Here is a 72,089-nt window from a genome sequence, read left to right on the forward strand (position 1 = left end):
ACTTTTGTGAAGGTGATAGGGATAGATCCAATTCCAATACCTAGTGATTAAAAAATACAGTACTATTAACAAAAAAATGTGGAACAAAATAGAAGATTGAAACATGGGACCATGTAACTACAACTCTCTGATATTTTATAGAGATTCCAAAAGTACACATTGGAGATAAGACAGCATCTGCAACAAATGCTGAAGAGAAAACTGGTTGTCCACATGTACAAGAAGGAAATTAGACCCATATCTATCACCTTAGGGAAAATATACTCCAAATGTATTAAAGACATAAATGTGAAACCTGAACCAATACACCTGCTGGGAGAAACCACAGGCAATCCTACAAGGTGTGGGTTTAGGAAAAGTCTTTCAAAACAAGACCCCATTTGCCCAAGAATTAATGTCAATAGATTACAAAAGAGACCTCATAAAACCAAACAGCTTCTGTACACATAAAGAAACAATAGAGAGACGAACAGACACTCCAGGGAGTTGGAAGGAATCTTCTCCAGCTACACATCTCATAAATGATTGATATCCAGAATATACACACAACCCAAAACAAATGACACATTTTTAAAATGGATCTGAAAAGTTTCCAAAAGAAGATATGAAAATGGTTAGGAGGCGGTCCCCCTCAGTCATGGACCTAGGGGAGGGGAATAAGGTGACAGAGGGATGGGGGATGAACAGGTGGATAGAAGTGAGGGGGACACAATTGAGATGTAATCTAAATAAATTAATTAAATAAGGAAAAAGAAAATGGCTAAGCCATAATGGAAGGATTGTTCACCATCTTTGGCACTTAGGGAACTGCAATTCTAATGGTGCATATGTTTATATGTAGCAGTTTCAACTTTTTAGGTTTTATATTGAGGTATTTGATCCATTTTGAATTAATGTTTGTGTCGGTAATAAGTATGGGTCCCTTGGCTAGATCTGGGTAGGGGTTTAAGGTTTATTGCCTGTATTGTCCTTGGCTGGTGCCTTAGTTTGAGCGGGACCCCTGTGCCCAAATCTGCCTATCATAATGTTCTACTTGTAGGCTTCTAGGACCCTCTGGAACATATACAGGGGGAGGTAATTCCCCTCAGGAACAGTCATAGGGTAGGGGAATAAGGGGAAAATGGGAGGGAGGGAAGAATGGGAGGATACAAGGGATGGGATAACCATTGAGATGTAACAAGAATAAATTAATCAAGGAGAAAAAATAAGTATGGGTCCCATTTCATTCTTCTACTATTTTGAGATTTCATTTTACCTCAGCCAGAATGGTCAAGATTAAGAAAACAATGGACTGCAAATGTGTTTACTGAGATGTGGAGGGAAAGGAACACTCATTCACACTGGTGGAGCTGCAAATGATGCAGCCATAATGAAAATCAGTGTGGGTAATCTAATGACTAAAAGTAAATCTCTATGTGACCCAGCCCACTGAGCTTGACATCCTACTCTACAGATCTTGTTCAGCCGTGTTCAATGCCACTGTATTTGCAATAGCTAGGAAATCAAAACAAACTAAATGTTCTTCAACAGATTAATGGATAATGAAAAGTGTGGTGCTTGTAAACACTGGAATAATATTCAGCTAAAAATAAAATGAAATTGTAAAATTTGCAGGTAAACAGATGGATCTAGAAAATATTATACTGAATGAAGCAGCCCAGACTCAAAAAGACATGCTACATATTCTCACTTATCTCTGGATCCCATCTCTGAAGCTCTAGCTCTGAGTAAACCAGAAAAATTAAAAGAGACCATAGAGGTTTGTAGAAAGAGATGTGTAGAAGGAGAATGATGGGATGCAGGAGCTATGAAGGAGACATGGGTAATGTGGGGGAATACTTACCCGATGAAGGTAAAGGGGGGCAACATAGATATGGAGTGAAGGAAGGAGAGTAAAACAATGCTAAAGATGTTTAAAGGATCAAACGTGAATCCTACTGGTTTATATTTGCTTCCAATTTTATATGCAAGTGCATATATATTTTTAAAAACAAATTATGACATTTTGATGTGACAATTATTTGCACTAAAAGTCAAAGGGAAAAAATATAATACTAGGCATATCTCCTTTTGAAATGTTCTCCACCAAAACAATATAGTCTGTTGCCAATATCCAGGGAGAAGACTTCAGCTAGTGTAAAGTTGACATAAAGCTGTCCAGCACATGACTTACTCAATATGATGCAATCTGCATCCCGTACCGTAAGCCTGGCCCACTATACATGGCTGATGAAGCCATGAACCCAGGATGAGGAACTGCTCCTGCCACTTCCTTAACACTGTATTAGTTCTAATTGTATTCTAAATATGGAACCTTATATCCAAAGATAACTGTAGCTCCTTGTGGTGGTTGGAATGAGATGGACCCTCCTAAGCTCATATGTTTGAGTGTTTTTCCCCAGTTGATAGATTTTTGGAAAGGATTAGGCCTTGGATGTGGTGCTGCAGGTGGAGTATCACTGGATGAGGGCTTTGAGGTTCCAAAAGCCATGCCCCCCCCCCCTCTCTCTCTCTCTCTCTCTCTCTCTCTCTCTCTCTCTTTCTGTCTCTCCCTCTCCCTCCCTGTCCCTCTCCCTCTCCATCGACCTCTTCCTCTCTCTGAACCTAACTTTCTGATTTGTGTTGTAAATATCTGTATGTTTCAGTTTCCCTTGCAAATAAACAATATGGCAAATGCTTTACTATGCAACACAGGATGTGAATGCAGCTCCAGCCCCCATAGCAGGTTTGAAGACAGGCTGCAGGTGCCTGTGGAGCAGTGTGCCCTTGCTGCACAGAAGTACATGGCTGAATCTCCAGGCTGTGTGGCTGCGATGTGCAGGGAGAAGTGTTTGGCTTTCTTATCCAATAAAATGGTGAATCTTTGGTTTTGCTTTCTGTCCACATTTGCACGAATGTCTATCACATGGTCAGGACCCTTTCCAGCTTCTTGCTTGTACCAGGGGAAATAGTCTGAGGCACTGTCTGTGTAACTGCAGTTGATGACAGCGCTGTCTCTCTCCTGGACACTCAGGATGAAAGGATGCTGCTCCACCTGCTCACCTTGACTCTCCCCTACACAGAAAGAAAACCAGAAAGGAGGAGGGCAGTCAGGCAGTACTCTGCCAAATTGTCTTAGTCTACAATAACTAGAGAAAACTGTATAAAATGGATTTCCCATGGATGTCTAAGAAATATCCACCAAATATTTTCTATTGGCCCCAAACCTTCAACTCACCATGCATCCACAGCCACAGGAATAGGAAGACGGTTTGAATGGAAGTTTTCATTACTCTTCCTGCCTGGAATTGATGTAGACTTGCAATCTCTTGCCAAGCAAGCTATTTGTTTTTCCAGGTTTTCCCCTTTTCTCTAACAGTTATAGGACCTTCTTGTGCTATCTCTAACCAGCCAATAAGAAAACAACTGCTTCTGCTCTCACCTATTGCTTCAGAATACAGTGAAATGAGCTTGCTATGCGTTCTTCACCAGCTGAGGCCTACTGCCATCTTGTGGCCACATCTCTGATTACTGAATGCTGTGATAACTATGTAGAGATTGGCGTTGGTATTTTGCATATTATTGAGTCATCATTAGTAAACTGGGGAGCGGTACATACTCTTGGTGAGGTTGAACAATGAGCTTGGTAAAAATACTTAAAATGAAAATGTGACTGTGATTATCCTTATGAATGAAGGGAAGAAACCTTTAACCTTCAGTCAATATCATAATTTTTCTGGACACTGGAGGGTTAAGTAGGGAAGGGGGTTGGAGAGTATGGCAGAAAGGAGAGATGGATAGAGGGACAGCTAACCCAAAGTATGTTTGAAAAGTGTGTGTGTGAGTGTGTGTGTGTGTGTGTGTGTGTGTGTGAGAGAGAGAGAGAGAGAGAGAGAGAGAGAGAGAGAGAGAGAGAGAGAATTATTCTACACAAAGCACAATACTTCTCATAGAAGTAGTAGATTGCCAAATAAAAAGCCTAGTAACATCTCTAAAGATATTGGTCTGAGACAGTCATAGAGACCCTGAAGCAAAGTAACTTATGCCATTGCTCTTGGTTACCCACCAGAACTTGATGGCAGGACCACATTGCTGAAGACACCACACACTTTGGCCACAGAACTTAGAGCAATCAAGCCAGTGTGAATCAGGAAACTTCCTCTGTACTGGCTAGAGTATAGCAAGTATATTTCACACACACACACACACACACACATACACACACACACACACACACACACACACACACACACACACACATCCCCTCCCCCAAGGCCCTGCCTTCTCATTTCTCCCCTTCCACATTCCCTCTAGTGCCTTTTATTTCTCAGTCTTGCTTATATTTTCATGTCTTACATACTATTATATGATTTATTGCAATGTTTCAGGTCCACAAACAAGAGAAAAACATGTGACATTGATTGTTGCTTGATGTCTACTGTAGGTGATGCAACCTTTAGACTGCTCTCCCTGGCTTACATAAGAAGGAAAAGAAGCAAGCAAGTAAACAGCTTTCTTCTATCTCCAGTTCCCATTTCCACAATGGATTGTAAGCTGTAAGATAAAATAAGCATTTTTTTCTATTCAAGCTGCTTTTGAACATAGTGTTTATCATACAATAGAAATAAAACAAGAAAAGAAAGTGGTACCAGAAACTAGATGTTGCTATAATAAAAATGACCTTGTTGCTTTGTAGAAGATTGTTAGAAAATTTTCAGAGCTTTGGTCTAGAAAATCCATTTAGTACTCACAATTTAATGAGCTCCTATGGGATGTTGGAAAATTAGGATGCTGAAAAATGCAAAGGCTTGAATCCTGCCATGTGCACTATCAGAACAAAGTAAAGATGCAATCAGGACCATTTGTGTTACATATTTGAATTAAGTAATAAATGGTAGTTAGATAGAGCTGAAAAATCTTCTGTGCAAATAAGAAACAGCATGACTAAGTAAAACTCTTCTCTGAAGTATTTTTATAGATCATGCTGCAGCATAATTCGGCAAAAAAAATTGTACAAATACTTCCCACAAAGCATTGATTTTGTTGATACGTTTGAAGGGGTCATGAAGAAGCTGCTGAAGCTTGATGTTGTGTGGCAGGGTCAGAATCTGCATGAAGAGAGGCCATTGGTGAAGGTGAAGCTTCAGTTGCAGTGGAGACCATAGCAAATGAAAGATGCCAGGACCATGAAGTCACCACTAAGAACACAGGCAGGTGTGGATTGGAGCCAGACTGAGCCTATGAGATAAGCTGTTTATGCTGCAGAAGGCAGAACTGAAGAAGTGGGCTTCCCCATCACCTTTGGAAGCCAAAATATTATGAATAAGTCCTAATCATTGGACCCTGAATTATTTATACTGTTGTGTTTTTGTTCTACGGTTATCTAATTGTGACTATGGCCTAGTTCTTCCTTCTTAGAATAAGAAGACCCTGTATATATGTAGCAGAGGTGTAGCCTGATCTTCATGTGGCTCCCCCAAAAACTGGAGCAGGAGCCTTCTCTGACTCTGATCACTCAATTTGGAAAATTTTCCCCCAACCAGATTGCCCTGTCTGGCTTCAGTGGGACAGAATATGCCTAATTCTACTGTGACTTAATATGCCAGGGTGGGTTGTTAATCGTGGGCCACCTCCCTTTTCTCTGAGGAAAAAGGGGAGGGGAGAATAGTGGGAGGGATGTGTGAGGGGGGAGAATGGGAGGCAAGGAGAAGGACTCCAATCAGAGTGTAAAGTTAATTAATTAATGGAAAAATAAAATTCAAAATAAGAAAGGTTTTTTAAAGTACAATTGAATAACCAAGATGGCAGTGCCGAACATGTCATGTGTGATCAACAGAACAGTACCTATGCACAAATTTAGCCATACAGAAATTACTAGAAGGAAAACTTCAACCCAAGGAGGTTAACAACACCCAAGAAAAGACAGGAAATAGATAACTTCACCTTAGCAAAACAAAAAATAAACAAGCACATAAACACACTATCACAACCCACATCAAAATAAAAAGACCTAACAGTCATTTGTCATTAATCTCTCTCAACGTTGATGGTCTCGACTCTCCAATAAAGAGACAGAGACTAAGAGAATGGATGCATAAACAGGACCCAACATTCTGCTGCATACAAGAAACACACCTCAGCCACAAAGATAGACATTACCTGAGAAGAAAGGGATGGAAGAAGGTCTTCCAAGAAAATGGACACAAGAAGAAAGATGGAGTAGCTTTCTAATATCTAATAAAATAGACTTTCAACCAAAATTAATCAAAAGAAAAGGGAGGACACTCCATATTCGTCAAAGGAAAACTCAACGAAGATGACATCACAATTCTGAACATCTATGCCCCAAATACAAGATCACCTACATCTGTAACATAAACATTAACAAAACTTAAGCTACACATCGATCCCTACACATTAATAGTGAGAGACTTCAACACCCCCCTCTCACCAAAGGATATTTCAAAAAAACAGAAGCTACACTGAGAAATAACGACATGAACAAATGTCATGAACACAATACAATCCCATGAACAATATGGGTAGGGCTCAGAAAGTCAGTATTATTGGGGATGATGAATATGCTTCATTCAACAAGAGATTTTGTATTTAGGAAATCACGAATTCAGCCTAGTTCATGCTTATAACTCTAGCACCTCACAGGAGGTGCAGGTGAGAGGAAGCCAATGCAAACCTCATCTTCACAAGCTGATCAAGGCCAGCTTGTGTAACAGCATGGTCTGGTGCTCTGTACTGGACTGTTAGTTATTTTACTCCCGAGGTCTGCATGATGTCTATTAGAAGCAAAATATCACATATTTCAAATGTTGCTGGTTAGCCTTTCCTCCAAAATTATCCCTGATTGGCTAAATAAAAGGCCTACATACCTGGGCAGTGTGGAAGTAAGAGGCAGAGCTAAGGACTGCAGGCTTTGATGACAGAAAGATCAGGCAAAAGAGAGAAACCAGAGAAAATGGAACCTGAGTCACCATGGGATACATAAAGAACCACATGGCCCTGACAAGGAAGTCTGAGGATCAGCGTAGAGAGAAGCATCCAAGGTGGAAATCAAAAGCAAGTACTTATGGAATTGTGCATGGGAGGTGGTCCAGATAGGAATTATTAGAGCAATTGGCATGTGATGTGGGGCTTGGAGGTAATGAGGTAGTTTGGTAGTATCTGCCCACCCCCAGGTGAAATAAGGCTTATCTAAAATCTATCAGGTGTCTGTATCTTTTATTAAGATGGTAGTGGGTTAATAATTATGAGCTCTTAATGAGCCTATATATTTTCTGCCACAAGCCTGAAATCCCAGCTCACAGAACAAAAACAAAAAAGGGAATTACTGTTGTGTGTGACTGCTTTCATTCTCTCTGATTAAGCCTAAAGTGTGTCATCCTTCCTTCCTGTTCTCCTAAAGCATTCTTGGTGTTAATTTGGATGGTTTTGTACTGCAACAATGCCTGGATGTGTGAATATCAGCAATTACAGACATGCCCACATGTCCGTTGTCCCTAAATCAGGGATCTCAGACACTCTGCAGCCAGTCCCCTGCTTCTCAGAGTTTGTGTTCAGCTCCCTCTGCAGTTTCTGCCACTGTGTCACTCAGAACACAGTAGTACACAGCCGAGTCTGACTCTTGCACCGAGGCTTTCTGCAGGTGGAAGGAGGTGGTCTCTTTATCATATGTGGCTTCAAATCCTCTGCTGCTTCCCTTATCATTGGCCTTTGAGACTCCAAAGAGGAGTTGTGGACCTTCTCCCAGATACTGCACATACCAGAACAGGGCTGGGTACTGTTTGGTTTCATAGGAACAGTTAACAGTCAGAGAGGTCCCTTCAGAGAGTGTCACTTGGCCTTCTGTCTGAGTCACGGAGTCTCCATTGCTTTCTCCTAAAAAAAAAAAAAGTGAAATCAATGTCAATTCAGTTCCACAATGACCTGTATTCTGGCTTATATGGAAAATTGTTGTTACATTTTGAATCAATATCATTAAACAAGACAGAAGATCAATGTGTCTTTCCACTTACCAAGCACTAGGAAGAGTACAACCACCACACCAGGGAAAGAGCTCATTTTCTGAGCCACTGGAGTGTGTGGATCTTAATCTCTTAAAGTTAGGAAAGGTTAAGGCTGTAGTGAAAGGATGAATTGTGAATGTGGGCTCAGAATCAAACAGGAAATGAGTATGTGTTGGGTAGACACACACACACACACACACACACACACACACACGTGGCAATTTCCTAACCTCAGAGCATTGTTGACCTATATTTTCAAAATTCAATGATAGAGTGCTATTCTTGGCTCTTTTATCTTGCCTAAGACACCTTGTAGCTATTGGATCGTATTTCTGTGGCTCTAAATAGTAGCTGTGACAGGCTTAATTACACCTTGTATGCTGTCTTACCTGGGAATGCCATTCCACACCATTTGTCTTTTTGCTTGGTTTGTTTATTTGGTTGGTTGGTTGGTTGGTTGATTTGGTTTATCAAAATAGGGCTTCTCTTGCCATCCTGGTTGTCCTGGACTCACTTTGTAGACCAGCTTGGTCTAGACTCACAGAGATATGTCTGCCTCTGTGTTCTCAGTGATGGAGTAAAAGGTGTAGCCAGTTTGGGACATATAGTAATCTGTGGTTCTCCTGTCCTTTGGGGGGCTGTTGGTCACCAGCCCACCACGGTAGGTGGACAAGAAGAAGAGATGCAGGACCCAGAAAGCCATAATCATGGTGAAGATCAAACACTCTGGAAACCACTTCAGGAGCTATTTCAATTTTAGTCAGGGAAAACAAAGGCTATATAGACCCTGGGGATTGGTGGGTGGATTCCAGGATAGTTGTGCATAATTGGTTGGAACCAGGGACTTTTAGGATGCTTATTTTACATTTGGCAGCATGCTTCTATCATATGAGTGGAACACAGTATCTAACTATCCTATAGGATCAGGGAGAAGAGAGCTAGCAGGGAGTTGTGTCAAAGCCATATATCAAATGTGGTTAGGGGCATCTATGTCTAAAGACACTCTGCAGATGGTGTCAGGCAGAGAGTAAAGAGGCCCTGCTGAGGAGAGTGAGTCTTGCACCTAATGCAGAGCTCGGAATGGCCATAAGGACCCAGAGGACTGCAACCTCAAACAGCAGGCTCCTTCCAACAGTAATCCACTGGGAAAATAACACAAGCAAGGAATGTCAGCACATGTTGAACCACTACCAAACTACTTTGGAGGAAAGAAACAAACTTTGCCAGTATGTTATCCCCACGCTTGAACAAATGGTATAAACCTAAAAGATAGCTAATAACTGTTTCTTAATTTAATAAATTAATGTTGTTTAGCATTGACACTACTTATTATAGCAATTGTTTTACATTTGAAACATTTTCATAAGAAATTAATAAAACTTTTACAAATAAAACTGACAATTTTATATTACATGTATATGACAGAAACATTTTAAATAGTATAGGTGTTATTTAGAGTAGTTTACCTAGCCTATCATACACATGGCCTTGGGGTAGATCTCCATCACTTCTGAAATTGTAGTAATAATCCTCATGGTTGTTTCCATGACAGTGTTCCCTATAGACTCAGATGTTTGAATACTTGGTTCCCAGTTGGTAGAACTGGAAAACATTAGAAATATCATCTTGTTTTTAGGTTTCAAAAGACTCAGGTCATTCCCAATGTCACTTTCTCTGCCTTGTGTTTGTGTCTCAAGATGTGTGCTCTCAGCAATTGCTCCATTATTGAGCACCCCTGCTGCTGTCATGCTTCCTACCATTATGGTCATGGACTCTAACCCTCTGGAACTATACTTTCTTCTATAAGTTGCCTAGGCCATGTCAACTCTTCACAAAAATATAAAATTAACTAAGACTAACACTCATAAATTACATTACTAGAGAAATACAGAAATTAAAGATATTGAACACCTATTCATTCAGTGAAATACCCTCTCCCCTGTCATGTGATTGGTGTGTGTGAACCAAGAAGATTCTTTGTCACGTGTAGCTTCAGATCTGTTGTTGTTTTCATGCTGTGTCTCCCATACATTTCTTTTCTCAATTGTGATTTCTATATCTTTACTTGTCATTATTTTCAAAACCAATATAGTTTTTTAAAGTTATAGTTAGATAGCAGTGACTCCTCCCAGAGTGAGTCCTTTTCTAAAGAGACTGAAGATTGAGATTAAACTCTCCCTGTGGGAGTAGGTACAAATGGCATATCTGTGGATGAGTGGTATGCTCTTAGCAGCAGAGCCACTCTCCATCCCACACAGCTTTTGAAGTGTGAATTCACTGAGGAATGGCTATGATTATAGATTCTGTAAGACTCTCCAGAGAATCTGAATTCAATTCCTATATCAGGTGGCTCACAACCAAGAAACCAAAAGCCAGGGAGATCCAATGTCCTTAATCTCTCAATATATATGCAGTCATTAACACACACACACACACACACACACACACACACACATACACACACACACACACACACACACACACACACACGCACGCATGCATGCACAGGCACAAGCCCTCATATGTACACAGTTTTAAAACATTTTTAATTGTGTATTCCATTATAAAGTTCTGGTTCCATCTGTGGTTTTCATCACCATAGGTCTCTTTTTCCAGTAACTATAGAGCCCTACTGCTTGATGTAAAATCTACAACTGCTCATGTGCCAACATAGTCTTAATGCTTCTTAACTGAACCACTGAATATAGTAGGCAAATGAAGACTTGGCACACTTCATAGGAGGCTAAGGGTTTTTTTGTGTAATGAGAGTTTTAGTGTCTTTAAATTTTCAGTGATGTTATGTAAATATGTTTTCGTTTTAATCCCAGATGTGGGATATGGGGCTGATTCAGATTGTACACAGAAGCTAACTATTTGCCTCCTGTGGGCTCTGAGAAGGGATCTTTGGCAGCTGCAGAGTTTAATTCTGAGGACTCTGGAGTTGGAGTAAATGTCAGAACCCAGAGAGAGGCAGGAGCTCCAGGAAAGAAGGGTGGTGCTATCCCTGCTCCTCCTGGTTGATGTTATTGTAGTCTGAGAAGTTGGAGATATCCTGGGAAAAAAACCTAAGACTTACCCCCAAGGAACACAATGACCCTAACCAGCAGGAAGTAGCTACAGAGAACTTTGCCCCTTTCCCAACAACCTTCTTTCTCTCTTACTTGGAGTTAGGATGTTAGAAGGCATTTGGTAAAGCATGGAGAGTCTTGTGGAAAAGTGAGGGGATGGGCAGAAGAGCCTGGAAGTGACAGGAGCTTCAAAGATGATGAACACTTGACATATGGACTTGGGTTAGAGAAGAAAGGAACAGACATGTAAGAAAAAAATAGGTTACAAAAAGGCAGCAATCACAGTGGTTCTTAATGTTCTGAATTGCTCCACTGTCAACTAGACAACTATGTGTTTCTAAGTACAAAGTAACATTGCACAACATTTAAGAGGCACCAGCTATTGTCTTCCAAAGATCATCATTGGACAGGGATGATGAAAGACCCAGGGAACTGTGTGCTTTCATGTTGCTCTTGTTTTTCTCTCTCCCTGTGTAAAAGTAAATAAACAATTCCACAGTACATAAATGACCATCACAGCAATACACCTCAGATGCTAACAGTAACCTATCACAAAAGCAGAAACCAGAATCATGAGAAATTTATCACAAATAACAGTCATTACAATTATGCAATCTTTAAGGATGTGTCATTACTGTATTTGTTCTATACAAGATTCTTACTTAGAGGACATCCATGCTAGGCTCCTGTCCTTTGGGTCTTCCTTGTTCCATATATTCTTTGGGTCCGTGAATTGTAATATGTTTATCCTGTACTATATGGCTAAAATCTGCTTATATGTCAGTCCATACCTTGTCTGTGTAAGCAGAGGATCCAAACAGATGCAGAGACACACAGCTAAATATTGTGAAAATCATAGAGAGTCTTGTGGGAAAAAATAAAGGGATAGATAGGACTTTGAGGAGACAAGGGCTTCATGAGAACACCAACAGAGCCAACTAAGCAGGGTCCACAAGGGCTTTTGGAGACTGAAGCACCAACCAAGGACTATGCACAGACTAGACTTAGGCGCCTACACAGATGTAGCAGTTGGGAAACTTAAGTTTCAGTGGGTCCCCTAGTAATGAGAGTGGGGATGCCTCTGACATGGACTCAGTTTTTTGTTCACTCCCCAGAGGCAGGACTGACTCACCAGACCACAGGGTAAAAGGACATGCTCAGTCCTGATGAGTCTGGATGAGCTGGGTTTGGGAGGCTCCCCTTTTTTGAGGGATAAGGGAAGGAGGAAGAAGGAGAAAAGGAAGGAGGACAAACAATCTGGTTGTAAATTGAATAAATAAATAAATTAATAAAAAGGATTATTTATTCCACCAAGCCATAAATAATTTAATCCTACAGACTCTTTCTGTGTATTTGCTTCTGAGAGCCACCTCTGTGTTAAATCTTTTCACTGAGTTATTCTAATATTTAACCTTAAAAGAGGCCTTTGAGTACAAACAGTTTAATTAGGAAATATAGACAGCAATGGAGAGGGAGCATAAGGAGATGAGGGCACGGTGGCTCTTTCACACTGTTCACAAGAATGAAAATGAACATTGTCAAGAGCAACTTTGCAACCACAAGTAATTTTTATTATTCATTCATTTACTAATCTTTTATGATTCCTTATAATTTTATGTGTTCATTTGTGTGTATGTGTGTGTGTGTGTGTGTGTGTGTGTGTGTGTGTGTGCACGCGTGCGCACACAATGTGCATGTAGGGATCAGAAGACAATTTGTGGTAGTTGCTTCTCTCTGTCCACCATGTGGATTCCAGGGGTTAAAGTCAGGCTTTGGGGATTGGTGACAAACACCTTTACTCTCTCAGTCACCTTGATGGAACAAACAGGGAAATGTTTAAAAGTGCAAATCCTATAAGAGAGCAAATCTCTGAGTGTGTGAGGCTGTGCTCTGCACCTACAAACAAGGAAATAGCTAAAGTTACTTTCCTTGTAGGCTCTCTATAATAAAACCATGAAAAAGTCTTCCATGAACAAGGGGTTAAAAAATCCTCCAGCAAGAAAAATTTAAAGTAACTTTCTAACATTCTTCTAGAAAACCAATAAAGATAAAGGCTAACTATTACTCCAAAGATTGCTGTAGCAATATGATTCTGATTCGTAATGTGTATCTGAATTCTGTAAGAACTGCAGATAGGAAGATGTGAAAGTTATATCCTAGTGACCTTTGTAACTATAATGGTAAGTGTTGGACCCTATTTGTGGCATGCTTCTTCTAAGTCTGGGAGGCCTGTTTGGTCTCAGTCCCTCAGGTTGAGCTCTTGACTTGGGAGGAGAGGTGACAAGGGCTGATAAAGGAGGACTGACCTGTACAGAGACCACCTTGGAAACATGATTGCTGGTGGTCTACTGATCTTTGTGAGCTGTCAGCACATTGCTATTGTGCTCTGTGTAAAGTTCACCCTTGTTTATTCAAATGTTGATTTCTCTATCCCATTATCTGGTTTCAGCTGAGACCTGGCATTATGTTTATTGTAAGATTCTCTTATATCAAATTTGTGTAAACATGTTCATCATTTGTTCTCTGCTTTGCCAATAAAACTGGCCAGCCAGTGGCTGGGCATCAGAGAGAACAGAGTGGGACATCTGCTTCCAGAGAGGGGAGGAGAGAAGGAGAAGGAGAAGGAGGGGATTCAGGCTATAGGGATCAGTGGTCCAGGAGGCATGATGAGAAGAGCTGATTCCAGAGAAAATTATAAATGGAAATATTAGGGATTTTGGCTGGAAGAAAAATAGACTAGTTTGGAGGTTTAGGGTGCAGTGACAAGTGCTCTCTACTGTGTTCAGCATATTCAAATAAACCATAGTCTCTGTGTATGGTAAATTGGAGAACTAGCTGCTTAAAGAGTAAATGCCACTGTATTAATTTCCTAGAACATTACATATTAACTCACTGAATGGCACCCCAACTTCTGAGCAAGACTGTGATTGTCTGCTATCACAGCCCTGCCTTAATGCCCATAAAAGTGACATATCACATATTTCTGAACTGAGATGAGGCAGAGCAATTAAAACATTGAAATAGATTATTACAAATTTTCAGTGTACATCAATTTATTTTGGTGAAAACAGCACAATTCACAATCAGGCATACAGGGTTTTATTATGACATACATTTTTAAAACACAGAGCTACACACTGGTAACACACACACACACACACACACACACACACACACACACACACACATATATATATATATATATATATATATATATATATATATATATATATTAGAAATGCACAATACAAACTTGGGAAATACAGTTCATAAGTTTTCTTTTTTTTCATAAGTTTTCTTATCAGAATGAAAGGGAATAGCATTGAAGATTAAAAAAGAAAAATGTCAAATTTACTGGCAGATGTTTTCCATTTTAATTGAAACTTTATATTTTAGAATATACCTGTAGACTATATTTGGAATATACATTAAGGAAGCAATCCTGTATCAGGAATAATTTCAGGCCTTTATCCTGCTATGTAACTTTTCCTGGAAGCCAATGACTGAATGTCTATATACCTAAATTATGGTCCCAGGGAGGGACAGGCCAGAGTAACAGTTCCAGAGAAGTCCAAGCAGGGAAAGACCAAAGTAAAAGTTTCAGAGAAGTCCAACTCATGTTTATCTCAGTTCCTTACAGGAGCATGGATGATCTAGTCACTCTGCTGCAGTATCTTTCCCATAACGGTGTTTGTGCTCAGCTCCCCCTGCAGCCCCAGACACTGTGCGCTCAGAGCACAGAAGTACACAGCTGAGTCGCTCCAGTGCACAGGGCCTTTCCTCAGGTGGAATGAAAAGTTGCTCTTGCTAAACTCAGCCTCAAAGTTGTTCAGTCCCTGAACCACAGTGTCCCCTGAATAGTACTTGAGGAGAAACTGGAGGCCATGGCCACGGTGCTGGATGTACCATAACAGGCGAGGGGCTCCAGCATAGGAGTAGTTGCATCTCAGCTCCACTGAGTCTCCTTCAAAGACAGTGACATGAGCATCAGGCTGGGTAACTGACTGTGTTTGGACAGCTCCTGAAAAAAATCAGTAAATGTGATGGACACTTCATGATGAAAAATAATCTTCTTGAAATTCAAGAAAGAACAACAGTGAATCATGTGCAATCAAGCAATAAGAATATTTTACTTACCCAGGAAAAAATGTATGCCCAGGAATAAGATGAGAACCCATAGCATGGCTGGACACTGGAAACACATCTGGTGCCTCTCTGGAAGAGCTTGGCTCATGCACGAAAATGGCTGTGGTTCCCAGTTCTTAGAGACAGGTAGCACAGGGTTGACAAGACACGTCCCTTGTTTAGGTAAGATTCTAAAGGAAAAGAACGCCTGCAGAAGGGGTCCTGGCCCTAACTTTCTTGACTCTGATTGTCTTCAGTGGTCAGGTGCTCTGCAAGATGCAAGGAAGTACTGAGTTGAAGGTGAAGATCAAGTGCAAAAATGAAGACACCTGTTCTGAGCAACATCGCCCTCTGGCGTCCACTGCAGAATGAACACCTTTCCACTTTCTTTCTTGCTTCTTTCCTTTCTTTCTTGTATTTTCTTGTCTTTTGTTTGTTTGTTTGTTTTCTTCTTCTTTTACTTATTTATTAATTTAATCTCTTTTTTATTTTAACTTTATTAATGTATTCAGATTACATTTCAATTGTTATCCTATCACTTGTATCCTCCCGCACCTCCCTCCCTCCCACTTTCATCCTATTCCCCTCCCCTAGGTCTAAGACCAAGGGGGACGTCTTCCCCCACTATATGATCATAGGCTATCAAGTCTCATCTTGGTAGCCTCCTTATTCCTTCTTTGAGTGCCATCAGGTCTCCCCACCAAGCAGAGGTGGTCAAATACGGAGCACCAGAGTTCATGTCAAAGTCAGTATCCACTCTCCACATAACTGTTGAGAATGTCCTGTCCATTGGGTATATCAGGGTAGGGGCTCTATGTTTACTACATGTATTGTCCACGGTTAGTGCAATAGTTTGAGCCCCCCAGGCCTGGCTCCATCCATAATGATGTCCTTCTTGTAGGTTTCTCGGACAGTCTGGGTCATTCCATTTCACCATCTCCTATATTTCTCTTTCCTAGAGTCTCAATAGGATGTCATCACATCTATCCCAATCTCATGGTAAGTGAAGAATTTTGTGGGATGTGCCTTTGGGGCTAGTACCCAATTATAAGTGAGTATATACCATGTGCGTCTTTCTGATTCTGGGTTAACTCACTCAGTATGACCATCTCTTGTCCCAGCCATTTGTCCAAAAATTTCAGAACTTCCTGGTTTTTAATAGGTGAGTAGTATTCCATAATGTAAATGTAACACAGTTTCTTTATGCATTCTTCAACTGAGGGACATTTAGGCTGTTTCCAGGTTCTGTCTATTATGAATAACACTGATATGAACATGGTTGAGCATATGTCCTTGTTGTGTGGTGAAGCATTTTCTGGATATATTCTAAGGAGTAGAATAGCAGGGTCTTGAGGAAGCCCAATTCTCAGTTTTCTGAAAAAGTGCCAGATAGATTTCCAAAGTGGTTGTACAAGTTTTCATTCCCACCAGCAGTGACAGAGTGTTCCTCTTTCTCCACAACCTCGCCAGCATGTGGTATTACTTGAATTTTTCTTAGCCATTCTGATGGGTGTATGATTGAATCTCAGCGTTCTTTTGATTTGCATTTCTCTGATGACTAAAGACTTTGAACATTTCCTTAAGTGTTTCTCAGCCATTTAATATTCCTCTGTTGAGAATTCTCTGTTTAGTTCTGAGCCCCATTTCTCAACTGAGTTATTTGGTTTGGTGGTGTTTAATTTCTTGATCATCCCCCTAGATACAGAAAAAGCATTTGACAAAATCCAACACCCATTCATCTTTAAACTTTTGGAGAAATGGGGAAGACAAGGCACACACCTAAACATAGGAAAGGCTATATACAACAAGCCAATAGCCAAATTAAATGAAGAGATAAGCAAGGAAATTCCTCTAAAATCGGGGGCCAGACAAGGCTGTCCACTTTCTCCATATCTCTTCAACATAGTTCTTGAAGTTCTAGCCAGTGCAATAAGACTCAAAAGGAGATCAAGGGGATCCAAATGGGAAAGGAGGAAGTCAAATTATCCCTATTTGCAGATGATATGATAGTGTACATAAGTGGCCCCCAAAATTCCACAAGAGAACTCCAACAGCTGGTAAACACCTTCAGCAAATTGGCTGGATACAAAATTAACTCACAAAAGTCAGTAGCCTGCCTATATACAAATGACAATCATACAGAGGAAGAAATTAGGAAAACTACACCCTTCGTGGTAAACACAAGCAATATAAAAATATCTAGGAGTAACTCTAACCAAGCAAATGAAGGATTTGTTTGAAAAAATTTCTAGCCCAAGGGGCATGTCCCATGAAAGCCTTCACTTACCAGGAAACTTGGACAGAGGGGAGAACATCCTATTCATACTCTAGATGAGAGAAGCATGGGAGAATAGCAAAGTAGAAGGATCCAGAGAGTCCTAGAAACCTACAAGTAGAACATTATGATAGGCAGATTTGGGCCCAGGAGTCCCGCTAGAACTAAGGCACCAGCCAAGGACAATACAGGTGGTAAACTTTAAACCCCTACACAAATCTAGCCAATGGTCATAACATTCTCCATAGTTGGGTGGGGTATGACTTTCACACAAACTCTAGTGCCTCATATTTGACCATGTCCCCTGGAGGGGGAGACCTGGTGGCACTCAGAGGAAGAATAGCAGGTTACCAAGAAGAGGCTTGATACCCTATGAGCATATACAGGGGGAGGAAATCCCCCTGAGGAATATTCATAGGGGAAGGGAATAAGGGGAAAATGGGAAGGAGGGAAGAATGGGAGGATACGAGGGATAGGATAACCATTGAGATGTAACAAGAATAAATTAATTTTAAAAATTTTTAAAGAAAAAATAAATAAATAAAACTTTTAAAAAATTTAAAAAATTTCAAAACTCTGAAGAAAGACATTGAACATGACATCAGAAGATGGAGAAATCTACCTTGTTCATGAATTGGGAGAATTAACATAGTAAAAATGGCCATCTTACCAAAAGTAATTTATAGATTCAATGCACTCCCTAGCAAAACACCTAAAACTATTTTAAAGACATTGAAAGAGCAATTCTCAACTTAATTTGGAAAAATGAAAAACCCAGAATAGCTAAAATAATCCTATGCAATAAAAGATCCTCAAGGAGAATGTCCATACCTGATCTCATGCTGTACTATAGAACAATAGTAATTAAAACAGCATGGTACTGGCACAGCAATAGGCTGGTTGATCATGGGAATCTAATCGAAGACCCAGAGATGAATCCACACACATATGGTCACTTGATTTTTTATAAAGAAGCCAAGTCTACTCAATGGAAAAAAAGATAGCATATTCAACAAATGGTACTGGTGTGACTGGATGTCTACATGTAGAAAAATTCAATTGGGGGGATCAAGGATGGAGGCGAGCAGTGTGGACAGTGTTTGGAAGCTCCAGTGAACAATTCCAAGAATTGCACAGATTTCTGAACCAGGAACACCAATGTCCCCACACCACGGCAGCAGGAGTGGTCCATGGTTTGAAGGGACTAGGGTACGGAGGACCTGCATGCCTCTGCACATGGGGGGAGTGTGGATTTTCTCGGATCGGAGCAGCAGTGGCAGAGGCAGCAGCAGCACCAGCGGCACCAGCATCAGCAGCAGTGGTAGCTGAGGTTTGCAGCTCAGAGCCTTCCAGTGGAGGCAATTGGTGTGGTGGACAGTGGGAGTTGCTGTGGAAGAGGGGACTCTGGACAGGATTTGGGTAGCGTGGTGCCTGGAGACCCAAACTGGACTTGGCGGACAGTTCAGCCCCAGAGTCCCGGGTTGAGCTCAGTGCGCAGTGCTGTGGAGACTCGGGCTCAGCTCAGCAAGCGGTTCTGCCTGAGGCACTATCTCATCTCAGCTACAGCTCCCCTGCTGTGACACAGGCTGGGCAGAGCATTCAGTTCCACACTAGGCACCAGCTCAACTCAGTGGCAGCTCCCCTGCTGTGACACAGGCTGGACAGAGCGCTCATTTCCACTGGAGGCACTAGCTGAGTGCAGCCCCAGTTCTCCTGCTGTGATGCAGGCTGGGCTGAGTGCTCAGTTCCATCGGAGATACTAGCTCAGCTTAGCGAGCAGTTCTCCTGCTGTGACACAGGCTGGGTGGAGTGCTCGGCTCAGTGAATAGTTCTGCCCAAGACACTAGCTCAGCTCAGAGGGCAGATTCAGCCCAGAGGCCCTAGCTGGACTTGCCGGGCAGTTTCAACCCAGAGAATCTAGCTGAGCTGTGCGCACAGGCTCGGCGGCCCTAAGACTCTGGCTGGACTATTCACACAGTGTAGGCCGGGAGTCTCGAGCTGAACTCAACGCGTAGTATGAGTCCAGAGTCCCTGGCTGAGCTCAGTGCACAATTCCACCCCGGAGACTCAGGTGGAACTCAGCATGCAGTTTGGGGCCAGAGTCCCTAACTGTGCTTGGCAGACAGATTGGGCCCAGAGACTCTAGCGGAACTTTTGGCACACTCCTGGCTCTAACACTCTGGTTGGACACAGTGCGCAGTTTGAATCCAGAAGTCATGGCTGAGCTTGGCGGACAGTTCGGGCCCTGAGTCAATAACTGAACACAGCACACACTTTGGGCCAAAAGCTCCTCGCTGAGCTTGGTGCACAGTCCCAGCCCAAAAATTCTGGCTGGACCCTGTGTGCATTTTGGGCCCAGAATCACTAGCTGAGCTCTGCAGACAGTTCGGGCCCTAAAAATCTAGCTGAGCTCTGCGTGTCGTTCGGACCCAGTGTCCCTGGCTGGACTTGGCAGGGGACCCGAAAGGCTGTGGATACCTTGGCCTGATACAACGCTCATTCAGAGACCCAGAACGATTGCAGGACCCACAGCACAGGGGAGCTGAGGATCACTGGCTGTGAGACTCCAAAATGACAGGGCTAACCTCCTGCCATCCACACCAGTGAAGCATCAGAGCTTCTAGCCTACGGAAAACCTGAGAAAACAAGTGAATCTATCATCAGACTCCCTCCACCCAACTTTGGAAGCTACCCAACAAAAACAAAGAGGGCAAGATGGCTAAAGACAGCGTAAATGTATACGCAAAAAAAAAAAAAAAAAAAAAAAAAAAAAAAAAAAACATGGCGTCTCCAGTTTCCAGCTATCCGAAAGAAAACAACCCAGAGAAATCAAATACAACGAAAATACAAGAAAATAACCTCAAATCCTTAGTAATGATTATAATAATAAAGGAAACAAATAAAATTCATGATCAAATGCAGGAAGACACAGCCAAACAGGTGAGAGATGTAAAAGAAGCACATAGAGTGGAACTGGAAAATTTTAAGGAAAATGCAAACAACCAGAAGAAAGAAAGAAATAAAACAGTTCAAGCTCTGAAGACTTATAAAGAGGCAATGGAAGAAATTGAGGAATATACAAACAATCAGATGAAAGAAATCAAAAATCAGTTTAAGATCTGAAGATGAAAATGGATTCAATGATAAACACACAGACAGAAGAAAAACAAGAATGTGAGACCTCAGAGAAGAAGGTGAGCAACACAGAGGTGAGCTTTTCTAACAGAATCCAAAGGATGGAGGAATGAATCTCAGGTCAAGGAGATGCAATCACAGATCTTGAAGCAACCATTAAAGAAAATGTCAAATCTGGAAAACTCCTGACACAAAACATACAAGAAATTAAGGACACCATGAAAAGAAGAAATCTGAGGATAATAGACATTGAAGAAAGAGAAGATATCAGACTCCAAGGTCCAGAAAATATTCTCAACAAAATCATAGAAGAAAATTTCCCCAATCTAAAGAACAGATGCTTAGAAACATACAAGAGGCCTACAGAACACCAAATAGAATTGACCAGAAAAGAAAAACTGCCCGTCACATAATAATCAAAACACAAAACATACAGAACAAAGAAAAAATATAAAAAGCTGTATGGAAAAGGGCCAAATAACATTTAATGGCAAACCTATCAGCATTACACCCGACTTCTCAGCAGATACCAGCAAAGCCAGAGGGCCTGGACACAGATCCTGCAAACCCTAAGAGACCACAGATGCCAGCCCAGACTACTTTACCCAGCAAAACTATCAATAACCATTGAAGGAGAAAACAAAATATTCCATGACAGAAACAAATTCAAACAGTACCTATCCACAAATCCAGCTTTACAGAAGGTACTAGAAGGAAAACTTCATCCCAAAGGGTCAAGCTACAACCAAAACTACTCAGGAAATAGATAACTATATCATGGCAAAAACCCAATTACACCAACACTCGACGGGAACCAACATCAAAATTAAGATTCTTAACAGTCACTGGTCATTAGTATCTCTCAACATCAATGGTCTCAATTCTCCAATAAAAAGACACAGACTAAATGAATGGGTGCATAAACAAAATCCAACATTCTTCTGCATTCAAGAAACACATCTCACCCATAACAACAAGTATTACCTCAGGGTAAAAGGTTGGAAAAAATATTCCAAGCAAATGGTCACAAGAAACAAGCAGGCATAGCCACTTTAATATCGAACAAAATAGGCTTTCAACCAAAATTAGTCAAAAGGAAAGCGGAAGGACACTTCATACTCATCAAAGGTAAAGTCAACCAAGATGACATCACAATTCTGAACATCTATGCTCCCAATACAAGGGCACCCACATTTGCAAAAGATCTGATGAAAAGGCTTAAACCACACATCGATCCCCACACAATAATAGTGGGAGAATTCAACACCTCACTCTCACTGAAAGATAAGTCATTGAAACAGAAACTAAGAAATAACATCATTAACCAATGCCATTGGGTCAAATGGATCTAACAGATATCTATAGAACCTTGCCCCCAAACACAAAGGGATATACCTTCTTCTCTGCACCCCATGGAACCTTCTCCAAAATTGATCACATCGTAGGTCACAAAGAAAGCTTCAACAGATACAAGAGGATTGAAATAATACCTTGTATCCTATCAGATCACCATGGTCTTAGGCTGCACTTTAACAACAATAGAAATAACAAAAAGCCTAAACGTACGTGGGAACTAAAAAAAATCGCTGCTAAATGACACCTGGGTCAGGGAAGAAATAAAGAAAGAAATCAAGGAGTTTCTGAAATTCAATGAAAATGAAGGAACAACATACCCAAATTTGTGGGATACATTGAAAGCAGTGCTAAGAGGAAAATTTATAGCACTAAGTGCCTTTAAAAAGAAATTGGAAACATCCCACATAAGCATCTTAATGACACACTGGAAGCCCCAGAAAAAAAAAGAAGCAGAAACACCCAAAATGAGGAGACGTTTGGAAATAATCAAATTCAGGGCTGAAATTAACAAATTAGAAACTAAGGAAATAGTCCAAAGAATCAACAAAACCAAGAGTTGATTCTTTGAGAAAATCAACTAGATAGACAGACCATTAGCCAAACTAACTAAAAGGCAGAGAGACCGTATTGAAATCAACAAAATCAGAAATGAAAAGGGAGTCGTAAAAACAGACACTGAAGAAATACAAAGAATCATAAGATCCTACTTCGAAGGCATATATGTTATGAAATTTGAAAATCTAAGGGAAATGGGTGATTTTCTTGATCAATTTTACTTGCCAAAGTTGAGTGAAGAACAGATAAACAAGCTAAATAGTCCCATTTCCCCTACAGAAATTGAAGCAATCATTGATAGTCTCCCAACCAAAAAAAGTCCAGGGCCAGATGGTTTCAGTGCAGAATTCTACCAGACCTTCAAGGGCGAGCTAATACCGATACTCTTCAAGCTACTCCAAAAGATAGAATTGGATGGAACATTACCAAATTCATTCTATGAGGCCATAGTCACACTGATACCTAAACCTCACAAAGCCTCAATAAAGAAAGAGAATTTCAGACCAATTTCTCTTATGAATATCGATGCAAAAATACTAAATTAAATACTTGCAAAATGAATACAGGAACACATCCAAGATATCATTCATCATGACCAAGTAGGCTTCATTCCAGGCATGCAGGGATGGTTTAATATATAGAAATCCATCAATGTAATCCACCATATAAACAAACTGAAAGTAAAAAACCACATGATCATCTCTTTAGATGCAGAGAGAGTATTTGATAAAATCCAACACCCATTCATGTTTAACATTTTAGAGAGATCGGGGATACAAGGCACTTTCCTCAACATAATAAAGGCTATATACAGCAAGCCAATAGCCAAAATCAAAGTAAATGGTGAGATACTCAAGGAAATTCCTTCTAGCACTTATCTTCAGTTAGAGAGTCCTCTGAATAATTCTCTGTTTATATCAGTACCCCATTTTAACTGTGCTATTTTGATTGGTGGTATCTAAAATCTTGAGTTTTGTATATATTTTGTATATCCACCCTTTGTCTGTTGTAGAGTTGGCAAAGATTTTTTCCCATTTTGTAGGCTGCCATTTTGTCCTTTTGGCAATATCCTTTGCTTTACAAAAGTGTTTCAGTGTCATGAGATCCTATTTATTAATTCTTGATCTTAGTGCCTCAGTTCTTGGTATTGTGTTCATGATTATCTTCTGTGCCAATGAGTTCAACGCTATTTCCCACTTTTTATTCTTTTAGACTTAGTGTATCCAGTTTAATTTTGAGATATTTCCCTTGGACTTGAATTTTGTATAGGGTGATAAATATTGATCTACTTGCATTCTTCTACATGAGGACATTTACTTAGACCAGTATAGTTTAATAAAGATTCTTTCTTTTTTCCATTGTATGGTTTTGGCTTCTTTGTCAAAGATCAAGTGTTGGTAGGTGTGTGAGTTTTTTCCTGGGTCTTTGATTCAATTCCATTGATCAACCTAGCTTTTTATGGCAATACCATGTGGTTTTTATGACTGTTGTTCTGTGGTACAGCTTTATATCAGAGATATTTAACATCCCGAAGTTCTTTTATTGTATAGAAGTACTTTAGTTATCCTGGCTTCTCTTCATTTCCCAGATGAAGCTGAGTATTGCTCTAACAACTTTTTAAAGAATTGTATTGGCATTTTGATGAAAATTGCACGTAATCTGTAGACTGTTTTTATTAAGATGGCCACTTTACTATGTCAATCTTACAGATCCATGAATGTGGGAAAGATTTCCATATTCTGATATCTTCTTCAATTTCTTCCTTCAGAGATTTGAAGTTCTTCTGATACAGCTCCTTCACTTGCTTGGTAGAGTTACAGCAAGATATTTTATACAAGGCATTGGTTAATGATGTTATTTCTCATCTTAGTTTCTGTTTCAATGACCTATCATCCAGTGAGAGTGGGGTGCTGAAGTCACCCACTATTTTATGTAGGGCTCGATGTGTGGTTTAAACTTCATTAATAGATCTTTTACAAATGTGGGTGCCCTTGTATTGGGAGCATAGATGTTCAGAATTGTGATATCAACTTAGTTGACTTTACCTTTGATGAGTATGAAGTGTCCTTCCTCATCCTTTTTTATTAATTTTGGTTGAAAGTCTATTTTGTTAGATACTAAAATGGGTATTTCTGCTTGCTTCTTGTGACCATGTGCTTGGAATATTTTTCCAGCATTTTACTCTGAGATAATGTCTATCTTTATGGGTGAGATGTGTTTCTTGAATGCAGAAGAATGTTGGATCTTGTTTCAGCATCCATTCATTTAGTCTGTGTCTTTTTAATGGAGAATTGCGATCATTGATGTTGAGAGACATTAATGAGCAGTGACTGTTAAGAGTCTTAATTTTGATGTTGATTCCAGTAGAGCATTTGTGTGGTTGTGTTTTTGAGATGGTGTAGCTATCTACTTCCTGTGTAGTTTTGGTTGTAGCTTGTCCCTTTGGGGTGGAGTTTTCCTTCTAGTACCTTCTGTAAAGCTGGATTTGTGGATAGGTACTGTTTGAATTAGTTTTTGTCAGGGAATATTTTGTTTTCTTCGTCAATGGTTATTGAAGTTTTGCTGGGTAAACTAGTCTGGCCTGGCATCTGTGATCTCTTAGGGTTTGCAGGATCTCTGTCCAGGCTCTTCTGGCTTTTGTGGTCTCTGCTGAGAAGTTGGATGGAATTCTGATAGGTTTGCCATTAAATGTTATTTGGCCCTTTTCCCTTGGAGCTTTTAATATTTTTTCTTCATTCTGTATATTTTGTGTTTTGATTATTATGTGACGGGCAGTTTTTCTTTTCTGGTCAATTCTATTTGGTGTTCTGTAGGCCTCTTGTATGTTTATAGGCATCTCTTTCTTTAGTTTGGGGACATTTTCTTCTAGGATTTTGTTAAGAATATTTTTCTGGGCCTTGGAATCTGGCATCTTCTCTTTCTTCAATGCCTATTATCCTCATATTTCTTCTTTTTATGGTGTCCTTTATTTCTTGGATGTTTTGTGTCAGGATTTTTCCAGATTTAGCATTTTCTTTAATGGTTGCTCCAAGATCTACAATTGTATCTTCTAGACCTGAGATTCGTTCCTCCATCTCTTGGATTCTGTTAGACAGGCTTGCCTCTGTGTTGCTTGCCTTCCTCTCTGAGCTCTCACATTCCCGGTTTTCTTCTGTCAGGGTGTTTATCATTGAATCCATTTTCATCTTCAGATCTTGAACTGATTTTTTGATTTCTTTCATCTGATTATTTTTATATTCCTGAGTTTCTTCCATTGCCTCTTTATATGCTTTCAGAGCTTGAACTGTTTTATTTATTTCCTTCATCTGGTTCCTTGTATTTTCCTGAAATTTTTCCAGTGCCTCTCTATAGGCCTCTTTTATGTCTTGCACCTGTTTGGCTGTGTCTTCCTGCATTTGATTATTAATTGTATTTGCTTCCTCCATTATCATTGTCATTACTAAGAATTTGAAGTCATTTTCTTGTATTTCCATTGTGTTGGGTTCTCTAGATTGTTTTCTTTTGGATAGCTGGGATCTGGAGATGCCATATTGTTTTGGGATTTTTGCGTATAATTTTATGCTGTCCCTTAGTCATCTCGCTGTCTCTGTTTTTGGCAGGTAAATTCCGAAGTTGGGTGAAGGGAGTGTGAGGGTAGATTCACCCATTTTCTCATGATTTCCCTAGGCCAGAAGCTCTGATGTTTCACTGGTCTGGATGGCAGGAGACTAGCCCTGTAGCTTCAGTCTCTCACAGCCAGTGATCCTCAACTCCCCTGTTCTGTGGGCCCTGTAATTGTTCTGGGTCTCTGAATGTGCATTGGATGAGGCCAAAGTGTCCACAGCCTTTTGGGTCTCCTTGTATCACCAGACCTCTCCCGGGACTGAAACAGGTCGGGCAAAGGGGGTCTGATGGCCACTCTACTCCCTGTCTCCCTGAGTCCTTAGTCCTGGAGCTTTGATGCTCTGCTGGTCTGAGGTTCCCTGCTAGCGTCAGGGTCCATACTGCTCGCAGAGTCCAGATTAGTGTCACAGGGCCCAAACCACACACACACACTGAGTCTAATTAGCGTCTATGGACCCATCCTGAGTGTTGAGTCCAGTTCATATCTCTGGACCCAAATGGGTCTCGGGGCCTAATCCATGCATTTAGTCCAGTTAGCTCTGAGTCCATCCAGGGTCTCGGGCCCAAACCCCACACTGAGCTCACAGAGTTCAGTTTTGTCACAGGGCCTGGATCAGGACCATGCAACAAGCTCATCTAGAGTGTCTGGGCCCAAACTGCCAGCCACATCTAGATAAGGACTCTGGGCCTGAAACACACACCAACCGCAGCTAGGATCTCTGGGCTCCAACTGCCTGCCAAGTTCAGCCAGGGACAATGGGCCCAAACCATGCACCGAGCTCAGCTAGAGTCACAGGGTCCGAACTGCCCGCTGAGTTCAGCTCGATTCTCTAGGGCCAAATTGCCTGACAAGTTCAGCCAAGGACTCTGGACCCAAATCACGTGCTGAATTCAGCTAGGGACTCTGGGACCAAACTGTTCACCCAGTGTAGGCAGAGTCTCAGGACTGGGACTGCACACCAACCTCAGCTAGAGTCTCTGCACCCAAACTGCCCATCAAGCTCAGCTAGGTCTCTGGGGTTAAACCACTTGCCAAGCTCAGCTAGACTCTGAATCCAAACCGCACACAGAGCTCAGCCAGGGACTCTGGGCTGAACTGTGCATAGACTCCAGGCAGAGGCTCAGGCCTGGGACTGCTTGCCAAGCTCAGCTAGAGCCTCTGGGTTCAAAACAGGCACCTAGCTCAGCTAGGGACTCTGTGCCCAAATTGCTTGCTAAGCTCAGCAAGGGACTTGGGGTTCAATCAGCCTGCCGAGTTCTGCTAGGGTCTCAGGGGCCCAACAACACACCAAGCTCTGCTAGGTCTCAGAGGCTGACGGCTCACTGAGTCCAGTTTGGGTCTCAAGGCAGGAGCCCCCTCCGAGTTGAGTTTGGGTTACTGGGCCCAAACTGCACTCTGAGTTCAGCTTGGGTTGGGGGAACCAAATCTTGCACTGAGTCCCCTCTCCCGTAGCAATTCCCACTGGTTACCACACCAATAGCCCCTTCTGGAGGTTTTGCCACTGTAAACCTCAGCTGCTGCCACTGCCACTCTGGTCTGAGAACATCCACACTCCGCCCATGTGCAGGGGTACGCAGGTTTTTTGTATTTTAGTGCTTTCAAACTGTGGAGTACTCCCACTGTAGTGGGGTGGGGAGCTTGGTGTTCTGGTTCAGAATTCCGTGCAATTCTCTGAATCGTTTACTGGAGCTTCTAAACATGGTCCACGCTGCTTGCTGGCATCATGGATCTCCTAATTTTATGTCTTATTGCATTGTGATTACATAGGATATATGAAGTTCAATATTTTTAATCTGTTAAGATTTGTTTTGTTCTATTTCAGTTCCCAAGGAGATGCGTGTATTGGCCTTAGAGCCATCTTGTTATTTAGATTTTATTGGTCTGTGGATTGTAGCATGATAATAATTTACTTAACAAGTAATATTCATTTATAAGTGAGTACATACCATGTTTGTCTTTCTGGGTCTGGGTTATCTCACTCAGGATGATTTTTTTTCTAGTTCCATCTGTCTGTCTACAAATTTCATGATGTTATTTTGTAACTGCTGAGTAATACTCCATGGTGTAAATCTATCACATTTTCTTTGTCCATTCTTTGGTTGAGGAATATCTAGGTTGTTTCTAGTTTCTGGCTATTATGAATAAAGCCACTATGGCTCAAAGAAGGTAGGAATAGGAACAGGAGGAATGGGGTGTGGTAGGGGATTGTGGGAGAGAATATGGGGAAAGAAGACTGGAATTGAAGGACATTTGGGAGGCTGTGGGTCAACCTAGAGCAGGAGAAATTGACCAGGATTCTACAAGTGTCACCTTAGTGAAGACTCCTAGTAAGGAGGATATGGAGCCTGAATAAGCCATCTTTTGTATCCAGACAACTTTCAGTGGTGATACCAGTACGCCAACCTAACTACAAAACTTTCAATCTACAATTTATCCTGCCTGAAAGACGTGCTGGCTGGGGCAATGTAGGCTCAGAAGTTATGACAGTGACCAACCAATGACAGGTCTAATTGAAGCCCATACCACAGAAAGGGAGCCCATGCCTGACACTGCATGGATAACTAGGTACCTGAGACTGGGTAACCCAGAGACCTAAGGTTTAAAAATTAATGGACTAATTCCTAATGATATTCTTCTGTACTCATAGATCAGTACCTAGCCCAATTATCATCTGAGAGAGAGGCTTACTCCTCCAGAAGATGACAGGAATAGATATAGAGACCTATAGCCAAACATTAGATAGAGAGAGATCCCAAATTGTAGATCTCTCTCAGATTCCTCGCCTCTGAGATAAGGAAACCCTACAGGAAAAGGAGGAGAAAGTAACACGGAGAGGAGTGGAGATCATGGCCCACAGAATCAACTAAGCAAAACACATGGTGGCTCACAGAGACTGAAATATGGGTCACGAAGCCTGCATGAGTCTGCACTAGGACATCTGCATTTATATTATACTAGTTTACTGGTGTTCTGTGTGACGTCAGTGAGAGGGGGGTGTCTCTGACTCTTTTGCCTGATCTTGGGACCCTTTTTTGTTTTAATGGGTTGCTTCCCCCAGCCCCAAGATGAGGGTTTGTGCCTAGTCTTATTGTATATTACTATGCCATGTTTGGTTCATATCCCAAGGAGTACTGCTCTTTACAGAAGGGAAATGGAGAAAGAGTGAATCTAGGGAATGGGAAGTGAGGTAAATGGGCAGTTGGGATGTACTGTATGAGAGAAGAGTAAATAAAAATTCTTTTAAAGGATTTGTTTTGTTGCACAGGGCATCAGAACATGGTATATTTTGTAGAGGCTTCTCTGGGCTGCTGAGTTTAATATGTATTATTATGTCCCCTTTGGAGTTTGAATGGGATGTTTAGTAGATATCTGCTAAGTCTATTTGAAGAATGATGCCATTTGTTTCTGATGTTTCTGTTTTCTTTTTGTCTCAATGACCTGCTTATTGGAGAAAGTGGGATATTCAAATAGACTACTGATGTGTTGATGTTAATCTGTGTCTTTAAAGAGAGAAGAAAAATTTTTATGCACCATGAGTTTGGTGCATATATTAAGAATAGTAATGTCTTCTTGGTTGACTACCTGCTCCCTTGGTTGAAATACAGTGTCCTGCTTTATTTCTTCTAATCGATTTTAATTTGAGGTCTGTTTTATTAGATGCTGGGATAGCAATTCTTCTTTGTTTCCTAGTCCCACCTACTTGCAATACTTTTGTCTGTCCTTTTACTTGAAGATAGTGATGATCTTTAAAACTGTGGGCAGCAGATGGATACGTTTTGTTTCATGATCAATTTTGTTAGTCTGTATTTTGACTGTAGACTTGAGATCATTGATATTCATTGTTATTAAAATGGGTGTATTAGTTGTACTCATTGTGTAGTTGATTGGTGTGTTGCTTTTACTATCAGTGGAATTTTGTGCCTTAACAACTATGGCTTCATTTTTCTTTCCACAGTCTCTTTGTAGAAGAATTTTAATGAAGCAACATGACTGTCTTGGCAAGGTATCTTATCCAAAGACCTTCTAGGGGTGTGTGATATGGCTGGAATACAGACACACCCTTAGTGCACACCTTTAATTTAACTGAAAAAGAGCAATGATCTCAAGAGGTATTGATGAGTACACAGATTCTATTTTTAGAATGAAGCAGCCATGTTTGAAAGCGATGTCTAATTGATGGTCAGACAAAGTAATGAATCAGGGATAGGATATGCCCACTCAAATGAAAATAGTACAGGAAAGAGAAGCTATTAAAGAGCAGTGCTGGGAGAGAAAGTCAGGCAGTTGTGAGTCAGTGCAGTGGAGTTGAGTTTGTTCATGAGTTCATGCAGTTCAATGAAGCTCAACAAACACAATGAAGCCAGAGAACAAGAAGGAGCCAGAAGATTACAACAAATTGCTTGTGGTAGTTTGAAGCCAAGCAGAGCGATTCAGTGAGAAGCAGAAAGAAGCCAGATTGAATAACTCAGCTGAGGAGTTTAAGCCTGAACAGCTGAGTTGAACCAGCCAGCCAGAGTACAGAGAGAACTAGAAAGTCTCAGGGGATAAAACATTCTAGGCCTAGACTAGCAGATGGAGGCTAGAAGTGTCCAGGACTGGGCTTGGTTAACAGATGAACGCTGGAAACTTAAGCTTTCTAGGTCCAAGTTTGCAGAAGATTGGATTGTATAGATGCTAGAAACATCCAGACTTTTGCCTAGAGACAGTTAGATAGAAATGCTCCATGCTCAGCCCAAGTCATGTATTAATACAGTTTGGGTAAGGCTCTCAACTCATCACTTCATCTGAGGAAATAAAAGTGACATTTAGACTTACACTCTTGAGTATATTCATTCCTCTCTGCATTTCAAAAATGGCCAGGTCATGTACCCATGTCACTAACATCAATTGCTGCTACTGCCATATGAAGCTAGAGTAAGATCTCAGGAGAAAGGGAAGCTGCTGACAGCTTGGCCTTTTGTATCCAGCTCCCAAGACTATGTAAGCACTTGCTGTACAATCCAATGTGTTATGTTGTTATGGCAGGATTATAGGGGAAAGGGAAAAGGCACCAGAGTGAAATGAAAGTTGATATATCAAGAAGAAACGAGAGCATGCCAGTAGCCAGGAAACTAGAACAGAATGAGAGTCTTTGATGCAGCAGAGAGGAAATAGCCCAGGTTGAATATCATAAAGAGCACAGATGCACTGCTCACGTTTTATTCAGTTCATGGACTACGTCATTTTTGGTTGGTTGGTTGGTTGGTTGGTCTGAGTGAGTGAGTGAGTGAATGAGTGAGTGAATGAGTGACTATTGCTGTATTTCCCAGATTGGTCTCATACTTCGTGTCTGGAGTGAGTATCTCACTACTTGTGAAGTCACAAGTAACTGAGACATTCCAGTGCTATTTTAAGGCATACTTTTATAGCTCAATGATAAGAATGCAAGGATTCCATATTAAGTCACTTTAAATAAGGATTTGGGTAATTGTAAATATCTTTAAGAATGAAATTGTCTATTTCTTAATTTCTGGCAGACTGAGTTATTAAATATACTATTTTTTATTATTAAAGTTTATTTGTAATTCTTTATTTTTAATATAGTTTATTAACTTATTCATATTACATCTCAATTGTTATCCCATCCCTTGTATCCTCCCATTCCTCCCTCCCTCCCATTTTCCCCTTACTCCCTTCCCCAATGACTGTGACTGAGGGGGACTTCCTCCCCCTGTATATGCTCATAGTGTATCAAGTCTATACTTGGTAGCCTGCTATCCTTCCTCTGAGTGCTGCCAGGTCTCTCCATCCAGGGGACATGGTCAAATGTAGGGCACCAGAGTTTGTGTGAAAGTCAAACCCAATCTCCACTCAACTGTGAAGAATGTGCTGTCCATTGGGTAGATCTGAGTAGGGGTTCGATATTTACTGCATATATTTTCCTTGGCTGGTGTCATAGTTTGAACAGGACCCCTGGGCCCAAATCCTCTGGGTCATAATGATCTACTTGTAGGTTTCTAGCACCCTCTGGGTCATTCTACATTTGCTCAACCATGTACATAGCTGCCTTATTCATAATAGCCAGAACATGGAAACAGCCTAAGTGTCCTTCAGTAGAAGAATGGATAAAGAAACTGTGGTACATTTACACTATGGAATACTACTCAGCTATTAAAAACAAGGAATTCCCGAAATTTGTGGACAAATTGATTGAGCTAGAAATGACTATAATGAGTGAGTTAACCCAGAAGCAGAAAGAGTCAAATGGTATATATTCACTTATATCTGAACACTAGCGCAAGGGGCATGTCCCATGAAAGTCATCACTTACCAGGAAACTGGGACATAGAAGAGGACATCCTATTGGAACTCTAGGTGAGAGAATCAAGGGAGAGTGTGAAAATATCCTATTTTTAAAAGCTTGAATTCTGCAGGTGAAACCCCATAATATTTTGAACAACAGGATCATATCATATAATGCAATCACAAATAATAATTTGGGATAATAACCTTATTACTGCCTATATTGGCATAAATTTAGATAGATGTATAATATATATTTAAATTCTAGATGTGTGTGAAAATTATGTAATATTCTTGAGTGTTAATCACCATGGAGTAAACAGGAATACTCCCCAACTTTGGAAAACCCAATAAGAATGAGCCTGCTATCTGATACTTAAATTGTGGAGGTGGAGGTATGCTTTGCTCCTAACTTTGCTAATGTGCTCTAAATATCTCATGCATGATAAGATATAAGAAATTATTTTAATTTTTCCTTTTGTTAAAGTTCTCTTTTTTGAGAAAGTTACATGGGATGCAAAGAAGAGTCTGTACTCGGTAGCCATCTAATGAAACATTCCACAGTGTCCCTTAAGACCTCTGGTCTAGGGGGCTACAGAGATGGCTCAGAGGTTGAGAGCACTGTCTGCTCTTCCAAAGGTTCTGAGTTCACTTCCCAGCAACCACATGGTGGCTCACAACCATCTGTAATGTGATCTGGTGCCCTCTTCTGGCCTGCAGATGTACATGCAGGCAGAGCATTGTATACATAATAATAAATAAAATTTTTAAAAAAGACCTCTGGTCTATGTGAAGTTCATTTCTAAGGCTTCATGGCTGACTTCTGTGTGGATGATTGTGTGGAATAAGACTGAAGTCACACACTATTACACACATTATGACATCTGGGCCAGTATAGTTTGTTTTACAGATTTGTTTGCAATGACAATCGACATGTATTTACAATTGCTCTATGTTCCTGCTGGACTGCTGCCTTTGTCCATGTGTCTTTTTGCCTTCTCACTGGTTGTGGCTTGAAATCTGCTTTGTTGTGTATAAACACAGCTGCTTCTGCTTTCTCTTGAGTTCCAACTTCCTAGAATAACGTTTTCTACCCTTTCCCTTTAGTATGTGTATACCTGTCAATAAGGTGAGTTTCATGCAGATAGTAAACTGCTGAGTATTTGGGTTTAGCATGAAAAAACAAGTCCTTTAATAAGTGAGCTAAGACCATTCACACTTGGGGTTACTATGCCATTTTTTTTTGGTTATTTCCATTTTGTTCTTCATTCTTTCCTCATCTGAAAAGCTTCCTGGTTTCTGAGATAATGTTTTTATTGTTGAATAATTTGTCTGTGCTTTCCAGAAGTCTCAGCATTCTTAAATAATAAAAACTCCACATGTGTATTTAATATTCCTTTAGAATTTCTGGGGTATGGTTTGTGCATTGGAGCTCCTTGGATGATCAGGCTGACTCAAGGCAACAGCTGTACCACTACCTAGAGCTGCCTCCTTCATCTCAGACAGTTTTCCTCAATAATTCATGGGCAAAAGAATTCCAAGTTCATCTTCTCCTTCTGAGAAACACAGTCTAAGGCAATGTGTTTTTTATTTTAATTCTGAAACAAATATTGAAATATTTATTATGCTAAATCCCATTGCAAATGGCTCTAAATCAGTTACTTTTCTATTACTGTGATGAAATACTGAGGCCAAAAGAAACTTATGGAAGACTTTATTTTGGCTTATAGTTCTGGAAAGGTCATCTTAGTGGCAGGAAGTCATGACAGTAGGCAACATGCATAGCAGCTGGAACAGGAAGCTGGGAGATAACATCTTCAACCAACAGCACAAAGCAGAGAGTGAACCGGAAGTAGGGTAAGGCTGTAGCTCTCAAAGCGCAGGCACAGTGACTAACTTCCTCCAGCAAGACCACACTTCCTGTGAATCCCCTCAAAAGTGCCACCACCTGGGGACCAAGGGGTCAAAACAGGAGAGCATGAGGAACATTCTCATTCAAACCACCACAAACCCCTAAATAACAGAATCAATATTCAAACTGGAACATTATTCTGGATTTTTACCAAATTGTAATAAAGCCAAAAATTGTGCGATAAAAAGGTGAGCAGAGTTTTAAATATTCTTCAGTGGCTTGGAAATATTTGAGCAGATTGCCAACTTCTAAACATTGAGAATGTATAGAAAAACCTGGTTATGCTGCATCTGTTTCATAAGTGTGTCTGTGAGCACATCTACACAAACTATCCAATCTCTCCTATACAACATTTCTGAACCCATAGACTACATGCACAGTATCTTAGGAGATTAAAAGAAGGAGATCCAAGATGGCGGCGAGCAGTGTGGACCGTGTTTGGAAGGTCCAGTGAACAATTCAGGGAATTGCACAGAGTTATGAGCCAGGAATACCATGGTCCCCACACGACAGCAGCAGGAGTGCTCCACAGTTCGGAGGGACCAGGGTGCAGAGGACCTGCTTGCCCCTGCACATAGAAGGAGCTCGGATTTTCTCTGCTCAGAGCAGCAGTGGCAGAAACAGCAGTGTCACAAGCAGCACCAGCAGCACCAGTGGCGGTGGCTGAGGTTTGTAGCTCAGAGCCTTCCAGTGGAGGTGATTGGTGTGGTAGACGGTAAGAGTTGCTGCGGGAGAGGGGAGTCTGGACAGGATTTGGGTCTCGTGGTGCCTTGAGACCCAAACTGGACTCAGCATACAGTTCAGCCCCAGAGTCCAGGATTTGCTCAGTGCACTGTGCCGTGGAGACACTGGCTCAGCTCAGTGAGCAATTCTGCCCGAGGCACTACCTCAGCGCAGCCACAGCTCCCCTGCTGTGACACAGGCTGAGGCAAGTGCTCAGCTCCACCCTAGGCACCAGATCAGCACAGCTGCAGTTCTCCTGCTATGACACAAGCTGGTGAAAAGCTCAGTTCCACCCTAGGCATGAGCTCAGTGCAGCCGCAGTTCTCCTGCTGTGACACTGGCTAAGCAGAGCTCTCAGTTCCACCCCAGGTGCTTGCTCAGCGCAGCTGCAGTTCTCGTGCGATGAGGCAGGCTAGGTGGAGCGCTCAGCTCCACCGGAGGTGCCAGCTCAGCGCAGCCATAGTTTCACTGTGGCAGACGGTCCAGGCCCTGAGAATCTAGATGAGCTCGACACGTGGTTCGGGCCCAGTATCCCTGGGTGGACTTGGCAGGGGACCCAAAAGGCTGTGGATATGTTGGCCTGATCCAATGCTCATTCAGAGACCCAGAATGATTACAGGACCCACAGCAAAGGGGAGCTGAGGATCACTGGCTGTGAGAACCCAAAACGACAGGGCTAACCTCCTGCCATCCACACCAGTGAAGTATCAGGACTTCCACCCTGCAGAAATCATGAGAAAACAAGTGGATCTATCATCAGACTCCCTCCACCCAACTCTGGAAGTTACCCAACAAAAACAGAGACGGCAAGATGTCTAAAGGACAGCGTAAAAGCATATGCAAAAAAAAACGAAGAAACATGGCGTCTCCAGTTTCCAGCTATCCCAAAGAAAACAACCCAGAGAACTCAAATACAATGGAAACACAAGGAAATGACCTCAAATCCTTGGTAATGAGGATGATAATGGAGGAAACAAATAAAATTAGAAATCGGATGCAGGAAGACGAAACCAAGCAGGTACGAGCCATAAAAGAAGCACATAGAGTAGAACCGGAAAATTTTCAGGACAATGTAAACAACCAGATGAAAGAAATAAATAAAACAGTTCAGGATCAGAAGACCTATAAAGAGACAATGGAAGAAACTCAGGAATATACAAAAAATCAGATGAAAGAAATCAAAAAATCTTTTCAAGATATGAAGATTAAAATGGATTCAATGATAAACACACAGACAGAAGAAAAACAAGAATGTGAGACCTCAGAGAAGGCGAATGACACACTGCTGAGCTTTTCTAACAGAATCCAAAGGATTGGAGGAATGAATCTCAGCTCAAGGAGATGCAATCACAGATCTTGAAGCAACCATTAAAGAAAATGTCAAATCTGGAAAACTCCTGACACAAAACATCCAAGAAATAAAGGACACCATGAGAAGAAGAAATCTGAGGATAATAGGCATTGAAGAAAGAGAAGATATCAGACTCCAAGGTCCAGAAAATATTCTCAACAAAATCATAGAAGAAAATTTCCCCAATCTAAAGAAAGAGATGCCCATAAACATACAAGAGGCCTACAGAACACCAAATAGAATTGACCAGAAAAGAAAAACTGCCCGTCACATAATAATCAAAACACAAAACATACAGAACAAAGAAAAAATATTAAAAGCTGCATGGGAAAGGGCCAAATAACATTTAATGGCAAACCTATCAGCATTACACCCGACTTCTCAGCAGAGACTATAAAAGCCAGAAGGGTCTGAACAGAGATCCTGCAAACCCTAAGAGGCCACAGATGCCAGCCCAGACTACTTTACCCAGCAAAACTATCAATAACCATTGATGGAGAAAACAAAATATTCCATGACAGAAACAAATTCAAACAGTACCTATCCACAAATCCAGCTTTACAGAAGGTACTAGAAGGAAAACTCCATCCCAAAGGGTCAAGCTACAACCAAAACTACACAGGAAATAGATAATTATATCATGGAGAAGACACAACTACAAAAATGCTCGGATTGGAACCAACATCAAAATTAAGACTCTTAACAGTCACTGGTCATTAATATCTCTCAATGTCAATGGTCTCAATTCTCCAATAAAAAGGCACAGACTAGCTGAATGGGTGCATAAACAAGACCCAACATTCTTCTGCATTCAAGAAACACATCTCACCCATAATGATAGGCATTACCTCAGGATAAATGGGTGGGAAAATATTCAAAGCAAATGGTCACAAGAACCAAGCAGGCGTAGCCATTTTAATATAGAACAAAATAGGCTTTCAACCAAGATTAATCGAAAGGGATGAGGACGGACACTTCATACTCATCAAAGGTAAAGTCAACCAAGATGACATCACAATTCTGAACATCTATGCTCCCAATACAAGGGCACCCACATTTGCAAAAGATCTGATGAAAAGGCTTAAACCACACAACTATCCCCACACAATGATACTGGGAGACTTCAACACCCCACTCTCACTGAAGGACAAGTCATTGAAACAGAAACTAAACCGAGAAATAACATCATTAACCAATGCCATCGGTCAAATGGAACTGCCAGATATCTATAGAACCTTTCACCCAAACAAGAAAGAATACTTACTTCTCTGCACCCCATGGAACCTTCTCCAAAATTGATCACATTATACTTCACAAAGAAAGCCTCAACAGATACAAGAGGATTGAAATAATACCTTGTATCCTATCAGATCATCAGGGGCTTAGGCTGCAATTCAACAACAACAGAAATAACAAAAAGCCTACACGTATGTGGAAACTAAACAACTCTCTGCTAAATGACACCTGGGTCAAGGAAGAAATAAAGAAAGAAATCAAGGAGTTTCTGAAATTCAATGAAAATGAAGGAAAAACATACCGAAATTTGTGGGATACATTGAAAGCAGTGCAAAGAAGAAAATTCATAGCACTAAGTGCCTTTAAAAAGAAATTAGAAGCATCGCACATAAGCACCTTAACGACACAACTGGAAGCCCTAGAAAAAAAAGAAGCAGAAACACCCAAAAGGAGTAGACGTCTGGAAATAATCAAACTCAGGGGTGAAATTAACAAATTAGAAACTAAGAAAACAGTCCAAAGAATCAACAAAACCAAGAGCTGGTTCTTTGAGAAAATCAACAAAATAGATAGACCATTAGCCAAACTAACTAAAAGGCAGAGAGACAGTATTGAAATCAACAAAACCAGAAATGAAAAGGGAGACATAACAACAGACACTGAAGAAATACAAAGAATCATATGATCCTACTTTGAGGGCATATATGCCACAAAATGTGAAAAATCTAAGAAAAATGGACGATTTTCTTGATCAATTTCCCTTGCCAAAGTTGAGTGAAGAACAGATAAACAAGCTAAATAGTCCCATATCCCCTACAGAAATTGAAGCAATCATTGATAGTCTCCCAACCAAAAAAAGCCCAGGGCCAGATGGTTTCAGTGTAGAATTCTACCAGACCTTCAAGGGCGAGCTAATACCGATACTCTTGAAGTTACTCCAAAAGATAGAAAGGGATGGAACATTACCAAATTCATTCTATGAGGCCATAGTCTCATTGATACCTAAACCTCACAAAGACTCAACAAAGAAAGAAAATTTCAGACCAATTTCTCTTATGAACATCGATGCAAAAATACTAAATAAAATACTTGCAAAACGAATACAAGAACACATCAAAGATATCATTCATCATGACCAAGTAGGCTTCATTCCAGGCATGCAGGGATGGGTTAATATACGGAAATCCATCAATGTAATCCACCATATAAACAAACTGAAAATTAAGAAACCACATGATCATCTCTTTAGCTGCAGAGAAAGCATTTGATGAAATCCAACACCCGTTCATGTTTAAAGTTCTAGAGAAATCAGAAATACAAGGCACTTTCCTCAACATAATAAATGCTATATATAGGAAGCCAATATCCAAAATCAAAGTAAATGGTGAGATACTCAAGGAAATTCCTCTAAAATCAGGAACAAGGCAAGGCTGCCCACTCTCTCCATATCTCTTCAATATAGTACTCGAAGTTCTAGCCAGAGCAGTAAGACAACAAAGGGAGATCAAGGGTATTCAAATGGGAAAGGAGGAAGTCAAATTATCCCTATTTGCAGATGATATGATAGTCTACATAAGTGACCCTCAAAATTCCACCAGAGAACTCCTACAGCTGATAAACACCTTCAGCAAATTGGCTGGATACAACATTAACTCAAAAAAGTCTGTAGCCTTCCAATACACAAATGACAAGCTTGCAGAGGAAGAAATTAGGAAAACTACACCCTTCACATTAGGCACAAGCAATATAAAGTACTTAGGAGTTACTCTAACTAAGCAAGTGAAGGACTTGTTTGAAAACAATTTCAAAACTCTGAAGAAAGAGATTGAAGATGACATGAGAAGATGGAAGGATCATCCTTGCTCATGGATGGGGAAAATTAACATAATGAAAATGGCCATCCTGCCAAAAGTAATCTACAGATTCAATGCAATCCCTATCAAAATACCTACACAATTTTTTAAAGACATTGAAAGTTCAATTCTGAACTTCATATGGAAAAAAAACAGAATAGCTAAAACAATCTTGTACAATAAAAGGTGCTCTGGAGGAGTCTCCATACCTGATCTCAAACTGTACTATAAAGCAATAGTAATTAAAACAGCATGGTACTGGCACAGCAACAGGCTGGTGGATCAGGGGAATCGAATTGAAGACCCAGATATGAATCCACACATATATGGTCACTTGATTTTCGACAAAGAAGCCAAATCCATTCGATGAAAAAAGGATAGCATCTTCAACAAATGGTGCTGGTCTAACTGGATGTCTATGTGTAAAAAAATGCAACTGGACCCATATTTGTCACCTTGTACAAAACTCAAATCCAAGTGGATTAAAGACCTCAACATAAAACCGGAGACACTAAGTCACTTAGAAGAAAAAGTGGGGAAGAGCCTGGAACATATTGGCACAGGAGACAACTTCCTAAACAGAGCACCAACAGCCCAGACATTGATATCAACAATTAATAAATGGGACCTCATGAGGCTGAGAAGCTTCTGTAAGGCAGGAGACACTGTCAAGAGAACAAAGCGACAGCCTACAGACTGGAAAAAGATCTTCACCAACCCTACATCTGACAAAGGTCTAATATCCAAAATATATAAAGAACTCAAGAAACTAAACACCACCAAATCAAATAACCCAATTGAGAAATTGGGCTTGTAACTAAACAGAGAATTCTCAACAGAGGAATATCAAATGGCTGAGAAACACTTAAAGAAATGCTCAACCTCCTTAATCATCAGGGAAATGCAAATCAAAACAACTCTGAGGTTCCATCTTACACCCATCAGAATGGCTAAGATCAAAAATTCAAGCGACACCACATGCTGGTGAGGATGTGGGGAGAGAGGAACACTCCTTCATTGCTGGTGGGAATGCAAACTAGTACAACCACTTTGGAAATCTATCTTGTGCTATCACAGAAAACTGGGAATAGGGCTTCCTCCAGACCCAAGTATTCCACTCCTTGGAATATACCCAGAAGATGCTCCAGCACACAACAAGAAAATTTGCTCAACCATGTTCATAGCAGCCTTATTCATAATAGCAAGAACATGGAAACAGCCTAAGTGTCCATCAGTAGAAGAATGGATAAAGAAACTGTGGTACATTTACACTATGGAATACTACTCAGCTATTAAAACAAGGAATTCCCGAAATTTGTGGATAAATGGATTGAGCTAGAAATGATCATAATGAGTGAGTTAACCCAGAAGCAGAAAGACTCAAATGGTATATACTCACTTATATCTGCATATTAGCCCAAGGGGCATGTCCCACCAAAGCCTTCACTTACCAGGAAACTGAGACAGAGGGGAGGACATTCTAGTGGGATTCTAGATGAGAGAAGCATGGGAGAATGGCAAAGTAGAAGGATCCAGAGGGTCTTAGAAGCCTACAAGTAGAACATTATGATAGGCAGATTTGGGCTCAGGGGTCCCGCTCAAATTAAGGCACCAGCCAACGACAATACAGGCCGTAAAACTTTAAACCCCTACCCAGATCTAGCCAATGGACAGAACATTCTCCACAGTAGAGTGGAGAGTGGGATATTACTTTCTCACATACTCTGGTGCCTCACCTTTGACCATGTCCCCTGGAGGGGGAGACCTGGTGGCACTCAGAGGAAGGACAACAGGTTACCAAGAAGAGACTTGATACCCTATGAACATATCCAGGGGGAGGTAAACCCCCTCAGGAACAGTCATAGGGGAGGGGAATAAGGGGAAAATGAGAGGGAGGGAAGAATGGGAGGATACAAGGGATAGGATAACCATTGAAATGTAACAAGAATAAATTAATAAAAAAATAAAATGTTAAAAAAGAGACTAAAAAGAAGAAGAAGAAGAAGAAGAAGAAGAAGAAGAAGAAGAAGAAGAAGAAGATAACTAACTCTAAGAGAACTCTGTTACCATATGATAACATTTTCATACATCAGTGCATGACTTTAAAAAATAAAACAAAACAGAACTACTGAATTAACTTGTGGCAAATCACTGGTAAAACAAACCAATGACACCAGCGTGTATATGCCAGGTGAAGGGATGTTATCAGCACTTCAACTTTAAAAGTAATAAATGGAGATACTTGTGGTGGCACACTCCTATAACCCCATATGTTGGGAAGGTGAAATAAGAGGATCAAGAGTTTTAAGCCAACATACACTTCAGAAGAAAATCCTGTCTCAAAAATAAATAAATAAATGAAAATAAATACAGGAAATCAGCAAACGAAACAGTTAACTGAGAAAAGAGACAACCTACAAATGATAGAAAATCTTGCCAGCTGCTCATCTGACAGAGCATTAAAGAATGCGCACACACACACACACACACACACACACACACACACACACACCGAAACAATAAAAATAATCAATCAAAACTAAGCTTTGGAACATAATAGAGACTTTTTAAACTAAAAAGACACATGGCCAAAAAATGAAGCACTGAGTTTTTTTGTCATCATTGAAATGGAAGTTAAACTAATCTGAAATTTTATCACATTCCATTCAAAACAGCTACTGTAAAGAAATCAAGTGACAACAAATATTGGTGAGTATATTGGGAAATGGGGACTTCATTCACCACCAATGGAAGGATGAAATGACGTAACACCTATGTACTCAGTGTGTAAGGGTTCCTTGAGCCTAAAAGAGGTCAATCTATATGATCCCTGATTATAGATCTAAATGACTCTGTATTCTACTACAGAGATAATAGCTCAGCCTTGTCTATTGATGCTGTATTCAAAATTGTGAGGGAATGAAGGTAGCTTAGATGTTCATCAACAAAAGAATGGAAAAGGAGAATTTGGTGGAGATGTATATTGGTAGATCATAGATAGGTACATGCATACATGATTGATAGATAGATAGATAGATAGATAGATAGATAGATAGAGAGATAGATAGAGAGATAGATAGAAAGAAGATAGACAGACAGATAGATAGATAATAGATACTTAGATGCATAGATAAATAGATGAATATAATTCAGCAATAAAAATCGTAATGAAAGAATTTGCCTTAATTAGACACAATTAGAAAATACTATAGGTGACTTATCTAAATTCAGAGAGAAAAGTACATACAAATCTTAGCTTCTAATTTTTATTTGTATGTATTCATGTGAATGTGAGTCTGTGTAGGTGCCACAAAACTAGAGAACTGTCAACAATAGGGGGAAAGAAGCATTAAGGAAGATAAGTGGAAGGTAACAGACTACATGATACAAAAGTGGATGCAGGAGTCCAGGGAGCAAGAAGGTTTATGTGGGGATGGGAAACTGGGAGGGGGAAGAGGGGATGGGCTAAGTGAGGGGTCAACCAAAAGTACATATGTAAGAATATGTACATATGTAAGAAAATGCCTTAATTTGTAAACTAGTTTTGAAAACTTAGAAAAAAATGTTTTTATTAAAAGATTATAAAATCGAGGAGCAACCTGCTGTAGGCGTGAGGGTGGATGCTATGGCATGGCATGTGGGGAGTTGCAGGGTATGTTTTGGTCTTCCAACTCACCAATATACACACACTAAGAGTGAGTGCATAGCATAACCATTAGTATGTGAGAAGAGAAAAATGGAAAATATTTCAATCAAGCTAAGAGTTTGCTTTTCCCTTCAGGAATACTTAATTTCAAAATGTCAAAATATTATTCCAATGACTCAAGCCCTCTCTACTCTTGTTTTTGAGTTCCACTGCATATGGAATGGAAGCATATTTCTCCACTGTGTGCTCTGTGCGCTCTCTCTCTCTCTCTCTCTCTCTCTCTCTCTCTCTCTCTCTCTCTCTCTCTCTCTCTCTCTCTCAGGCCTTGAAGGGGCATGGTAGGTTTGGATGCATGCTACAGGTGCCTGGAGAGCACTGTGTGCTCACTGCACAGAGGTAGACAGCTGAGTCACTGGGCTGGGAGTCTTTGATGTGCAGGGAAACATACAGGCTGGCTCTATTGAGATGAACTGTGAATCTGCCTTCTTCTTTGTCACCATTGGAGAAGATGGACATTAGTAGCTTGGGGCCTTGCCCGGGATGCTGTCTGTACCACCAGAAGGACTGATAACTAGAATCAGTGAAAGTGCAGTTGAGGGAGGCCATGGCTCCTTCTGGGACACTGAGGGATTCTGGATTCTGTTGTACCTTCTGCTGGCAGCTCACCCCTGTGCAGAAAGACAAAGGTCAGACAAACAGGCCTGGATGTACATGGATGCTAACCCTCCAGAATGTCTTTTCCATGGGCCTCCCACCCCTAACATGAGATTAAAAGTATTTGTGTTTCTACAATTAGCCTGGAAGAGAAAACAACTTTACATATTATACCTATATTCTGAAGACATTCCCACACTTACAGTTTAACTGAAGCCACAGGACCATTAGTGACACCCTGAAGGATGGCATACTGTTTTCTTCCCTCTCAAAGAGGACTGAGACTCTCAACCCCAAATTAGCAACTAGAAAAGACTCCCCATCATCTGAGCAGCACCAAGCCTTTTCCTTAGCCCTTCCTCCACCCCTCCTCCTCTTCCTGAACCCTCCTTCTTCTCCTCACTCCACCCCCTTCTCTCCCATTTGAGACCTTTGTTCAAAACTCCTGAGAAAACACTGCCACCTTGTGGGCTCCTGATACCAAAGAAATAGCCAATCTTCAGACCCTTCTAGCTTAACTGTTCAAAAGTAAAGCACTTGAGAATTTAGTTGGAGTATTCAAAGACATTTTCTCCAATTGAGGATGGGGGGGTGTGAGCATGTGTGTCCACATGGGGCAGGTGTTGTCTTCTTTCTTGGTAACAACAGGTATCACACATAGGCAGTTGCCTGCACTGAAAAAGTGAGAAAAATCTGCCATAGAAATCTGAGTGAGGTGCTTTGTACAGCATAACTCTAATCCTTGTCACTCCAAACGTCCCCATCCTATCCCATCTTTGAATTTAGCTTAACTTTTTATTGATTCTTTGTTTCACATCACGTACTCCAATCTTACTCATCTGCCATCCTTTGGCATCTACCCTAAACTCTTACAAACTCCCTCCCGCACACACAAAAATAAAAAACAAACAATAAAAAATATACAAAACAAAACCTAAACTTATTGCATTGTTGGTATATTGTGGGACAAACTGTGACATGTCATTAAATCTACAGATGGTCTGGGCTGACTCTTTCTCTAGGTTAGGACCTAGAAAGGCTTGGAATTCTTCATTGCATTTGGCATCAAGAGTACACTTGTGTCCAAACAGAACTTTACTCAGGATGGTGCAGTAGAGATGGAGCTGTGTTCAGGACCTAAATTCTAAATAAAATCTAGCAAATAGTTCATTTATGTAATTTTTAAATTCTCTTCTCTTGAAAAAGGTCCTGTTATGTAGGGATTGGTCAGGAACATTGTATATTTGCTTTCCCTCACCCTCCCTCTTCCTGACTCAGCCTCCCCCTCTCCATTTCTCCCCTTTCTTTCTTCTCTCTCCTCTTCCCTAATGCTTTAGCTTTATCCCATTCTCCATTTCTTTTTTTACATTTTAATATATTTTATTAATTTATTCATATTACATCTCAATTGTTATCCCATCACTTCAATCCTTCCACTCCTCTCTCACTCTCATTTTCCCCCTACTCCCCTCCCTTATGACTGTGACTGAGGGGGACCTCCTCCCCCTGTGTATGCTCATAGGGTATCAAGTCTCTTCTTGGTAACCTGCTGTCCTTCCTCTGAGTGCCACCAGGTCTCCCCATCCAGGAGACATGGTCAAAGGTGAGGCACCAGAGTTGGTGTCCCATTCTCCATTTCTTGAGTCATCATCAGCCCATTTGAACCAGAAGAATATGAGAGCTGAACAGGTTCCACAGTGACCCTCAGAGCAAGGAGAAACTGGAGAACAGGGCCTCTCCACTTACTATCTTATTCACTAGAGCCCTGGTGGGAATCATGCAATTTCCAACTGGGACTCCACGTGAAAGAGGTATGGGAGAATGAGGAAATAGAGGGATCCAGAGGGTCCTAGAAACCTACAAGAAGACCATAAAGGCAGGCAGATCTGGACCTATGGGTCTCTGATCAAACTACTGTACCAAGCAAGGACAGTGTATACAGTAAACCTAGACCCCTATTCAGATCTAGCCACTGGACAGCACATTCACCACAGTTGTATGGAGAGCAGGGAGTAACTCTGACATGAAATCTGATGCCCCCATTTGACCATTTCCCCTTGGTGGGGAAGCTTAGTAGCTCTCAGAGGAAGCATAAGCATTCTACCAAGATGAGACCTGATATGGTGGGGGAGGTGGTCCCCTTCTGTCACAGACCTAGGTGAGGGGAATAGTGTGAAAGAGGGAGGTAGGGTGGGACGGGAAGATACATGCAAGGGGATAACAATTTAGATTTAATCTGAATAAATTATTTACATTTTAAAAAGGAGAAACTTCTTTGGAAATAGTCTTCCCACTATATTCAGTCTCAAGGCCCAGTACAGTCCTGATACATCATGACAGCTTGTCCAGTATGTCTGACACTTCATGTATCCTCTCCAACCCCAGATCAAGCCCGTATCTGCAACCATGGACCCAGCCTAGACTCCTAAATCCCACTTGGCCAACCCATGAGTTATGTCCATGTGGCAAATCCTGTGTACCTGTGTACCAGCTCAACCTACTGTATCATCATAGGATACATAACCAACTAAAGAAGTCCACATACACAATCTAATCACAAAAACACAAACAACATAAAGGGTCAAGGCAGCATTGCCTATCACCCAAGTACAGAATTACATCAGTGAGCCTCAGAACATAGAACTTAAAGGAATAATCATAAACTTCACTAAAGAATACAAGGAGTTTAAAGATGACAGAAAAACACAGCTCCTGCACTTAAAGACTATTATCTCAAATGAAATAAATGTTTGAATGATTCCCAAGAAAATGAAATATAAGGCTAAATGAAGTGATAAATACAATTGAGGGTTTGAAAACTGAATTCAATAAAGAAAATTTTGAAGAGAACTCAAGCTGAAATGAAAATAGAATTTAAAAGATTTATAAGCCCTTGAGAGAACATAGGGGAGAGCCTTACAAATAGAATGCATCAATACACAACAGAATATCAGGGGTCAAAGATAAAAACAAAGAATATGAAAAACATTTTTCAGACACAAGAAAGAAACAGACAGGAACTGTAGGACACCATAAAAGTTTGTATGTTGATAAAGAAAGTTCGACAGCTAAAAGGACTAGTCGTTCTTCCACAGGACTTCGGTTTATCCCAAAGCACCCATAAGGTGGTTCACAGCCAGATATAATTCCAGATTTAGGGGATCTGACATGCTTTTCTGGTCTATTTGTGTACCATGCACATGTGATATGCAGGCACACGTGTAGGTAAAACACATACACAAAAAGCAGTATTAAAATGAAAAAGTTATAGAAAAAAAGTTCCCTGAACCTAGAAAGCACACATTTATATAGATACAAGAAGCCCATAAGCACCAAATAAAGAAGACAAGAATAGAAATTCTCTATAGAATATTACAATGAAAACATTCAACATATAGAACTAAGGAAGAGTATTGAAGCATGCAAGAGAAAAAACACAAGTTATACATAAAGGAAAACCCATCATGACAGCACATGATTTCTCAATGGAAGCTCTGAAAGTGATCAATGACTGGAACAATGTAAGACAAATTCTAAACGACTACACAAGTCAGCTAGACTATGGTGCCCTGCAAAACCATCCTCCATAGTTTAAGGAGAAAGAAAAACTGTCCATGAAATGAACAGGCTAAAAGGTCTCATGTCATGGGAGCACTGGAAGCAATCCTACAGAGTAAAGAGGTGTATGAACATTGCATACAAACTATAGGAAGAAGACAAATGAAGTGGGAATCACTGAAGCACAAAGAATGATTAAGAATGCAAACAGTAAAAAACACAAAATGACAACAGCACACACCTTTTAGTAATAGCCGCGACCCACAATCACAAATGTCACATGTTCTCTCTCATCTGTTGTTCTGAGATCAAAACCTTCAGGTGTGAGTTGTAAACTGAAGTAACTGCACACACTAGCAAAGTAAAAATGGAGCATGTAAGATGAGCTCTACAGAGGGTAATAGAGTATAGATGATATGAGGGAGGAAATGTAAAAATGAGGAGGAGCCTTTAATTGGGGGAGAGAAAGGGAAGTCAGTACAGAAGCAGAGGGGAGGAGGAGAAACAGAATAAGTGATGTCTGATAAAGTGTCAAGAAATTGTATTATTTTATGTTCTCTTAAAATTACATACATACACACACACACACACACACACACACACACACACACACACACACACACACCTAAACTGAGTTGTACCACTTGGGCTGACAATCCTTCCCACAAGAGCCATAAACTATCTAACAAACCCAGTTGGCTTATGTATCACTGCCTGCTCCTTTGAATGTTATTTCTTATTTTTGTTCTAAAACTCTTATCTGTGCTGTTAAGTCACTAGTGTAAGATCTCTCCAGTTTTTTTCTTATATGGGCTCTTATTGCTATACACTTGCCTCTTAGAACCACCTTCATTGTGTCCAATTAGTATGGGTATGTTGTGTTTTCATTTTCCTTTAATTTCATGAGGATTTTAATTTTTTCCTAATCACTGCCTTGACCCATTTTTCATTTAGTTTTGATCTGTTCAGTTCCCATGAGTTTGCAAGCTTTGTGTTGATGATGGTGTTCATGGTAGGCAAAAAGGATGGAAGATGAAACTTCAGTTTGCTTATGTATATTGAGACTTGCTTTGTGTCAGAGTGTGTAGACAGTTTTGGCAAATGCTACTAGGGGTTCTGAGAAGAAGGTATATTCTGTGTTTGGGCAACATGTTCACCATTTATCTGTTAGATACATTTGGGTTATGGCATCACTTAGTTCCAGGATTTCTCTGCTTAGTTTTTGTCCTACTGACCTTTCTACTGGTGAGAGTATGGTACTGAAGTCCCCCACTATCAGTGCTGGAGGGTCAATATGTGATTTAGGTAGTAGCAGTGTTGTTTTTATTGTTGTTGTTTTATGAACTTGGGTGCCCTAATGTTGGATGCATAGATGTTAGAGAATAAAAAGTCCTCTTGATGGATTTTTCCTTTGGTAAGTATGTAGTATCTTTCCATGCCTTTCCTAAGTAGTTTTTGTTTGAGGCCTATTTAATTAGATATTCAAGTGGCTATACAAGCTTGCTTCCTAGGTCCTTCTGCTTGGAATGTCCTTTTCCATTCCTTTACCATGAGGTGATGTCCATCCTTGATGTTAAGTTGTATTACTTGATGTATCAGAAGGATGGATCCTGAGTTTTAAGTGATTCTATTAATATGTACCAGTTTCTTGGGGAATTGAGACCATTTGATAATGAGAGTTATCAACGAGGAGTGTTTGTTGATTCTCAGCTTTGGTGATAGTAATTAGTTTCTTCCTCTATGTTGTTGTTGTTGCTGTTGTTCATTTGTTTGTATGTCTATTTCTGTTATTGTTCTTTGTTTCAGTGGTCTGACATTATTTATTCTTTGTAGTTCACTGGGTGTGGTTATCCTCTTTGGGTTGAAGTTTTCCTTCTAGCACTTTCTGTAGAGCTGGGTTTGTAGATAAGTCCTGTTTAACTTGATTTTTATTGACTGTCTTTCTCCATATATAGAAATTGAAAGTTTGTCAGGGTATAGCAGTCTGGGTGGTATCTTTGGTCTCTTAGATTTTGTAACAATGGTCCAGGGCCTTCTGTCTTTTAACATCTCCATTGAAAAGTCAGGTATTAGTATTAGAAGCCTTCCTTTATATGTTATTTCCCTTTATATATTTTCCTTGTCCCTTTTAATATTCTCTCCCTGTTCTGTACATTAAGTATTCTGATTATGATGTAACATGAGATTTTCTTTTCTAGTCCAGTCTATCTGATGTTCTGTAGGTTCCCTGTATCTTAATAGACACTTCCTTTTTAGGCTCAGGCATTTTTGTTACATGGTTTTGTTGAAAATGTTTTCTGTGTCTTTCACCTATGTTCAACTTCCTCTAATCCTATTATTAGTAGATTTGACCTTCTGAAAGTACCCTAGATTTCCTGATTGTTTTCTGCCTGGATATTTTTAGATTTAATATTTTCTTGGTTGAACACATCCATTTCTTCTATCATGTCTTCAACAAATGAAATCCTTTCCTCCATCTCTTATGCTTTCTTGGGGAGGCTTGCCTCTGTGCTTCTTGTTTAAGTTTCTAAATTTTTTGGTTACCAGTTTTCCCTCAGTTTTTGTTTTCTAAATTGATTCTACTTCCACTTGCTAGTCTTGAACTGTGTTCCTCATTTCATCCTATTGTTTGTTTGTGTTTTCATAGATTTCTTTAAGAGATGTACTCATTTGTTCTCTCAAGACCTCTAACATACTCATAAAAGCTCTTCTGAAGTCCTTTTCTTCAGCTATATAGCATTTCTCCCAGCCAATTATAGTAAGATTTCTAGGCTTTAGTGAAGACATATTATCTTCATTGTCTTCAATTGTTTTATGCTGGCACATAGGAATCTGTGTTTGGAATCATGGTAATTCTTAGTGATGATATCCAGTCTTGCCTTTGGTGTGGGGGGGGGTGTATGTGTGTTATTCCTCTGTTTCTCTTGCCCTCTCTGGTCCTTCAGAGAACATGGTGACTTTCATTTTCCTGGTAAGTAATTTCTGATATTCTGCCAGGTGTCAAGACTAGATTTCCGAAAATAATGTATTTCTTGGTATTGGGTGCAGGCATGGAGTTGGGCTAGAAAAAAGTTTGGGGAAGGTATTCTGTAATGATATTTTGGGTTCTTTTTAAAAACTCAGAAATATTATAAGAGTATGTTTTCATTTCTATCCCAAATGAAAGATATTGGGCTGCTTCAAACTTTCCACAGCAGTTGACTATGATCTGACTCCTTCTCTGTCAGGGTCAGGATGTTGCCAGCAGCATATAGTCTCTGCATCAGCTGACATTTGGAATCCTGGACACTTTACAGAGGGTATATAAATGCTACATACCAGAGGAGTTGGGGTTGTTGACTGTTGGTTGTTGGTTGGTTGTTACTGGTCACAGTTTGTTAAGTAGTCATGCACAAGAACAAATAACCACAAGAAGAAATTAGATATCCAGCCAGTGAAGATGAAATTTGCACCCAAAATTTAATGCCCCTAATCAGCAGGAAGTGGTCTAAGTATAATGTCACCCACTTCTCCTCTATCTTTTTTCCCTACTATCTAGTGTTATGGACTTGAAAGAGTGGGAAAGGGGAGAATAAGGGTGGAAGAAAGAAAAATCACAAAGTAGCAAGCTCTAGCTGCAGTATCCACACTAGGGTGTGCTGTGGAGATTTTCTTAGTCCACTGGGATTGGGGAAAGAGAGTGAATAAATGCCAATCAGGGTCAAAAATAGGTTAAGTAGATCAGATACAGGGCTGAAGATGAGACTGGGGGTTGGATTCACAGGAGAAGAGGAACTGAAAATCTGAAGATTGCCAACTTGCTCCATCTTCCCTTTCTCCTCTCTTTTCTACCAACATTTCTCTATTAGAAATCTCTAAGTATGAAAAACTGTAGCCTTCTGATTCTGTCCTTCCATAGTATTAGCCAGACATTATTGAGTTGCCACCTTTTGGGGCATATTTGTCATTTGTGAGTAACTTGGGCCTGAGGTGCCCTCAAGTAATATGAAGATAATGGCTGTTATGACTTGCAAAAGGAGCTGGGGACCTTCTCCAGGATATTGGACATACCAGAAAAGAGATGAGTATTCTGTGGATGAATAAGTGCAGTTTATAAATAGGAAGTTGCCTTCTGAGAGGGTCAGTGTCACTTTAAGGACAATGCTCATAATAACTTAAATCTTTTTCTGGCAAAATAGAAGAAAGAGTACCATTTTAAGGCCCTTTACTTACCAAGCATGAAAAGTATCACACTCACAAAAGCTGGAGAAGGGTTCATCTTCAGTGTCACCCAAGTAATGTTCTTGACTCTTCACATGAAAAAATGGTAAAATAACATAAAATGATGAACATACAAAGCTTATAGTTCACACACATACTGATCTTGTATTAGGAAACTCTACCCTCTGGTGGGCAGAGATTCACTAGGGTCTCCTGCATACTTCCTAGAGACAGAAATGCACTCTCACTTTCTCACTCTCAACATCAATTGTAAGGCAAGTGTCAGACTTTACTTGGCCTTTACCAATGTAAAGAACATAAACAATGTCCATTAATATATTCCCTGCTGTCATTCTTAGGATTCTGCCTGGAATGAGAGTAGAGTACATGTTATAGTAGAGCAACTGATGCTCTATTTCTTCTAGTCTTTACCATACGATAAGAGGAATGGCAAAAAGTAGGATTTACTAACATATTTTCACTGATTCAAATTTGTACTAAGATACTATGCTGTCCTGGAGGCATGGCTCAAGACTGGAGAGAACTTCTTATTCATGCAGAGGACTGAGGTTTGATTCTCAGAACACACAATGACAGAGCCATCTGTAACCAGTTACATGAGGAACTGACTCTTTCTTTTTTTTACTGCATTTACACCAGGCACACATATGGCTCATAAACAGAAATGCATGCAAAACATTCATGTGCATAAAATGAAATATTTTTTAATTTTTTAAAGGTATTATAAAATTAGGTTATTATAAATTGGCCCGAAAACTATATAACCATTGCAATATGCTTTACTTACCTTCCAGAAATTTGAAATAAGGGTTTGTGCTGCCCATTAGTTAGGAGATCACTGATGTCTTGAAACAATGTTTGAAGATTAACTGCACAGGACAGCCGCAACAAAGGAAGCATCTGTGGCTTGCAGGGCTCACATGTTGTACCACATTTTGCATCAAATGTGGGCTATGGCCTTTTACATTGCTCTTTTCTGAATTGTCATTGTGGGCAGTGGTGGCTGTTGTTAGGAAACAGGAATCTGACTGTCATCCAGGATTGGCAACACATTTATAGCTCTTTCCTGAGGGCCTGCAGCGTTCATCCCTGGCATCCAGCTCACATGAGTGTCTTCAGAAAAGTGTCTTCTTTCAAGAATCAAAGCTTCTACTTTTGAGACTGACTCTCATGGCTGCCATATTTCTGTGAGAGCTCCTGCTATGCTTGAATTTGTCTTCGTACTTATTTTCACTGACAGATTTAGTCTTCTCTCAATGCTGTTCTGTATCACTTTTGTGCACACCTTTTTTCTAACTCTTGTTTTTACATTACAAATGTATTCTGTAAGTGACAGCCTGTGGCTCAGAACCTTTGCTCTTACAATTCATGGTAATGTACCAGGAGCCCTCTGCTTTTCCCTCACTGGCAACAATTGTAGTTGCTTCAGCTATTCCACTCCTTGGAATATACCCAGAAGATGCTCCAGCACCCAGCAGGAGCATTTGCTCAACTACGTTCATAGCAGCCTTATTCATAATAGACAGAACCTGAAAACAGCCTAAGTGTCCCTCAGTAGAAAAATGGATAAAGAAACTGGTACATTTACACTATGGAATACTACTCAGATATTAAAAACAAGAAATTCCCGAAATTTGTGGACAACTGGATTGAGCTAGAAATGATCATAATGAGTGAGTTAACCCAGAAGCAGAAAGAGTCCAATGGTATATACTCACTTATATCTGGACACGAGCCCAAGGGGCATGCCCCAAGAAAGTCTTCACTTACCAGAAAAGTGGAACAGAGGGAAAGACTTCCTATTGAGACTCTAGGTGAGAGAATAAAGGGAGAATGTGAAAATATCCTATTTTTAAAGAATTGAATTCTGCAGGTGAAATCCCATAATATTTTTAAAAAGGGATCATATCATATAATGCAATCACAAATAATATTTTGGGATAATAACCTTATTACTGCTTATATTGGCATAAATTTAGATAAATGTATAATATATATTTAAATTCTGTATGTGTGTGAAAATTATGTAATATTCTATAGTGTTAATCGCCATGGAGTAAACAGAAATATTCCCCAACTTTGGAAAACCCTGTAAGAATGAGCATGCTATCTGATACTTAAATTGTGGAGGTGGAGGTATGCTTTGCTCCTAACTTTGCAGTGTCCCTTAAGACCTCTGGTCTATGTTAAGTTCATTTCTAAGGCTTCATGGCTAACTTCTGTGTGGATGATTGTGTGGAATAAGACTGAAGTCACACACTATTACACTCATTATGACATCTGGGCCAGTATAGTTTGTTTTACAAGTTTGTTTGCACTGACAACCGACATGTATTAACAATTGCTCTATGTTCCTGCTGGACTGCTGCCTTTGTCCAAATGTCTTTGTGCCTTCTCACTCGTTGTGGCTTGAAATCTGCTTTGTCGTGTATAAACGCAGCTGCTTCTGCTTTCTCTTGAGTTCCAACTTCCTAGAATAACATTTTCTACCCTTTCCCTTTAGTATGTGTATACCTGTCAATAAGGTGAGTTTCATGCAGATAGCAAACTGCTGAGTATTTGGTTTTAGCATGAAAAAACAAGTTCCTTGATAGGTGAGCTAAGACCATTCACACTTGGCGTTACTATGCCATTTTTTATTTTTTATTGTTTTGGTTATTTCCATTTTGTTCTTCATCCATTCCTCATCTGAAAAGCTTCCTGGTTTCTGAGATAATGTTTTTATTGTTGAATAATTTGTCTGTGCTTTTCAGAAGTCTCAGCATCCTTAACTAATAAAAACTCCACACGAGTATTCAATAATTCCTTTAGTATTTCTGGGGTGTGGTTCATGCACTGGAGCTCCTTGGATGATCAAGCTGACTCAAGGCAACAGCTGTACCACTACCTAGAGCTGCCTCCTTCATCTCAGACAGTTTTCCTCAATTGTTCACACGCAAAAGAATTCCAAGTTCACCTTCTCCTCCTAAGAAACACAGTCTAAGGCAATGTGCTATTTATTTTAATCTTGAAACTAATATTTAAATACTTTTTTCATGCTAAATCCCATTGCAAATGGCCCTAAATCAGTTACTTTTCTGTTACTGTGATGAAATACTGAGGCCAAAAGAAACTTACGGAAAACTTTATTTTGGCTTGCAGTTCCAGAATGTTCATCTTCGTGGCAGGAAGTTATGACAGCAAGCAGCAGGCATAGCAGCTAGAACAGAAAGCTGAGAGTCACATCTTCAACCAACAGCATGAAGCAGAGAGTGAACAGGAAGTAGGGTAAGGCTGTAGCTCTCAAAGCGCAGGCACAGTGACTAACTTCCTCCAGCAAGGCCACACCTCTCGTGCATCCCCTCAAAAGTGACACCACCTTGGGACCAAGGGATCAACTCTGAGAGTATGAGGAACATTCTCATTCTATCCACCACAGACCCCTTAGTAACAGAATCAATATTCAAATTGGAACCTTATCCTGGATTTTTACCAAAATGCAATAAAACCAGAAATTATACAATTATAAAGATGAGCACAGTTTTAAATGTTCTTCAGAGGCTTGGAAATATTTGAGCAGAGTGCCCACTTCTAAACATTGAGAATGTATATAAAAACCTGATTGTGTTGCATCTGTTTCATAAGTATGTCTGTCTGCACATCTACAGAAAATATCCAATCCCTCCTATACAGCATTTCTGGACCCATGGACTACACACACTGTGCCTTAAGAGACTTAAAAGAAGAAGGAGGAGGAGGAGGAGGAGCGGAAGAAGATTACTAACTTTAAGAGAACTCTGTTACCATATGATAACATTTTCATATATCAATACATGGTTTAATAAAAACAGAACTACTGAATTAACTGGTGGCAAATCACTGGTAAAATAAACCAATGACACCAGCACGTATATGCCAGGTGAGGGGATGTTTTCAGCACTTCAACTTTAAAAGTAATAAATGGAGATACTTGTGGTGGCACACGCCTATAACCCCATATGTTGGGAAGGTGAAATAAGAGGATCAAGAGTTTTAAGCCAGCATACACTCCAGAAGAAATTCCTGTCTCAAAAATAAATAAATGAATGAAAATAAATGCAGGAAATCAGCAAATGAAACAGTTAACTGGGAAAAGAGACAAACTACAAATTAGATAAAATCTTGCCAGCTGCTCATCTGACAGAGGATGAAAGAACACACACACACACACAAACAAACAATAAAAACAATCAATCAAAACTGGGCTTTGGAACATAACAGAGAGTTTTTAAAATACAAAGACATATGGCCAAAACATGAAGTACTGGGTATTTTTTGTCATCATTGAAATGGAAGTTAAGCTAATCTGAAAGAACAGCTACCATAAAGAAATCAAGTGACAACAAATATTGGTGAGTATATTGGGAAACGGGGACTTCATTCACCACTGATGGAAGGATGAAATGATGTAACACCTATGTACTCAGTGTGTAAGGGTTCCTTGAGCCAAAAGAGGAGGTGTTATGTGGTCAATCTATATGATCCCTGATTATAGATCTAAATGACTCTGTATTCTACTACAGAGATAATAGCTCAGCCTTGTCTATTGATGCTGTATTCAAAATTGTGAGAGAATGAAGGTAGCTTAGATGTTCACCAACAAAAGAGTGGAAAAGGAGAATTTAGTGGAGATGTATACTGATAGATGATAGATAGGTACATACATACATACATACATACATACATACATACATACATACATACACACATACATATATAATGATAGATAGATAGATAGATAGATAAGTAGATAGATAGATACTTAGATGCATAGATACATAGATGAATATAATTCAGCAATAAAAATTGAAATGATAGAATATGCCTTAATTAGACACAATTAGAAAATACTCTAAGTGACTTATCTAAAATCAGAGAGAAAAATACATACAAATCTTAGCTTCTAATTTTTATTTGTATGTATTCATGTGAATGTGAGTTTGTGTAGGTGCCACAAAATTAGAGAACTGCCAACAATGGGGGTAAAGAAGCATTAAGGAAGATAAGTGGGAGGTAACAGACCACATGATGCGAAAGTGGATGCAGGAGTCCAGGGAGCAAGAAGGTTTAAATGGGGATGGGGAACTAGGAAGTGGATGAGGGGATGGGCTTAGTGAGGGGTCAACCAAAAGTACATATGTAAGAAAATGCCTTAGAGAAAAATACTAATTTGTAAGTTGGTTTTGGAAAATTAGAAAAAAATGTTTTTATTAAGAGATTATAAAAATCAAAGAGCAAGCTGTGCTGTGTGGACATTATGCAGTGGCATGTAGGGTGTCGCAGGGCTATGTTTTGGTCTTCCAACTCACCATACACACACTAAGAGTGAGTGCATAACATAACCATCACTTTGTGAGAAGAGAGAAGTGGAAAATATTTCAACCAAGCCAATAGTTTGCCTTTTCCTTCAGGAATACTTAATTTCAAAATGTCAATATATTATTCCGATGACTCAAGACCTCTCTACTCTTGTTTTCTACTTCCACTGCATATGGAATAGAAACATAATTTCTCCACTGTGTGCTCTGTGCCCTATCTAAGGCCTAGAAGGGGAGCAGTAGGTTTGGGTGCAGGCTGCAAGTGCCTGGAGAGCACCGTGTGCTCAGTGCACAGAGGTAGACAGCTGAGTCACTAGGCTGTGAGTCTCTGATGTGCAGGGAAACATGAAGACTGGCTCTATTGAGGTGAGCTGTGAATCTGTCTTCTTCCTTGTCACCATTGGAGAAGATGGACATCAGGGCCTTGGGGCCTTGCCCAGGATGCTGTCTGTACCACCAGAAGGACTGAGAATTAGAATCAGTGAAAGTGCAGTTGAGAGAGGCCATGGCTCCTTCTGGGACACTGAGGGATTCTGGGTTCTGTTGCACCTTCTGCTGGCAGCTCACCCCTGTGCAGAAAGACAAAGGTCAGACAAACAGGCCTGGATGCACATGGATGCTATCACTCCAGAATGCTTTTTCCATGGGCCTCTCGCCCCTAACATGAGATTAAAAGTATTTGTGTTTCTACCATTAGACTGGAATAGGCAACAACTTTACATATCACACACCTGGCTCCTGAAAATATTCCCACACTTACAGTTTAATTGAAGCCACAGGACCACTAGTGACACACTTGAGGATGCCATACTCTCTTCTTCCCTCTCAATGATGCCTGAGATTCTCAACATTAAGTTAGGAAGTAGAAAAAAGACTCTTCACCACCTGAGCAGCACCAAGCCTTTCCCCCAGCCCTTCCTCCACCCACTCCTCTTCTTCCTGCACCCTCCTTCTTCCTCTCACTCCACCCCCTTCTCTCCCACTTGAGACCCTTGCTCAAGACTCCTGAGAAAACACTGCCACCTTGTGGGCTCCTGATACCAAAGAAATAGCCAATCTTCAGACTCTTCTAGGTTAAAGGTTCAAAAGTAAAGCACTTGAGAATATAGTTGGAGTATTCAGAGACATTTGCCCCAATTCAGGATGGAGATGTGAGCATGTGTGTATACACGGGCCAGGTTTTGTCTTCTTTCTTGTTAAGAACAAGTATCACAAACAGACAGTCGCCTGCACTGAAAAAGTAAGAAAAATCTGCCATAGAAATCTGAGTGAGGTGTTTTGTACAGCATAACTCTAATCCTTGTCACTCCAAACATCCACATTCAAACCCATCTTTGAGTTTTGAATTTATTTAACTTTTTATTGATTCTTTGTGAATTTCACATCATGTACTCCAATCCTGCTCATCTGCCATCCTTTGGTATCTACCCTAGACTCTTACAAACTCCCTCCCACACAAAAAAAATAAAAAACAAACAATAAAAAATATACAAAAGAAAATGTAAACTTATTGCATTGTTGGTATACTGTGGGACAAACTGTGACATGTCATTAAATCTACAGATGGTTTAGGATGACTCTTTCTCTAGGTTAGAACTAGAAAGGCCTGGAACTCATTGCATTTGGTGTCAGGAGTGCACTTGTGTCCAAAGAGAACTTTACTCAAGATGGTGCAGGAGAGACGGAGCTGTGTTCAGGACCTAAACTCTAAATGAAACCTAGGAAATTGCTCATTTGTGTAATTTTTAAATTCTCTTCTCTTGATAAAGGTCCTGATATGCAGGGATTGCTCATGAACGTTATAGATCTGCTTTCTCTCACCCTCTCTCTTCCTGACTCAGCCCCCCTTTATTTCTCCCCTTTCTTTCTTCTCTCTCCTCTTCCCTAACCCTTTCACTTTATCCCATTCTCCATTTCTTAAGTCATCATCAATCCATTTGTACCAGAAGAATGCCAGAGCTGGAGAGGTTCCACAGTGACCCTCAGAGCAAGAAGATACTGGAAAACAGGGCCTCTCCACTTACGATCTTATTCGCTGGAGCCATGGTGAGAATCCTGGAACTTCCTGCTGGGACTCTATGTGAGAGAGGTATGGAAGAATGGAGAAATAGAGGGATATAGAGGGTCCTAGAACCCTACAAGCAGACCATCAAGGCTGGCAGATCTGGACTCTGGGGGATCTGCTCAAACTAATGTACCAAACAAGGACAGTGCATGCAGTAAACCTAGACCCCTATACAGATCTAGCCACTGGATAACATTCACCACAGTTGTATGGAGACCAGGGAGTAACTCTGACATGAAATCTGATGCCGCCTATTTGACCACTTCCCCTTGGTGGGGAGGCCTGGTAGCTCTCAGAGGAAGCATAAGCATTTTACCAGGATGAGACCTGATAGGCTGTGATCATACTGTGGGGGAGGTGGTCCCCTTCTGTCACAGACCTAGGCAAGGGGAATAGGGTGAAAGAGGGAGGAAGGGTGGCACAAAAAGATACATGTGAGAGGATAACTATTGAGTTGTATTCTGAATAAATTATTTAAATTATATTTATTTATTTTCTTTTTATTAATTTATTCATATTACGTCTCAATTGTTAGCCCATCCCTTGTATCCTCCCATTCCTCCCTCCCTCCGCTTCACCCCTATTCCCCTCCTCTATGTCTGTGACTGAGGGAGACCTCCTCCCCCTGTATATGCTTATAGGGTATCAAGTCTCTTCTTGGTGACCTGTTATCCTTCCTCTGAGTGCCACCAGGCCTCTCGATCAAGGGGACATGGTCAGAAATAGGGGCCTAGAGTTCGTATGAAAGTCAGACATGACTCATCACTCAACAGTGGAGAATGTCTTGTCCATTGACTAGGTATGAGTAGGGGTTAGAACTTTACTGCAAGTATCATCCTTGGCTGGTGCCATAGTTTGAGCAGGAAGGACGCCAGGACCCAGATCTGCCCATCATAATGTTCTTCGTATAGGTTTCCCGGACCCTCTGGATCCTTCTATTTCCTCATTCTCCCAGGCTTCTCACACCTAAAGTCCCAATAGGATGTCCTCCCCTCTGACCCACATTCCTGGTAAATAAGTCTTTCATGGGACATACACCTTGAGCTACTGTCTTGATAAAAGTGAGTATATACCATTTGTTTCTTTTTGCTTTTGGGTTAACTCACTCATTGTGATCATTTCTAGTTCAACCTATTTGTCCACAAATTTCTGTAATTCCTTGTTTTTAATGGCTGAGTAGTATTCCATAGTGTAAATGTACCACGGTTTCTTTATCCATTCTTATACTGAAAGACATTTAGGTTGTTTTTATGTTCTGGCTACTATGAATAAGGCAGCTATGAACATGGTTGAGCATATGTCCCTGTTGTGTGGTAGAGCCTATTCTGGGTATATTCAAAGGAGTGGAATAGCTGGGTCTTGAGGAAGTCCTATTCACAGTTTTCTTTTTTTTATTTTTTATTTTTTCGCCTCCCCTATGACTGTTCCTGAGGGGGATTACCTCCCCCTGTATATGCTCATAGGGTATCAAGTCTCTTCTCGTTAACCTGTTGTCTTTCCTCTGAGTGCCACCAGGTCTCCCCCTTCAGGGGACATGGTCAAATGTCAGGCACCAGAGTATGTGAGAAAGTAATATCCCACACTCCACTCTACTGTGGAGAATGTTCTGATCATTAGCTAGATCTGGGTAGGGGTTTAAGTTTACCACCTGTATTGTCCTTGGCTGGTGCCTTAGTTTGAGCAGGACCCCTGGGCCCAAATCTGCCTACCATAATGTTCTACTTGTAGGTTTCTAGGACCCTCTGGATCCTTCTATTTTGCTATTCTCCCATGCTTCTCTCACCTAGAGTCTCAATGGGATGTCCTCCCCTCTGTCCCTGTTTCCTGGTAAGTGAAGGCTTTCATGGGACATGCCCCTTGGGCTAGTATGCAGATATAAGTGAGTATATACCATATGAGTCTTTCTGCTTCTGGGTTAACTCACTCATTATGATCATTTCTAGCTCAATCCATTTATCCACAAATTTCAGGAATTCCTTGTTTTTAATAGCTGAGTAGTATTCCATAGTGTATATGTACCACAGTTTCTTTATCCATTCTTCTATAGAAGGATACTTAGGCAGTTTCCATGATCTGGCTATTATGAATAAGGCTGCTATGAACATGGTTGAGCAAATTTTCTTGTTGTGTGCTAGAGCACCTTCTGGATGTATTCCAAAAAGTGGAATAGCTGGGTCTTGAGGAAGCCCTATTCACAGTTTTCTGAGAAGGTGCCAGATCGCTTTCCAGAGTGGTTGTACTAGTTTACATTCCCACCAGCAATGAAGGAATGCTCCTCTCTCTCCACATCCTCGCCAACATGTGGTGTCGCTTGAATTTTTGATCGTAGCCATTCTGAAGGTGTAAGATGGAATCTCAGTGTCATTTTGATTTGCATTTCTCTGATGACTAAAGAGGCCAAGCATTTCTTTAGGGGTCTCTCAGCCATTTGATATTCCTCTGTTGAGAATTCTCTGTTTAGTTCCAAGCCCCATTTCTCAATTGGGTTATTTGGTTTGGTGGTGTTTAATTTCTTGAGTTCTTTATATATTTTGGATATTAGACCTTTGTCAGATGAAGGGTTGATGAAGATCTTTTCCCACTATGTAGGCTATCGCTTTGTTCTCTTGACAGTGTCACCTGCCTTACAGAAGCTTCTCAGCCTCATGAGCTCCCATTTATTAATTGTTGACATTAAAGCCTGGGCTGTTGGTGTTCTGTTCAGAAAAGTGTCTCCAGGCTCTGCCCCAGGTTTTCCTCTACCTGATTTAATGTCTCTGGTTTTATGTTGAGGTCTTTAATCCACTGGGACTTGGTTTTTGTGCATGGTGACAAATAGGGATCTAATTGCATTTTTCTACATGTAGACATCCAGTTAGACCAACACCATTTGTTGAAGATGCTATTGTTTTTCCATTGAATAGATTTGGCTTCTTTGTCAAAAATCAAGTGACCAAATGTGTGTGGATTCATCTCTGGGTCTTCAATTCGAACCCATTGGCCACCAGTCTATTGCTGTGCCAGTACCATGCTGTTTTAATTACTATTGCTCTATAGTAAAGCTTGAGATCAAGAATGGAGATTCCTCTGGAGGATCTTTTATTGTACAAGATTGTTTTAGCTATTCTGGGTTTTTTGTTTCTCCATATGAAGTTGAGAATTGATCTTTCAATATCTTCAAAATATTTTGTAGGTATTTTGATAGAGATTGCATTGAATTTGTCAATTGCTTTTGGCAAGATGGCCATTTTCACTACGTTAATTCTCCCGCTCCACAAACAAGGTACATCTCTCCATCTTCTGATGTCATCTTCTATCTCTTTCTTCAGAGATTTTAAGTTTTTTTCAAATAAGTACTTCACTTTCTTGGTTAAAGTTACTCCTAGATATTTTATATTGCTTGTGGATATTGTGAAGGGAGTAATTTTCCTAATTTCTTCCTCTGCATGATTGTCATTTGTATATAGGAAAGCTAGACTTTTTTGAGTTAATTTTGTATCCTGCCAATTTGCTGAAGGTGTTTATCAGCTGTAGAATTTCTCTGGTGGAATTTGGGGGGTCACTTATATACACTATCATATCATCTGCGAATAGGGATAATTTGACTTCTTCCTTTCCCATTTGGATCCTCTTGATCTCCTTTTGATGTCTTATGGCTCTGGCTAGAACTTCAAGAACTATATTGAAAAGACATGGAGAAAGTGGGCAGACTTGTCTGGTCCCCGATTTTAGAGGGATTTCCTTGAGTATCTCTCCATTTAATTTAATGTTGGCTATTGGTTTGTTGTATATAGCCTTTATTATGTTTAAGTATGTGCCTTATATTCCAGATCTCTCGATAACTTTAAACATGAATGGGTGTTGGATTTTGTCAAATGCTTTTTCTGCATCTAAGGATATGGTCATGTGGTTTTTCTCTTTCAGTTTGTTTATATGGTAGATTACATTGATGGATTTCAGTATATTAAACCATCCCTGCATGCCTGGAATGAAGCCTTACTGGTCATGGTGAATGATGTCTTTGATATGCTGTTGTATTCGTTTTTGGAGTATTTTATTGAGTATTTTTGCATCGATGTTCATAAGAGAAATTAGTCTGAAATTTCCTCTTTTTTGTTGAGTCTTTGTGGGGTTTAGGTATCAATGTAACTATAGCCTCATAGAAAGAATTTGGTAATGTTCCATCCATTTCTATCTTTTGGAATACCTTGTAGAGTATCAGTATTAGCTCCTCTTTGAAGGACTGGTAGAATTCTGCACTGAAGCCATCTGGTCCTGGGCTTTTTTTGGTTGGGAGACTATCAATGATCGCTTCTATTTCTATAGGCAAAATAGGGCTGTTTAATTTGTTTATCTGGTCTTGATTCAATTTTGGCAAATGGAATGGTCGAGAGAATTGTCCATTTCCCTTAGATTTTCAAATTTTGTGACATAAATGCCTTTAAAGTACATTCTTATGATTCTTTTTATGTCTTCTGTGTCTGGTGTTATGTATCCCTTTTCATTTCTGATTTTGTTGATTTCGATAGTGTTTCTCTGTCTTTTAGTTAGTTTGGCTAATGGTTTGTCTATCTTGTTAATTTTCTCAAAGAACAAGCTCTTGGTTTTGTTGATTCTTTGGATTGTTCTCTCTGTTTCTAGTTTATTGATTTCAGCATTGAGTTTGATTATTTCCAGACGTCTACTCCTCATAGGTGTTTCTGCTTCTTTTTTTTCTAAGGCTTCCAGATGTGTTGTTAAGTTGTTTATGTGGGATGTTTCCATTTTCTTTTTAAAGGCACCTAGTGCTATGAGTTTTTCTCTTAGCACTGCTTTCAATGTGTCCCACAAATTTGGGTATGTTGTTCCATCATTTTCATTGAATTTCAGGAAGTCTTTTATTTCTTTATTTATTTCTTCTATGACCCATTAAGTAGAAAGTTGCTTAGTTTCCACATGTGAGTAGGATTTTTGTTATTTCTGTTGTTGTTGAATACCAGCCTTGGACCTTGGTGCTCTGATAAGATACAAGGTATTATTTCAATCTTCCTGTATCTGTTGAGGCTTGCTTCATAACCTACTATGTGGTCAGTTTTGGAGAACATTCCATGGGGTGCTGAGAAGAAGGTATAATCCTTTGCGTTTGGGTGGTAAGTTCTGTAGATATCTGTTAGATCCATTTGATTCATGACATTGGTTAGTGAGTTATTCCCTGGCTTAATTTTTGATTAAAAGACCTATCCTTCAGTGAAAGTGGTGTGTTGAAGTCTCCCACTATTAATGTGTGTGGATTGATGGATTGGATTAAGCTTTGTTAATAGATCTTTTACAAATGTGGGTGCCCTTGTGTTAGGAGCATATATTTTCAAAATTGTGATGTCTTCTTGGTTGACTTTACCTTTGATGAGTATGAAGTGTCCTTCCTCATCCCTTTTGATTAATTTTGATTGAAAGTCTATTTTATTAGATATTAGAATGGCTACCCCAGCTTGCTATTATGACCATTTGCTTGAAATATTTTTCCCCAACTTTTTACTCTTAGGCAATGTCTGTCCTTGTGGTTGAGATGTGTTTCTTGAATTCAGAAGAATATTGGGTCATGTTTATGCATCCACTCCGTTAGTCTGTGTCTTTTCATTGGAGAATTGAGACCACTGACGTTAAGAGATACTTATGACCAGTGGCTGCTAAGTCCCTTTATTTTTGCTGTTTGTTACAGCTGAGATTTTGTAAGGTTGTTATTTTGCGATGGTGTAGTTATATATTTTCTTTGTAGTTTTGGTTGTTATTTGACCCTTGGGGTGGGGCTTTCCTTCTAGTAACTTCTGTAGAGCCAGATTTGTGGCTAGGTACTGTTTGAATTTGTTTTTGTCATGGAATATCTTGTTTTCTCCATCAACGATTATTGATAGTTTCGCCGGATATAGTAATCTTGCCTGGCATCTGTGTTCTCTTAGGGTTTGCAAGACCTCTGCTTAGGCCCTTCTGGCTTTCATGGTCTCTGCTGAGAAGTCAGGAGTAATTTTGATAGCTTTGCCATTGTATGTTACTCGGCCTTTTTCTCTTTCCACTTTTAATATTTTTCCTTTTTCTGTATATTTTGTGCTTTTATTATTATGTGGTGGGAAGATTTTCTTTTCTGGTCTATCCTATTTGGTGTTCAGTAGGCCTCTTGTATGCTCATATGCATCTCCTTCTTCAAATTGGGGAATTTTTCTTCTATGATTCTGTTAAAGATATTTTCTGGGCTGTGGAGTCGGGTGTCCTCTCTTTCCTCAACACCTATTATTCTCAAGTTTCATCTTTTCATGGTGTCCTTGATTTCTTGAATGTTCTGTGTCAGGAACTTTTCAGATTTAGCATTTTCTTTGATGGTTGTTTCCAGTTCTGTGATTTTATCTTCAAGTCCCTATATTCGTTCCTCCATTTCTTGCAATCTGTTAGATAAAGCCACCCCTGAGATGCATACTTTCTTCTCTGATGCCTCTCGATCACATTTTTCTTCTGTGTTTTCCTTTATCATCGATTCCATTTTTACCTTCAGGTCTTGAACTGTTTTAATGATTTCGTGCATCTGGTTATTTGTATTTTTCTGAAATTCTTCAAGTGCCTCTTTATATGACTCTTTTAAATCTTCAGCCCTCTTGCTTGCCTCCACCTGCAGTTGTTTACAGATTTTATTCGTTTCTTCTGTTATCATCTTCTTTATAAAGGACTTGATGTCATTTTTTTGTATATCGATTGTTTTGGGGGTTTTCCAAGTTGTTTTCATTGGGATTGCTGGGATCTGGAGATGCCTCATTGTTTTTATTTTTGTTAGCATTCTTTCATTGTCCTGTTTTCATTTTGGAATCCCTGATGTTGGGACATAGCTTCTAGTGGCCTTCACTGGTTGAGATTGGATAGTTGATGATTGGTTATAGGTCAGGTGTCCTTGCCTGTGGGGATCAGGGATTATTTCCCTGAAATAGGCAGGTAATCTGGTTTAAACTTCTGGAGATTTTTACTCTACACCTTAGACTCCAGACTGAGTCAGCCAAAGTAGGTTTCTGATTGGACCCTTTCACCTTCCTGCTGTAATTCAGATCAGCGGTTTGGGACTTAGAACAAGGACATCACACAAGCACTCTGGTTGTGTAGCATGGTCCCAGCTGCCTGTCTTTTCTGTCACTTTGTAGCCAAGACCCCAGCTGGGTCAGATCTTCTGGGATGTAGCTGTCTTTTAGCTCTACCTCTATATCCTGTAGAAGTGTTCAGCCTCTCCCAGCAACATGGGAGAGCTTGCAAGGCCTGCGGGAGCTTCCCCAGCTAGGTTCTGGTTGTGGTGGAGTGCAGGATCAGTGCCCGGTGGGTCAGAGGCAATGCAGTTTCAGGCTGCCAGCAGAATCCAAAGTGGCAGCACTTTCCATGCCTTTGTAAGCTGGGAATCTCGGAGTTCTCTCTAGGTCAGCAATTAGACACTGCAGGCACGACCCACATCTCCCAATGGCATGGGAGAGCCTACTGGGCCTGTGGGAGCAGTCCAAGCTGGTTTCTAACTGCCCCTGTTTGCAGGGTCAGACCACTGTGTCTGGCTTTAGATTGGGCCTAGGATGGCCCAAGAGCTGCACTCCCTCTCTAGCTGTTTTTGGTGGGCCCTTGCTGCCTGTGTTTCCACTCAGCCTGGGTAGGCGACCTCTGAAGTTTGGCATAGGGTGGGTGGAGGGATCCAAAAGCAGTTCACCCTATTCCCTGAGACTCCTCAGGCTGGGAGCTCTGGAAGACCACCACCCCACACAGTGAGTTTCTGCTTTATATGCTGGCTGCAGCTCGCATGTGGATTCTGTTCCAGAGTCTGGGGAGTGTGTTTAGCACCTCCAGGCTGTTGCTTGTCCCACGGTTATGCCTACCAGTGGTCTGCAGAGGTTGGGACCCTACTCACCTACAGTTCTCAAGATCCAGCCCTCTGTGGCTCCATTCAAGGCCCTGGTCTCCTTGCAGTAGATCAGATACAGTTCATACTGGTCAATGCCATAGTGGAATGTTTCCAAGCAACTGTGTTTCCTTAAATTTTAAAAGAATAAACTTCTTTGGAAAAAGTCTTCCCACTGATATTCAGTCTCAAGGCCCAACACAGTCCTAATACATCACGACAGCTTGCCCAGTATGTCTGACACTTCATGTATCCTCTCCAACCCCAGATCAAGCCTGTATCTGCAACCATGGACCCAGCCTAGACTCCTAAGTCCCACTTGGCCAACCCATGAGTTATGTCCATGTGGCAAATCCTATGTACCTGTGTACCAGCTCAACCTACTGTATCATCATAGGCCACACAACCAACTAAAGAAGTCCACATACACAATCGAATCACAAAAACACAAACAACATAAAGGGTCAAGGCAGCATTGCCTATCACCCAAGTACAGAATTACATCGGTGAGCCTCAGAACATAGAACTTAAAGGAATAATCATAAACTTCACTAAAGAATACAAGGAGTTTAAAGATGACACAAACAAACAGCTCCTGCACTTAAGGAAAATTATCTCAAATGAAATAAATGCTTGAATGATATCCAAGAAAATGAAATATAAGGCTAAATGAAATGATAAATACAATTGAAGCTTTGAAAACTGAATTCAATAAAGAGAAATATTAAAGAGAACTCAAGCTGAAATGAAAGCAGAACTTAAAAGCTTTATAAGCCCCTGAGAGAACATAGGGGAAAGCCTTACAAATAGAATGCATCAATACACAACAGAATATCAGGGGTCAAAGATAAAAACAAAGAATATGAAAAACATTTTTCAAACACAGGAAAGAAACAGGCAGGAACTGTAGGACACCATAAAAGGTTGTGTGTTGATAAAGCTGAAAAAAAAGGTTTGACAGCTAAAAGGACTAGTCGTTCTTCTAGAGGACCTGGGTTTATCTCCAAGCACCCATAAGGTGGTTCACAGCCAGATATAATTCCAGATTTAGGGGATCTGACATGCTTTCCTGGTCTATTTGTGTACCATGCACATGTGATTTGCAGTCATACATGTAGGTAAAACACATACACACAAAACAGTAATAAAATAAAAAAGTCATAGAAGAAAAGTTTCCTAAACTAAGAAAGCACACATTTATATAGATCCAAGAAGCACATAAACACCAAATAAAGAAGACAAGAATAGAAATTCCCTATAGAATATTATAATGAAAACACTCAACATATAGAACTAAGGAAGAGTATTGAAGCATGCAAGAGAAAAAACACAAGTTATACAAAAAGGAAAACCCATCATGACAGCACATGATTTCTCAATGGAAGCTCTGAAAGTGATCAGTGACTGGAACAATGTAAGACAAATTCTAAACGACTACACAAGTCAGCTAGACTATGGTGCCCTGCAAAACCATCCTCCATAGTTTAAGGAGAAAGAAAAACTGTCCATGAAATGAACAGGCTAAAAGAGAGCACTGGAAGCAATCCTACAGAGAAAAGAGGTGTATGAATGCTGCATACAAACTATAGGAAGAAGACAAATGAAGTGGGAATCACTGAAGCACAAAGAATGATTAAGAATGCAAACAGTAAAAAACACAAAATGACAACAGCACACACCTTTCAGTAATAGCCGCGACCCACAATCACAAATGTCACATGTTCTCTCTCATCTGTTGTTCTGAGATCAAAACCTTCAGGTGTGAGTTGTAAACTGAAGTAACTGCACACACTAGTAAAGTAAAAATGGAGCATGTGAGATGAGCTCTACAGAGGGTAATAGAGTATAGATGATATGAAGGAGGAAATGTAAAAATGAGGAGGCATCTTTAATTGGGGTAGAGAAAGGAAATTCAGTACAGAAGCAAAGGGAAGGAGGAGAAACATAGAATAAATGATGTTTGATAAAGTGTCAAGGAATTATATTATTTTATGTTCACTTAAAATTACACACACACACACACACACACACACACACACACACACACACACACATGTCCAGATCCACCAGACAGTCCACTGAGACCCCCAGACCCTTAGGGAGAGAATGGGGGGCAAGAGACACAAGCAATGGACAGCAAGTCAAAGAGTCTGATCAAGCTGACAAAATTTTATTTTTCTCAGACTGCTTATAAGCAGAAGGCAGGATGTGGGGTGGGAGCAGAGGGGGAGCTAGGGTGAGAGTGAGGTCAGCCCCCTACTGCTGCATACTGCAATGCCCCCTTCATGGTCAGGTAGCCCTGCGCAATAGGACTGGAGTTAACCTAGGTGAAACAGATCTACATGTGGTTATTGAGGAAGCTAAGGACAGGAGGTCTCCTGGAGAATTCTCCAAGAGGTCACTAAAAGTGAGGGAGCAGGAGAAGATTTTGTCAGGTAGAACACAAGGGGTACAAATGGCCATATTTGCTGAAAGTGCCCTCATATCTCTCTCTCTCTCTCTCTCTCTCTCTCTCTCTCTCTCTCTCTCTCTCTCTCTCTCTCTCTCTCACACACACACACACACACACACACACACACACACACACACACACACACACACATATTTTAACTGAATTGTGCCACTTGAGCTGACAATCCTTCCCACAAGAGCCACAAACTATCTAATAAAACCCAGTTGGCTTATGTATCACTGCCTACTCCTTTAGATGTTATTTCTTATTATTGTTCTAAAACTCTTATCTGTGCTGTTATGTCACTAATGTAATATCTCTCCATTTTACTTATATGGGCTCTTTGTGCTATAAACTTGTCTCTTAGAACCACCTTCATTGTGTCTATTTAGTCTGGGTATGCTATGTTTTCATTTTCCTTCAATTTCATGAGGATTTTTATTTTTCCTAATCACTACCTTGACCCATTTTTCATTTAGTTTTGATCTGTTCAGTTCCCATGAGTTTGCAATCTTTGTGTTGATGATGGTATCCATGGTAGTCAGAAAGGATGGAAGATGAAACTTCAGTTTGCTTACGTATATTGTGATTTGCTTTGTGTCAGAGTATGTAGAAAGTTTTGGAGAATGCTACTAGGGGTTCTGAGAAGAAGGTATATTCTGTATTTGGGCAACATGCTCACCAGTTATCTGTTAGGTACATTTGGGTTATGGTATCAGTTAGTTCCAGGAGTTCTCTGTTTAGTTATTGTCCCAGTGACCTGTCTACTGGTGAAAGTATGGTACTGAAGTCTCCCACTATCAGAGTGGGAGGGTGAATATGTGATTTAGGTTGTAGTAGTGTTGTTTTTGTTTTTGTTGTTGTTTTATGAACTTGGGTTCCCCTAGTGTTGGATGCATAGATGTTAAAGAATATCAAGTTCTCTTGATGGATTTTTCCTTTTATGAGTATGTCGTATCTTTCCATACCTTTCCTAAGTAGTTTTTATTTGAGGCCTATTTAAGTTAGATATTCAAATGGCTATACAAGCTTGCTACTTAGGTCTTTCTGCTTGGAATGTTCTTTTCCATTTTTTTACCATGAGGTGATGTCTATCCTTGATATTAAGTTGTATTACTGGATGTATCAGAAGGATGGATCCTGTGTTTTAAGCCATTCTATTAGTATGTATAAGTTTCTTGGGGAATTGAGACCATTTGATAATGAGAGTTATCAACGAGGAGTGTTTGTTGATTCTCAGCTTTGGTGGTAATGTTCGATTCCTTCCTCTCTGTTGTTGTTGTTGTTGTTCTTTGTTTGTTTGTGTGGGTGTGTGTCTATTTCTGTTCTTGTTCTTTGTTTCAGTGGTCTGACATTATTTATTCTTTGTGTTTTATTGGGTATGGTTATCCACTTTGGGTTGAAGTTTTCCTTCTAGCACCTTCTGTAGAGCTGGATTTGTAGATAGGTCCTGTTTGACTTGATTTTTATTCAATGTCTTTCTCCATCTATAGATATTGAAAGTCTTAGGGGGTATAGCAGTCTGGGTGGTATCTGCAGTCTCTTAGACTTTGTAACATTGGTCCAGGGCCTTCTGGCTTTTAACATCTCCATTGAAAAGTCCAGTGTTAGTCTTATATGCCTTCCTTTGTATGTTATTTCCCTTTATAAGTTTATCCTTGTACCTTTTAACATTCTTTCCTTCTTTTGTACATTAAGTATTCTGATTACTATGTAACATGAGACTTTCTTATCTAGTCCAGGCTATCGGATGTTCTGTGTGTTCCCTGTGCCTTAATAGACACTTCTTGTTTAGGTTTAGGCATTTTAGTTACATGATTTGGTTGAAAATGTTTTCTGTGTCTTTCACCTTTGTTCTCCTTCCTCTATTCCTATTATTCATATATTTGGTCTCTTCAAATTACCCTAGATTTCCTGGTTGTTTTGTGCCTGTATATTTTTAAATTTAACATTTTCTTGGTTCAACACATCCAATTTTTCTATCATGTCTTCAACAAATAAGATCCTTTCCTCCATCTCTTATACTTTCTTGTGGAGGCTTGTCTCTGTGCTTCCTGTTTAAGTTTCTAAATTTTTTGGTTTCCAGTTTTCCCTCAGTTTTTGTTTTCTAAATTAATTCTACTTCCACTTGCAAGTCTTGAACTGTATTCCTCATTTCATCCTATTGTTTGTTTGTGTTTTCATAGATTTCTTTAAGAGATGTACGCATTTGTTCTCTCAAAACCTCTAACATATTCATAAAAGCTCTTCTGAAGTCCTTTTCTTCAGCTATACAGCATATCTCCGAGCCAATTATAGTAAGGTTTCTAGGCTTTAGTGAAGACATATTATCCTCATTGTCTTCAATTGTTTTATGTTGGCACATAGGAATCTGTGTTTGGGATCATGGTAATTCTCAGTGATAATATTCAGTCTTGTCTTTGGTGTGTGTGTGTGTGTGTGTGTGTGTGTGTGTGTGTGTGTGTGTGTGTGTGTGTGTTATTGCTCTGATTCTGTTACCCTCTCTGGTCTTTCAGAGAACATAGTGGCTCTCATTTTCCTGGTAAGGAATTTCTGATATTCTGCCAGGTGTCAAGACTAGATTTCCAAAAATAATGTGTGTCTTGGTATTCAATGCAGACACTTAGGCATGGAAATGGGCTAGAAAAAAGTAGGGTGTGGGTATCCTGTAATGATATTTTTGTTTCTATTTAAAAACTCAGAAATATTATAAGAATATGTTTTCATTTCTATCCCAAATAAGGGATATTGGACTGCTTCAAAATGTCCACAGCAGCTGACTATGATCTTCCTCCTACTATGTCAGGGTCAG

The sequence above is a fragment of the Acomys minous genome (assembly GCF_964271855.1).
Source record: "Acomys minous genome assembly, chromosome: 18".
Lineage (NCBI taxonomy): Eukaryota > Metazoa > Chordata > Mammalia > Rodentia > Muridae > Acomys > Acomys minous.